Source organism: Loxodonta africana, chromosome 12 (genome assembly GCF_030014295.1).
Source record: "Loxodonta africana isolate mLoxAfr1 chromosome 12, mLoxAfr1.hap2, whole genome shotgun sequence".
Taxonomy (NCBI): Eukaryota; Metazoa; Chordata; class Mammalia; order Proboscidea; family Elephantidae; genus Loxodonta; species Loxodonta africana.
Window position 1 is genome coordinate 98,966,240 of NC_087353.1, and position 54,685 is coordinate 99,020,924.

The following is a 54,685-nucleotide window of genomic DNA, read 5'->3' on the forward strand; positions in this document are numbered from 1 at the left end:
AGAGCTCGGTTGCTAACTAAAAGGTGCAGTTCAAATCTCCCAGCCGCAACTTGGAGACCCTATAGGATGCCACATCTTTCTCCCCTGGAGGGGCTGTGTGTTCAAACCATGGACCTCTCAGGCAGCAGCTGGGCACTTAACCACTGCACCACCTGGGCTCCTCTACCCAGCTGACTCTTTTTACACTGCGCTGTATATTTCTTTGGTGTCCCTGGGGAGCACAAATGATGAATGCACTCCACTTCTACCCAAAAGGTTGGTGGTTTGAGTCCATCCAGAGATACCTCGGAAGAAAGGCCTGGCAACCTCCTTCAGAAAAATCAGCCATTGAAAACCCTATGGAGCAGAGTTCTACTCTTAACACGGGGTTGCCATGAGTCAGAGTTAACTTGACAGCACCTGTTTTTTTGTTTTTTTCTAATGTATTTCTTTCATCATTTTTTCATTTTGGAAATATTTATTGAGTGCCAATATTGTCCTATTTTTTAAGTGCTAAGGTAATTTTTTTTTTTTAAGGTAAGGTACAGCAGTGAACAAGATGCACCTGGTGCCTGCCCTCGAGGTGATCACATTCCAGCTGGGGAAGATGTACAATAAGCAAACAGACTTTTTAAAAAAAGTTAAGAATTTCAAGCAGAATTCAATGCTATGAAGACAGTCTCTCAGGAAGACGGGGCACAGAGTGATGGGCTCTACAGCAGACAGGCTGAGGGGAGGGGGCTACTCAGACGGGCCGAGGGGAGGGGGCTACTCAGACGGGCCGAGGGGAGGGGGCTGCTCAGACGGGCCGAGGGGAGGGGGCTGCTCAGACAGGCTGAGGGGAGGGGGCTACTCAGACGGGCCGAGGGGAGGGGGCTACTCAGACGGGCCGAGGGGAGGGGGCTGCTCAGACGGGCCGAGGGGAGGGGGCTACTTCTTACGCTCTTTGTCCTTCTTCGTGTTGGTGCAAGTCTGGGCCTGCAGTGATTCAGAGGCCGCTTTCATTTTATAAAAATCGATTATTTCTGCTTCCAATTGTTTTCTCTCTTCTTCAAGCTTCATTGTCTCCTCTTGTTGGACTTTTTTAAGGTGCTCAAACTTGTCCTGTAGCTGGGATACAAATATGCAGCTGGGACTAACAGCACAGTACGATGCCACCTTCCTAGGAATACACTTATCATTTTTTCCAATTATCAAGCACACTCATGTCGTCACAGTAGTGCTTGATCTTAGCAACCATCTCAAAAATGCATTGTAATTCAATACAGAATTTAAATGATTTTATTTTTAAACGAGTTCCCATGCAAAAATACTTGAATCAAATATAATAAAACCCATAAGTATGCACAAAACACAGTATTAAAAACATCTGACTTCTTCCTAATGAGGTGTATTTTCTCACTCTACATTTCCCCACGCACACAGAAAAAAACGTTGCCATCGAGTTGACTCTGACTCAGTGACCCTGTAGGACAGAGCAGAACTGCCCCATAGAATTTCCAAGAAGCTGCTGGTGGATTCAAACTACTGACCTTTTGGTTGGCAGCCGAGCTCTTAACCACTACACCACTAGGGCTCCACATTTTCCCCCACAAAATATCCTTAAATAAACTTTGCTAAATCCTTACTCACCAGAAATACATTCATTAAAAGACTGCCTGGATTGTGAAGCAGTTGTGATTTTAATTGTAAAGTCCATTGAAAGAAGGTCTGATAATTTATTCAAGTGAAACTAGCAGACAAGTAGACAGAAACAAAAAATGTCAAGGGCCCCATTCAGTTACCTTTATTTCCTCAGGAAATTTTACTTAATCTGTGGGGCTCAAAATCAACATGATAAGCTAAATGAAGGAGATGGTGTCACCTTGTATGTCATTAAAGGCAGGCCTGGGTCTTTGATATGACATTATTTCACAACGACTGTTCGCAATCATTGCTTGTATACATCAGAGAAGGTGTGTTGATCAAAGCTATGATGGCAGAAAACTGTGAGAGACAACCAACAGGAAGAAAGGATGCTGACCCCTTCTTCCCACCCCACCCCCACACCTGGCAGTTAGGGTGTCCTTTCTCTGTGCTCCCTAATCCCATAAAAGGAGCCCTCTGAACACCTGTCACCTTGCTCCCTAACTGATATAGACATCTGCATTTCTCCAGTAGACCAAAAGATCCCTGGGGGCAGGAGTCACGCCTTCATATCCCAAGTGCCCCTTCTTGTTGTTGGGTGCCATCCGTTGACTGGAACTCATAGTGCCCCATGTGACATAGTAGAACTGCCCCATAGGGTTTTCTAGGGGGTAATCTTTATAGGAGCAGATTGCCAGGTCTTTCTCCTGCCGAAAACCAAAACCAAACCAAACCTGCTGCCGTCAAGTCAATTCCAACTCATAGTGACCCTACAGGACAGAGCAAAACTGCCCCATAGGGTTTCCAAGGAGTGCCTGGTGGATTCGAACTGCAACCTTTTGGTTAGTAGGCATAGCTCTTAACCACTACACCACCAGGGTTTCCATCTCCTGCCTTGTTGTTGTTGTTAAAAAAGGTTGTTGTTAGGTGCCATCAAATCGGTTCCAACTCATAGCAACCCTATGCACAACAGAACAAAACACTGCCCGGTCCTGAGCCATCCTTACAATCGTTGTTATGCTTGAGCTCATTGTTGCAGCCACTGTGTTAATCCACCTCGTTGAGGGTCTTCCTCTTTTCCGCCCACCCTGTACTCGGCCAAGCATGATGTCCTTCTCCAGGGACTGATCCTTCCTGACAACATGTCCAAAGTACGTAAGACACAGTCTCGCCATCCTTGCTTCTAAGGAGCATTCTGGTTGTAATTCTTCTAAGACAGATTTGTTAGTTCTTTTGGCAGTCCATGGTATATTCAATATTCTTCACCAGCACCACAGTTCAAAGGCGTCAACTCTTCTTCGGTCTTCCTTATTCATTGTCCAGGTTTCACATGCATATGATGAGATTGAAAATACCATGGCATGGGTCAGGCACACCTTAGTCTTCAAGGTGACATCTTTTCTCTTCAACACTTTGAAGAGGTCCTTTGCAGCAGATTTACCCAATGCAATGCATCTTTTGATTTCCTAACTGCTGCTTCCATGGCTGTTGATTGTGGATCCAAGCAAAATGAAATCCTTGGCAACTTCAATCTTTTCTCCGTTTATCATGATGTTGCTCATTGGTCCAGTTGTGAGGATTTTTGTTTTCTTTATGTTGAGGTGCAATCCATATCAAAGGCTGTGGTCTTTGATCTTCATCAGTAAGTGCTTCAAGTCCTCTTCACTTTCAGCAAGCAAGGTTGTGTCATCTGCATAACACAGGTTGTTAATGAGTCTTCCTCTAATCCTGATGCCCCATTCTTCATATAGTCCAGCTTCTCGGATTATTTGCTCAGCATACAGATTAAATAGGTATGGTGAAAGAATACAACCCTGACATACACCTTTCCTGACTTTAAAACAATCAGTATCCCCTTGTTCTGTCTTGTCCTTCTTGGAAACCCTGGTGGCGTAATGGTTAAGAGCTACAGCTGCTAACCAAAAGGTCTAGCAGTTCAAATCCACCAGGCGCTCCTTGGAAACTCTATGAGGCAATTCTACTCTGTCTTATAGGGTCGCTATGAGTCGGAATCGACCCAACGGCAGCGGGTTTGGGTTTTATCTCCTAACTAGCACAACACAAATAATGTTGTTCAAAAAAGGATTTATAAAAGGGAATTTTCTAATGCAACGGTAGGGTTAGAAAGTGCATGATCCTTCACACAAGTCAATAGCTTGAGTTTGTTATAAATTAAACTCTGTATGGTGGCACGATGGTTAAACCACCTGGCTGCCAACCAAAATGTCTGAGGTTCAAATCCACCAGTGACTCAGCCAGAGAAAAGACCTGGTGATCTGTTCCCATAAAGATTAAAGCCTAGGAAACCCTATGGGGCAACAGAACCCTGTCCTACAAGGTCGCTATGAGTCAGATCTGACTCATACATCAACAACATGTGAGAATTCAAATTACAAAGAACATTAAGGTAAATATGTTTTACAAAATCATTTTTAGGGGCCATTTAAATAGCAAATTCTACAAGTGTTCTAGGAAAAAAATAAAATTATAGACTATAATTTTTTTTAAAGGCTGCGGATTCAAAATCTACGTGAAAGGGCTACTTTCCCAAAATTGTCTCAACTAAACTCTTCAGATTAAAACCCCAAATTAATGTTGTTGTTGTTGTTAGTTGCCTTTAGGTCAGCCCGACTCATGGCGGCCTTATGTATAACAGAATGAAGTGGTGCCCAGTCCTGCCCCATCTTCATGATCGTTGGTATGTCTGAATCAATTGTTGCGGCTATTGGAACAATCCATCTCATTGAGGGCCTTGGACTCACTTTGGACACGTCATCAGGAAAGACCAATCGCTAGAAAACGACATCATGTTTGGCAAAGGAGAGGGCCAAAGAAAACCAGGGAACCCAAATTAACAGGATGCCTAAAAATGAATGCAAATTACATCAAGCCAGCAGTACTTGCCTCTTTTTCAGCTTCTTTAAATTCGGTTTCTTTCTCCTTTACCCGCTGCATAAACTTCTGTTTCAACTGTTCTTCCTCCCTCTGGCATTGCTCATATAACTCTTGTCTTTTGGCTTCATAGATCTCTTGAAAACTAAAAAGATTTTTTTATTACTCTCATATTAAAATGCTAATAAGCATGCACAAATATACACATATTGTATATTAGGTCCTATATAAAAACAGTTACCAGTATTCTCTCAAAAAAAAAAACAGAATATATGAAACTTTCTATATCATGAGATGTTGAAAGCAAGGTGCTATATTTAAAATAACAATATATATGTGTTGTCATTGTTAAGTGCTGTTGAGTCCATTTCTACTCATAGCGACCCCATGTGACAAAGTAGAACCGCCCCATAGGGTTTTCTAAGATGTAATCTTTATGGAAGCAGATCATGAGGTCTTTCTCCTGTGAAGCCACTGAGTGAGTTCGAACTGCTGACTTTTCGATTAGCAAACAGGCGCTTAACCATTTTGCCAAAGGGCTCCTCAACAGTATATGCAGAGTAATAAAGCATGGGGAGAGTTGTGGTTCAGTGGTAGAAATCTTACCTTACAAGTTGGAGGCCTGGGTTTGATGCCAGGCCAACACACCTCAAGGGCAGCTACCACCTGTCTGTCAGTGGAGGTCTGCATGTTGGTATGATGTTGAATGAAGCCATGGTGGCACAGTGGTTAACAGCTTGGCTACTAACCAAAAGGTCAGCAGTTCAAATCTACCAGCTGCTCCTTGGAAACACTGTGAGGCAATTCTGCTCTGTCCTGTGGGGTGCTATGAGTTGGAATCCACTCAACTGCAACGAGCTCTTTTGGTTTTTAGGATGCTGAACAGGTTTCAGCAGAGCTTCCAGACTAGGAAGAAAGGCCTAGAATCTACTTCCAAAAATCAGGCAATGAAAACCCTATGAGTCACACTGCCCAATCCATAATCGATCATAGGAATGGTGCAGGCCCAGGCAGCGTTTTGTTCTGTTGTGCATGGGGTCACTATGACAGCTAACTACACCAAAAATAATATAATACAGAGAATATATAGAGTACCAGAATTTTGAAACACTTCCTGAGTCTGTTTCATATAAATGCAAAAATAAAACAAAATAATGTATTTTTCTCTCAGATACACATTTCAGCATATACTGAAATAAATGATCCCTAACATTATATTGAGGAGTCCTGGTGGTGCAATGGTTAAGCGCTCAGTTGCTAACTGAAAGGTTGATAGTTCGAGCCCACCAGCCCCTCCACAGGAGAAAGATACAGTAGTCTGCTTCCGTAAAAATTTACAGTCCTGGAAACCCTATGGGGCAGATCTACTCTGTCCTATTAGGTGGATATGAGCCAGAACAGGCTCAAGGGCACTGGGTTTGTGTGGTGAAATGAGTTCCTTTATGTGGCCCTTTGCCTTGGTTCTTTGGAAAAACAGCTTGAGAGATTTTTCTCCTAAGCCCTGAGGAGTTACTTTGCCCTAGTTTCTTACCCAGAGGATTTGTCACTTTTGTTCAGGCTGATTGACATTTCCTGGGTAAGCTGTAAACAACTAGGTTTTGATACTTTTTGGCTGGTCCTGGGCTGCCCTGTGACTGGTGTGCACCTTAAAGGGATTGGTCTATGCTATGCAAATGAGGTGACTATAGGCTACCATGCAAATGAAGTGTCTGTGGCCTACTGAGAGGGGATTGGTCAGTTTGTGGGCCCCCCCACCTCTGGGAGGGGCATGCCTTAAAATTGATAAGGAGTTGTGTATATAAGCAGCCAACCCCACAGAGGTTTTTGAGACAAGCAGCAGGAAGTAGAAGGAAGAAAGAAGAAAGAAGCAGAGAAAGGAAGCAAGGAACCTCCTGAAAGAGCTTAACACAGGTCAAGGGCCATAACACTGAATACAGCGAGAGGCCCAGAGGGGGCCCTGTGGCAGAGTCAGTGGTGACAGATGGCAGAGGCAAGAGGAGGCGGTCCTGACAAGGCCAAGTGCAGCCAGTCCTCAGGGGGCCAAGAGGAGCCTGTCCTCAGGGGGCCAAAAGGAGGAATGCACAGCTGAGAGGAGCTGAGAGAGCTGTCCTGCACTGAAAAAGGGAGATTTTGCCTACGTGCTTCCTGGTCCTGATCCCGAGTTGTACCCTGTCCCTTCCTTAATAAATCACTTCACTGTAAGTATGACCTGTGAGTTCTCTGTGGCCATTGCAATGGATTATCAAACCCAGAAGTGGAGAGTGCCGTGGGGAGGACTACTAGCTGCAGAATTGGTAAAAAGTTTGGCGAGTGGAGGTATGTCTGACTTCCACCTCATAGCAATCAGCTTTGGGCTGATCCTGGTCATTATCCCCCCTGAAGTTAGACAGGTTCTGACACTACTATTCCTACTACCAGTCCCATTTTATAGATTGGTTTTGGTTTCGTTATCATTATGTTGCTCCTACGAACCATCTCCATTTGAGTTGGAAGAGGATTTAAAAAATCTAAAACCCAGGATAGCCAGGATGGGAGAAGTACAATTATTCTCACTCCCAAATGATTCTCTCTCAGGTGTGGGAGTTTCCATAGATCTATTTGCATGTCCTCGCTAGACTTCCCGGGATGTCCTCGGTAGATCCTGCTCACCTGATAGGCTGGTTGTCTGGACCCACATCAGTAAAACCCATTTTCTGCAGTCTGTGGCACCGATAACGCTCATAGTGCTGAGTGTGGGTCTGCTCTTTCAGATCCTCCATGTTTGTACACAGGAGCATATCCCGGAGTCTAACAAAGTCACAGTGATTTTCATTTTCCACTAGTCAGAAAAACAAGAATGCAGCAACACTCAGTATGAATTCCTGACACTTAGGAAGTATTCTTGAATGCACAAATTCATGAAAGGCACATTTAAAACAGCAAACAGCTAAGTGACCAGTCTGTTGAATACAACTGTTTCAACCATGTAACTATGGTAGTACTATACATACCAAAGCAGCTTTATTTAAAACTGAAAAAAACCTGCTGCCATGAAGCCAATTATGACTCTACAGGACAGGGTAGAACTGCCTCACAGGGTTTCCAAGGCTGTAAATCTTTATGGAAACAGGCTGCTACATCATTCTCCCATGAAGTGGCTGCTGGGTTTGAACCGCAGACCTTTTGCTTAGCAGCTGAGCACTTAACTACTGTACCACCAAGGCTCCTTAGATTTACTTAAGAACCAGAAATGTGCTTTAAATTTATTTGCCAATGAATAAATAGGAAGTAGCTGAATAATAATTCATTATATTAGTATATGCTATAGTTTTCATAAATATTTTTTTATTGTGCTTTAGGTGAAAGTTTACAGAGCAAATTAGTTTCTCATTCAACAATTAACATACAAATTGTTTTGTGACATTGGTTGCCATCTCCGCGATGTGTCAACACACTCCCCTTCTCCACCTCGGGTTCCGCATTTCCATTCATCCAGTTTTCCTGTCCCTTCCTGCCTTCTCGTCTTTGCTTTTGTGCAGGTGTGCCCATTTGGTCTCACATACATGGTTGACACTACAATGAACATTCCTCACATATGTTATAGTTTGTTTTACAGACCTGTCTAATATTTGGCTGAAGGGTGAGCTTTGGGAGTGACTTCAGTTCTGAATTAAAAGGGTATCCAGGGGCCATATTCTTGGGGTTCCTCCACGCCCAGACCAGTAAGTCTGGTCTTTTTTTGTGAATTTGAATTTTGTTCTACATTTTTCTCTCAATCTGTCTGAGACCCTCTATTGTGATCTCTGCCCAGAGCGATCCGTGGTAGTTGCTGGGCACCATCTAGTTGTCCGGTGCTTAGGCTGGTGGAGACTGTGGTACTGGTGGTACACTAGTCCTCTGGACTAATATTTCCCTTGTGTCTTTGGTTTTCTTCATTCTCCTTTGCTCTGGATGAGATGGGACCAGTAGATGTATCTTAGATGGCCTACTTGCAAGTTTTTAAGACCTCAGATGGTACTCACCAAGATCGGATGTAGAACATTCTTTATCAACTATGTTATGCCATTTGATCTATATGTCCCTTGAGACCATGGTCCCCAGCCCTCAGCCCAGTAACCCTGTCCCTCAGGGAATTTGGATGTGTCTACAAAGCTTTTTTTTTTTTACAAAGCTTCTATGCATTTGTCTTGGTCAGGTTGTGCTGACTTCCCCTATATTGTGTGTTGTCTTTCCCTTCACCAAAGTTAATGATTTCCCCTCTCCACTCCATCCCTTGTAACCATCAAAGATTGCTTCTTTTTGTGTGTAAACCTTTCCTTGAGTTTTTATAATAGTGGTTTCACACAGTATTTGTCCTTTTGTGATTGACTTATTTCACTAAGCAATGCCCTACAGACTCATCCATATTGTTAAGATGTTTCGTGGATTCATCGTTATTGTTTATTGTTGCATAGTATTCCATTTTGTGTATGTACCATAGTTTATTCATTCATCTGTTGATGGGCACTTAGGTTGCTGGCATTTTTTGCTATTGTGAATAATGCTGCAGTGAACATGGGTGTGCATATGTCTATTTATGTGACAGCCCTTATTTCTCTAGGATATATTCCTAGAAGTGGGATTCCTGGATCATCTGAAATTTCTATTTCTAGCTTTTTAAGGAAGCACCATATCATTTTCCAAAATTGTTGTACCATTTTGTATTCCCATCAGCACTGCATAAGAGTTCCAATCTCCCTGCGATCTCTCCAGTATTTGTTATTTTGTTGTTTTTGATTCGTGCCAGTAATGTCGGGGAGAGATAGTATCTCAGTTGTAGTTCTGATTTGTACTTCTCTAATGGCTAATGATCGCAAGCATTTCCTCATGTGTCTGTTAGCCACCTGAATGTCTGTTCGTATCCTTTGTGCACTTTTTTACTGGACTGTTTGCCTTTTTGTTGTAGAGGTGTTGGATTTTCCTACAGATTTTAGAGATGAGACTTTTGCCGGATTTGTCATAGCCAAAACTTTTTCCCAATCTGTAGGTTCTCTTTTTACTCTTCTGGTGAACTCTTTTGATGAGTGTGTTTAATTTTTAGAAGATCCAAGTTATCTAGTTTATCTTCTGGTATTTGTGCATCGTCAGTTACGGTTTGTATCCCATTTATGCTGTGTATTGGGGCCCCTAGTGCTGATCTTTATAGTTTTTGGTTTTATTATTTAGGTCTTCGATCCATTTTGAATTAGTTTTTGTGTATGTTGTGCGACAAGGTCCTGTTTCTTTCTTTTTTTTTTTTTTTTTACAGATTGACATCCAGTTTTGCTAGCACCATTTGTTAAAAAGACTGTCTTTTCCCCCATTTAATGGACTTTGGGCCTTTGTCAAAGATCAGATGATTGCAGGTGGATGGATTTACATCTAGGTTCTCAATTCTGTTCCATTGGTCAACATGTCTGTCACTGTACCAGTACATGCTGTTTTGACTACCACAGCTGTAAAACAGGTTCTGAGATCAGGTAGTATGAAGCCTCCTACTCTGTTCTTCTTTAATAATGCTTTACCTGTCCAGGACCTCTTTCCTTTCCATATAAAGTTAATGATTAGTTTTCCAACTCATTAAAGAATGCTGTTGGTATTTGGATAGGGATTGCATTATATCTGTAGATTGCTTTAGGTAGGACTGACATTTTCACAATGTTGAGTCTTCCTATCCATGAGTATGGTATGTTTTTCCATGTATATAGGTCTCTTTAGGCTTCTTGCATGACTGTTTTGTAGTTTTCTTTGTATAGGACTTTTAAGTCCCTGGTTAGATTTATTCCTAAGGTTTTTTGTTGTTGTTTTTTAAGGGCTATTATAAATGGATTCTTTTCCTGATTTCTTTTTCATAACTCTCTTTGTTGGTGTATAGGAATCCAACTGATTTTTGATGTTGATCTTGTATCCTGCTACTCTGCTGAATCTTTCTATTCATTCCAGTAGATTTTTTAGGGTTCTCTATGTACAGTATCATATCATTTGTGAATAGGGACAGATTTACTTCTTCCTTACCAATTTGGATGCCCTTTTATTCTTTTTCTTGCATCACTGCTCTAGCCAGGACTTCTAGCACAATGTTAAATAGAAGTGGTGATAAAGGACATCCTTGTCTTTTTCCCATTCTCAGAGGGAATGCTTTCAGTCTATCTCTGTTGAGAATGATGTTGACTGTTGGTTTTGTACAAATGCCCTTTATTGTGTTGAGGAATTTCCCTTCTGTTCCTATTTTATTGAGAGTTTTTGTCAGGAATGGGTGTTGAACTTTATCAAATGCCTTTCTGCATGAATTGAGATGATCATATGATTCTTTTCTTTTGTTCTATTTATGTGGTGGATTACACTGATTCATTTTCTAATGTTGAACCATCTTTGCATAACTAATGTGAATTCCACTTGGTTGTGATGCATTTTTTTTTTATATGATGCTGAATTCTATTGGCTAGAATTTCATTGAGAATGTTTGCACTATATTCATGAGAAATATTGGTTTGTAATTTTCTTTTTTTGTGGTGTCTTTGCCTAGTTTTGGTATCAGGGTTATGTTGGTTTCATAAAATGAATTCAGGAGTAGTCCTTCCTTTTCTATGCTTTGAAATAGTTTGAGTGGTACTGGTGTGAGCTCTTCTCTGAATATTTGATAGAATTCTCCAGTGACGCCATCAGGGCCAGGGCTTTTTTTCTTGGAAGTTTATTATTATTATTTCAATCTCTTCTCTTGTTACGGATCTGTTCAGATTTTCTACCTCAGTTTGTTTCAGTTTAGGTAGGTAGTGTGTTTCTAGAAATTTGTCCATTTCCTCTAGGTTTTCAAATTTGTCGGAGTACAGCTTTTCATAGTATTCTGTTATGATCCGTTTTATTTCAGTTGGGTCTGTCGTTATGTCCCCATCTCATTTCTTATTTGGGTTATTTGCTTCCTCTCCTGTTTTTTCTTTTGTCAATTTGGCCAGTGGTTTGTCGATGTTGTTGATCTTTTCAAACAACCAACTTTTTCACTTGTTGATCCCTTCTATTGATTTCTAGTTTCTCATTTATTTCTGCTCTGATCTTTATTTCCTTTCTTCTGGTGATTGTGGGCTTCTTTTGCTGTTCTCTATTTGTTTGAGTTGTAGGGCTAACGTTTTGATTTTGTCCCTTTTTTCTTTTTTGATTTGTGCACCTATTGTTATAAATTGACCTCTGAGCACTGCATTTGCTGTGTTCCAAAGGTTTCGGTATGATGTGTTTTCATTATCATTTGATTCTAGGAATTCTTTTATTCCATCTTTGATTTCTTCTATTGTTGTTGTGAGGTGTTGTTGAGTTGATTCCAACTGATAGCAACCATATGTACAACCAAACAAAACACGGCCTGGTCCTGTGTCAACCTCACAATCATGTTTAAGCCTATTGTTGCAGCCACTATCTCAATCATCTCATTTTGGATTTTCTTGAGGGTTGTTTTGTGGCCTAAAATATGCTCTATTCTGGAGAATGTTCCATGTGAATTGGAAAAGATTGGATGGAGTGTTTGATATATGTCTATGAGATCGAGTTTGTTGATTGTGGCCTGCAGACCTTCTGTATCACTGCTGAGTTTCTTTCCAGATACCCTGTCCTTTACCGAGAGTGGCGTGTTGATGTCTCCTATCATTATTGTGGAACGGTTTATTTCTCTTTTCACGGTATTACAGTTTGTTTTATGTATTTTGGAGTCCTGTTGTTGGGTGCACAGATATTTGTTAAGTTTATGTGTTCTTGGTGGATTGTCCCTTTAATCATTATATAATATCCTTGCTTGTCTTTTAGGGTAGCTTTTGCCTTAAAGTCTATTTTATCTGAGATTAGTATTGCTACTCCTGCTGTTTTTTGGTTGCTGTTTGATATATATATTTTTTCCATCCTTTGATTTTTGGTCTTAAAGTGTGTTTCTTATAGTCAGCATATTGATGGGTCTATTCTGTCACTCTCTCTTTATAGGTGCACTTAAGCCATTTATATTCAGTGTGATTATTGATAGCTGTGAGTTTATCCCTGTCATTTTTTGTTGTTGTTGTTGTTGTTTTGTGCTACTGACATTTTCTTTGTTCCTGTTACTTTCATCTGCTGACTTCCTTTTGTTTGTGGAATTTTTCATTTCTTTTGTTATTATAGATTTTGTGATCATTGAGTCTTTATGTTTTTCTTCTTTTTTATTTTGATGAGTAGGTTTGTTAACTTTCTTGGTGGTTACCTTGAAAGTTGCCCTTATCTTTCTAAGTCTGAACCAGTCTTTTATTACTTGATTTTCCCTTGACTTCTTTTCCATTTGAAAGTTCTACACTTACACTGTTTATTCCCTATTTTAGTGTTTTGACATTGTTGTCATTTACAGATTGACATCTCTGGTTCTCTGTTTTAAATACTTTAAAAACAATTTTAGTTTAATTATTGAAAGTTCATTACCTAGGTTGGTGTCTTAGTCATCTAGGGCTGCTATAACAGAATACCACAAGTAGATGGCTTTAACAAACAGAAATTTATTCTCTCACAGTCTAGTAGGCTTGTTGTTGTTGTTATTAGATGCCGTCGAGTTGGTTCCAACTCATAGTGACCCTGTGCACAACAGAACGAAACACTGCCTGGTCCTGAGCCATCCTCACAATCATTGTTATGCTTGAGCTCATTGTTGCAGCCACTGTGTCAATCCACCTCGTTGAGGGTCTTCCTCTTTTCCGCCCACCCTGTACTCGGCCAAGCATGATGTCCTTCTCCAGGGACTGATCCTTCCCGACAACACGTCCAAAGTATGTAAGACACAGTCTCACTATCCTTGCTTCTAAGGAGCATTCTGGTTGTAATTCTTCTAAGACAGATTTGTTAGTTCTTTTGGCAGTCCATGGTATATTCAATATTCTTCGCCAACACCACAATTCAAAGGCGTCAACTCTTCTTCGGTCTTCCTTATTCATTGTTCAGCTTTCACATGCATATGATGCGACTGAAAATACCATGGCTTGGGTCAGGTGCACCTTAGTCTCCAAGGTGACATCTTTTCTCTTCAACACTTTGAAGAGGTCCTTTGCAGCAGATTTACCCAATGCAATGCGTCTTTTGATTTCTTGACTGCTGCTTCCATGGCTGTTGACTGTGGATCCAAGTAAAATGAAATCCTTGACAACTTCAATCTTTTCTCCGTTTATCATGATGTTGCTCATTGGTCCAGTTGTGAGGATTTTTTGTTTTCTTTATGTTGAGGTGCAATCCAAACTAAGGGCTGTGGTCTTTGATCTTCATCAGTAAGTGCTTCAAGTCCTCTTCACTTTCAGCAAGCAAGGTTGTGTCATCTGCATAACGCAGGTTGTTAATGAGTCTTCCTCCGATCCTGATGCCTGTTCTTCATATAGTTCAGCCTCTCGTATTATTTGCTCAACATACAGATTTAATAGGTATGGTGAAAGAATAAAACCCTGATGCACACCTTTCCTGACTTTAAACCACGCAGTATGCCCTTGTTCTGCCCGATCAACCGCCTCTTGATCTATGTAGTCTGTCTTAGCCTGGAAGCTCAGCTGAAACGTGTCCTCCATGGGTTACCCTGCTGGTATCTGAATACCGGTGGCACAGCTTCCAGCATCACAGCAACACGCAAGCCCCCACAGTACAACAAACTGACAGACACGTGGGGGCCTAGTAGACTACAAGTCCAAATTCAGGGTGCCGGCTCCAGGATAAGGCTTTCTCTCTCTGTCGGCTCTGGAGAGAGGAACCTGTCATCAGTCTTACCTTGGTCTGGGACCATCTCAGCACAGAAGCCTTAGGTCCAAAGGACATGCTCTGCTCCCAGCACTGCTTTCTTGGTGGTATGAGGTTCCCAACTCTCTGCTTACTTCCCTTTCATCTGAGAGATAAAAGTTGGTGTAGGCCACACCCCAGGGAAACTCTCTTTGTATTGGATCAGGGATTTGACCTGATAAGGGTGTTACAATCCCATCAATTTCCTCTTTAACATAAAATTACAATCACAAAATGGAGGACAACCACACAATACTGGGAATCATGGCCTAACCAAGTTAATACACACATTTTTGGGGGGACATAATTCAATCCATGACAGTTGGTATCTGGCTGATGCTGTCCAGTGTCCTAGCCTCCGGTTTTTGTCTGATGCTCGTTTTCTAACTGATGTACTCCCTTTAATATTTCTTGTAAGTTTGGTTTGATTTTCACAAATTCCCTTAATTACTGTTTATCTGGAAATGTACTAATTTCACCATCGTATTTGAGAGAAGGCTTTGCCGGATATATTATTCTTGGTTGGCAATTTCTTTCTTTAAAGGTTTTATATATGTCATCCTCCTGCCTTCTTGCCTGCATAGTTTCTGCTGAGTAATCAGAGCTTAGTCTTATTGTTTCCACTTTGTAAGTCACTTTTCATTTTTCTAGGGATGCTCTCAGGATTCTTTGTCTTTTTCTTTGGCAAGTTGTGATTATTGTATGTCTTGGTGACTTTCTTTTGGGGTGTATCCTATATGGGGTTCATTGAGCTTCTTGCTTTTCATCTTTGATGATACTAGGTAAGTTTTCTGCCAACAAATCTTCCACCATCTTCTCTGTGTTTTCCACTTTCTCCCCCTATTCTGGAACTCCAATCATGTGCACATTTTTGCTCTTGATTGCATCCCACATAATTCTTAGATTTTCTTTAATTTTCTTCCTTCTTTTCTCTAATTTTTCCTCAAAGTAGCATCAATGGATTTGTCTTCAATTTAGCTGATTCTGTCTTCCATTGTTTCAAATTTGGTCCTAAAGCCTTCTGTTGTGTTGTCCATATCTGAAATCTTTTGGATTTCTAATTGCTGTTTTTGTATGATTTCTAATTGTTTATTTATTTTGATGTTTTCTTCTTGTATTATTTTCCTGAATTTTTCTATTTCTTTGTATTTTCCTTGACTTTTGCTATGTTTTGGTTGGTTTTGTCTGTGTTTTCCATTATTTTGTCTACATTTTCCTTAGTTTTGTCTGTGTTTTCCTTGATCTCTTTCCTCATCTCTTGGTGAGCCCTGAATATTAGACTTTTGAATTCCATATCAGGTAGTTCTAGTGCCTCTTCTTCTACCAAAGGTCATCTGATCCTTTATTTTGGTCACCTGCTGGAGCCGTCACGTCCTGCTTTTTTATATGTTTTGATATTGTCTGCTGTCTCTGAAACATTCAGGTATTATTTTCTTTATTTACTGATTGCAACTTTGTTTCATCCTGATTTTTTGTTTTGTTTTGATATGTCTGGGCGGGTGGGCTGGGCATGCTTTGTTGTTTGCTTGTCTGTGAGCATGATAACTATTACCACTTTGTCTAGATGGGCAGGGCCAGTCGCTCAGCTATGGCATAGTGGAGTGGGTCTGGCTGGCGGGAGGTGCGTGAGGGCAGGCCATTTGACTGTGGTGCAGCAGGACAGAGCCAGCAGGGAAGGGGGTGGCACAGGACTGGTTCCACTTGGCTGCAGTGAGGGAGGGCGGAGCCAGTGGGGGGTGGTGGCATGGGTCCAATTCTGCTTGGCCATGGTGCAGCAGGGTAGAGCTGGCAGGGAGGGGGTGGCACAGAGCCATTTCCACTTGGCCGCGGACCAGTGGGGCACAGGAGAGAGGCAGGGGCAAGGGATAGACAGATGGGGCTAGATGGTGGAGGAAAGAGTGGATTTGTACTGTGGTCCCCAGCAGCCGGGGCTGCTGTGGTGGGGTGGTTCTTATCAGTATTCACCAGAAGGGTGGGGTGGTAGGAGCATGCTCCTTTGGTTACCATGTGAGGGTATCTGGGTACTTCCTTGAGCTGCAGCCAGCCAATGGGATCTTACTTTGCTCTGGGTGTGTCTGTTCCATTCCTCTGTATCCTACTGGGAATTCTGTGAAGGTGCCTTTATGTGCTCTTCATGCAGGGTTGTTGGCTTCATCCCAAGATGGCCACTCTGGGTTGTGCTGGTTGGCAGGGAACCTCCACTCCATATCTCTACTCATTCACTGTTTTCAATCAGTTTCTTCTTCTCAGTGGCTTCTGATCTAACACTTTATCCCTTCATCTAAAGTTCAGTGTTACAGGACTGATGTCTGTATCTGTTCCACTTGATTTTTTGGATCTTTGTTGCAGAGGGATACCTTAGTGCGTTTGACTAGGAACCACCATCTTGGCTCTGCCCCTGTCATTAGTATTTTTTATTTTCATTAGTATTTTACAAACTACTCTCAAGGTATTTAACAGACTGCTAACAAAATATGTAATATAATTTCATTAAAGCAAATTTGTGAATACAAAGCCCTTTACAACTATGCATGCTCTGGATATCACATTCCATTTATACAACACCATCTTTATGAGACTGCACTAAGCAATATTCAAAATCAAGGAATCAATTCACATGGCCCTCTCTCGTGTTTGCCACGTCTAGAAGGAGCACAAGAGTTTGAGACCAAGTTACGTAAGTATGGTTCATAAAATGATGTTAAGTTTTAAGTATGTTTCATAAATTCAAAATCTGAATATGTTAATTTTTTTAAACAACAGCATTTAGAAATCACTATCAAAAGCCAAAAACCAAACCCAGTGCCATCGAGTCAATTCCGACTCATAGCAACCCTAAAGGACAGAGTAGAACTGCCCCATAGAGTTTCCAAGGAGTGCATGGCAGATTCGAACTGCTGACCCTTTGGTTAGCAGCTGTAGCACTTAACCACTACACCACCAGGGTTTCCAGAAATCACTGTAGGTAAAGAAAATTCATTCCCCAATAATGAGCATCACAAGTATATGAACCAAACTGTAAACTGCTGCCTATAACAGTTGTCCAGCTCATCATAATGCTAGATAAATAATATAAATGTCAATAACGTAAATGTCTATTATTCTTCCAAACGAAAAACCAAATGCACTGCTGTCGAGTCAATTCCGACTCACAGCAACCCAGTAGGAGAGCAGAACTGCCCCATAGGGTTTCCAAGGCTGTCATCTCTGGAAGGAGACTGCCATATCTTCCTCCCAAGGCGCAACTGTGAACTGATGACTGCTGCGTTAGCAGCCGAGCACTTTAACCCCTACGCCACCAAGGCTCCTTCAATTATCCTTAGCCAAAGGTAAATCCTATTTCTTTATTTTAGAAATAGTTGGTCATTCTTTTTTCTCTCGATCAGTTAAAAAATATTTTATAAATTATGTATTGATTAGTGTATGTGTACCCGGCCAATATACCTGAACTGCAGCCACCACCTGTTTTCATCGGAGGTTTGTGTGTTGCTTTGATGCTGAACAGGTTTCAGCAGAGCTGCCAGACTACAGCAGACTAGGAAGAAAGGCCAGGTGATCTACTTCTGAAAAATCCACCAAGGTAAACCCCACAGATCCCATTGCATATGGGGTGGCCATTAGTTGGGGGTTGATTCATCGACACCTAAAAACAACAGGTTTAAACATGAATATTTATATGCCAATTTTATTCAAAGTTTCCTTTTGTTCAAAGTTCATGCAAAGCAAGGTAATTTTTAGGAGGCTCTGCTGGCCTCTGTGGATTTTGACCTAAAGCATCTGGCAAACTACTATGAAATGAATCCTCGTCAAAGTAAGCATTAGCTGAAATGAAAAAAAATTTGTGCTCCTCCTTAAAAAAGTTAATTTATAGCTTTTGTCGTTGTTAATTGCCATTGAGCTAGCCTCTGACTCATGGCAAACCCACGCACAACGGAACAAAACTGCTGCTCAGTAGAGGATTTGACTATTGTGATCTTTAGGGTTTTCATTAGCCGATTTTCAGAAGTAGATCACCAGGCCTTCCGTCCTAGTCTGTCGTAGTCTGCAAGCCCTGCTGAAACCTGTTCAGCATCACAGCAACACACAAGCCTGCACTGACGGATGGGTGGTCCCTACCCACAAGGTGCATTGGCTGGGAATCTCCCACGTGGAAGGCAAGAACTCTGTCACTGAACCACCACTGTCCCCCATCTATGGCTTAGCAAGAGCTCAAGTTAAAAGGCTTTTTTGAGAAGATGAGGTGACATCCATGGTATATTTACCATAATCGTTCCCAGGCCTGCTCACATTCTTCATACTTACCTTGTAAAACTCCCCATGGGTACTGACGGCCTCTGACCATCCTTTTTCCAACTTTCACCTCATCCATGCTCCCTACCACAGCAAAGGGTAAATGTTCCTGGAAAGTAACAACAATATTAGTCAACCATCTCACACCACTATGGTTTACTCTAAAATTCAGAAATCTCAAAGATGAGACTACCATCATAAACTTACTCAAACGAGAGCACTGCCCTGCCTCAGATATTAAGACTTGGCAATGAATACGTACTAACTGGTTTCTCCAAGCATTAGTCTCAGGCCACACACACAACTGAAAACTATCTACTGAACAGACTGCACAGCAAGCACCCTGCCATGGGGAAATCAAAGAGGAAAGACTTTTAATACACAGAAAAACCTGTACACAATGTTCACAGCACTTTTATTTGTAATCCCTGCAGTGCAACGGATAGCTTTTATATGGCCTTTCTCGCCATGGTCTTGTAACTCGCACCCAAGTGACTGGGTGGGACTATACAAATAAAATAACTGTGGCCCACCAAGGGGACTGGATAGTTTACTAATAATCCAAATGAAGTTCATGGCACCTGTGTGGGGGTGGAACCATGCAAGTAAGGTCTTTGGAACCCTAGTGAAGGGATTGGTCAGTTTTGCCGTCCTGTTAGACTTAAAATGAGCCATCCTGGAGGTAGGAAGAAAAGAATCTCACAACCACCAAAAAAGAAGAGGCAGGAGTGGACTGCGTCCTTTGGACCTGTGATACCTGTGCTGAGAAGCTCCTGGAAGCAGGAGGCTGAGAGAGAAAGCTGTAACATTGAAGACGGCAAGAAGTGGTGGCAGAGAAATGGCAGCAGGAGAGACCAGCAGGAGACAGTGGCAGGAGATGGTAAGGTGGGCTTCCTGGCCCACAGCGTGAGAAAGCTGAGTGCTTTCAGGCAGAAGGCTTGCTGGAGGAGTAGGGTGCTTCTGGGCACTTGGTGGCACTAGGTTTGTGGACCCAAGGAGCTAGAGCTGAGCACCTTTGGGCCGAAGCTTACTGGTGGAGTGGGGTACCTCGAAGCACTTATCAGCAGAGCTAAGAGAGCTTGGTAACTCTTGCCCGAGCAGGGCAAAGGCTGAGGGGCCAGACAGAGGTGTGTCTGCAGGTACAGATGAGAAGAGGCTGTCCTGATGGAAGAACTGTATCCTGAGCATTCCTGTACCTGAACTGTAACCTGTTACTTCCCTAATACACCCCATAATCGTAAGTACTGTGTGTGAGATCTGTGTGGCCACTGCAATGAATTATCAAACCCAGCAGAGAAGTAGAGAGTGCCGTGGGAGGGTCGGCTGGTGTCAGAATTGGTAAAGATGGTGGAGAGAGGAGGCATGTCTGACCTCTGCCTCACAGGAATCAGCCTTAGGCTGTTGATCTTGATTCTCCTTCCTCCTTATGAAGTTAGAGGAGGTCAGACGCTGCCCCACACCACTTTTACAGGCCCCAAACCAGAAACAGCCCAGATGTCCTTCAACAAGTGAATGGTTAAGCAAACTGTAGTATATCCATTCCATGGAATACTACTCAGGAATTATAAGAAATGAATACAGACACATGTAATAACTTGGATACATCTCCAGTGAATTCTGCTGAGAGAAAAAGCCAACCCTGAAAGTTTCCATCTATATGACATTCTTGAAATAACAAAATTACAGAAATGGAGACTAGATTAGTGGTTGCCAGAGGTTAAGAAAGGCTGAGGGGGGAGGTAGAAAGTACATGTGGCTATAAAAGGGCAACATGAAGGATCCTGTGGTGATAGAAATATTCTGTATCTTGACTATATCAACGTCAATATCCTGGTTATGATATTACACTATAGTTTTGTAGCATGTTACCATAGGGAGACACCAGGTAAATACGTAGGACCTCCCTGTATTTTTTTTTTTTTTACAATTTCAGGAGTCTGCAATTACCTTAAAATTAAATGGTAAAAAATTTTAAATGTCATTTGAATGCTTAGTATGTACAAGTATTGTGGTTCCAATTAAGACAGTGTGTAAGAGAAAAAAAAAAAAAAAGAGAGAGAGAGAAAGCAAGCCTAAATCCCGAACTAGAAAGATATTCTTGACTGAAAGATTTTAGGATTCTAATGTCTTCCATGGGAGCCTGTCAAGTCTCCCATTTGTAAAGTAAAAGAATAAAAACATACATTTCTAAAACAATTAAGCATGTTCCCACTTACAGTGTACCCAAGGCTCCTAAATGTGGCGTTTTATTTGAGGAACAGGAGGGAGGAATAAAAATATGTTTAAGAAGTGATTTCCAGCATTTTTCAAAATCAAGAAAATAAAACATTTTCCCACACCGGATTTTGAAATAATATGACCTTGCTTATAGTCTGTTCATGGTAACGTTGTGACTTATCAGCTGTATTTCCATTTCTGCAGGTAGTACAGAATGCCTGTTCAACAGAACGTGCAGACGCTTACCTTCAATGAGGTCATTTGAGCAGTAGGTTCCTCGTCTTCTGGGAACTGGTATATCTGGATGCCATTGCCAGCCAACTCACTCATTATATTACTTTTGAACTTCTGCAAATCATTTTTTGAAACTGTATCTGCTTTGGCAATCAGTGGTACAATATTCACCTATTAAGAAGGAAGACAGAAAGATCTCATCACTGAGGATTGTTGCCAATTCTTTAGTTTTTACAGGCAAAACTTCAGTCTCTGACGATAAATTTTTGGAACTGAATAACCACTGGGTATCACTGGTTTCTATGCCCAGGCAGTGCAGTGAATTACTCCGTATGGCCCTTCTAGCCACAGTCTTTGTGATTCCCACACAATGCCTGGGTGGGACTATGCAAAAAAAAAATTTTTTTTAAAGGTGCTTGGGGCTCACCAAAGGAATTGGACAGCTTGCTGTTAATGCAAATAAGGTGTATGGAACCTGTGACGGTTAAAGTTATGTGTCAACTTGGCTGGGCCATGATTTTCAGTGGTTTGGCAGTTAGGTAATAATGTAATTTGGCAGTTATGTAATGATGTAGTCATCTTCTATTTTGTGATCTGATGTGATTATTCTCCATTTTGTGATGTGCTATAAATCCTAGCCTCTATGCCTATGGTTATGGTCCCATTTGGGAGTGAGCTGTCTGTTATGTTAATGAGGCAAGATTAGGGTAGGCCGTTATCTTAATTCACCTCCTTACCAAAGGGTATGATTCAAGTTACCACGCTTCCCCCAGTCACCATCCTTACCACCCATATTCAAGATGAGCCCTTACCTGAGTTGCACCTTTTATCTTACAAGAGAAAAAAGTGGAGAGAAGTAAGTGGTGGGAGGAGTGGGGGGTAACCCACCACCACCTAGAAGAAGAGCTAGGACTGGAACGCATCCTTTGGACCCAGGATCCCTGAACTGAGAACCTTCTAGACCCAGGTGATGAGAGAGAGAGAGCTATAACACTGGAGACGGCTGGAGACAGCAAGAAGCAGCAGTAGGGAAATGGTGGCAGCAGAGGTAGGAGAACAGCAGGAGATGGAGTGGTGGGCTCCCTAGTTCATGGAGCAAGAAAGCCCAGTGCCTTCGGGCAGGAGGTTTGCTGGCAGGGTAGGGTGTCTCCACGCACTTGGTGGAGCTAGGCTCGCCCATGCACAGAGCAAGAGCTGAATGGATGCCTTCAGGCAGGAGTTTTGCTGGCAGAGTGGGGTGCCTCTGGGCACTTATTGGTGGAGCAGAAGAACTTTGTAACACTTGCCCAAGCAGGGCTGAGGCTGGGCCAGCCCGAGGCCCAAGGGGCCGAGGGGCTGAAGGGCCAAGGGAAGCCTGACTGCGGGCACAGCTGAGAGAGGCTGTCCTGATTGAAGAAGTGTATCCTGAGTCATTTCTAACCCTGAATTGTAACCTGTTACTTCCCTAATAAGCCCCATAATTGTGGGTATTGTCTGTGAGTTCTGCATGGCCATTGCAACAAATTATCAACCCCAGCAGAGGAGTACAGAGTGCTGTGGGAGGGATAGCTGGTGTCAGAATTGGTAAAAAGTTTGGAGAGAGGAGGCATATCTGACCTCCACTTCATAGGAATCAGCTTTGGGCTGGTACTGATGGTAATTCTCTCTCCTTCCCCTCATGGAGTTAGACGAGGAGGTCTGACGCCTCCATCCCACCATTTTTACAGCCTTCCTCACAAAATTATTCTCCAGAATCATCAGTGCTTTTTGAAGATTAGTTTTTTTTAATCAGAATTCAGATGTAGAAGTCTCAGACTTCTCTCACTTGTTTCCAAAATCTCTTACACTTTTAACACCTCTGGATTTAGCAAATGTAAATAGTAATGTGAAGTAGTCTATTTCCCTCATTATCAATTTGATTTCTTATTAAACTGAGCACTAAAAAGTCAGAGTGAGAGGTTTTTCATGAAAACTGCTGGACAGATTGATTTTGTCCTTCTGCCTGTCATTCATGTACATCACCTTACTCTAATAAATCCAACTTAATCAATGTTCTATGTTCACAGATTTTGCTCTACTTAAATGTCTTTACAGATAGATTTTGTGTTTTTCAAGAATCCCCTAAAAAGAAGATCACAGTAGAGGGTCCCAGTCAGTGCTGGAAAAATATAGAACAAAATTCAAACCCACAAAAAAAGACCAGGCTTACTGGTCTGACAGAGGCTGGAGAAACCTCGAGAGTATGGCCCTCGGATACCCTTTTAACTCTGAACTGAAGTCACTCTGGTGGTTCACCCTTCAGCCAAAGATGAGACAGGCCCATAAAACAATAATATATGTAGCTCAACCATGTATGTAAGACCCAATGGGCACACCAGCCCAGGGGCAAGGACGAGAAAGCAGGAGGGGACAGGAAAGCTACACAAATGCAAATGGGGAACCCAAGGTCGAGAAGGGGAGAGTGTGGACATGTCACGGGGTTGGCAACCAATGTCACAAAACAATATGTGTATTAATTGTTTAATGACAAACTAATTTGCTCTGTAAAACTTCATCTAAAGGATAATTTAAAAAAGAGAAGAAAAGAAGAATCCCCTACAAAGAACATTGACTTTTTTTAGTTAATCTAACATTTGTGTGTGTGGGTGTGTGTGGGTGTACAGCATCTTGATAACATATATGTTCATTTGTAAAAAGGAATTATTTCCATCTTGCATGTCTGAGGTTGAATTTTTGCCCATAACTTTTTTCCCTTGTTCTACAATAAGATCACTCTTGTCCCATACATTAACATCTTTAAAATGAAACTTTGTAGAAAATAACAATACACAAAATTGCAAAATATGTTTTATTCCTGTTAAAGGAAACCAAATCCGTTGCTGTTGAGTCAATTCTGACTCATAGCAACCCTACAGGACAGAGTAGAACCGCCCCATAAGGTTTCCAAAGCTCTAATCTTTCTGGAAGCAGGCTGCCACATCTTTTCCTGCAGAGCAGCTGGTGGGTTTGAAACTGCCAACCTTTCAGTTAGCAGCCATGCTCTTAACCACTGTACCACCAGGACTGTTAAAGGAAAATATCTTACTAAATCATAGGTACACAACATCAAGTTCTATAATATGGGGGAAAAAAAACAACCAAATCCATTGGTGTCGAGTCGATTCCAACTCACAGCAACCCATAGGATGGAGTAGAATTGCCCCATAGTGTTTCCAAGGAGCACCTGGTGGATTCAAAGTGCCGACCTTTTGGCTAGCAGCCATAGCACTTAACCACTACACCACCAGGGTTTCTGTAATATGGAAGGAATATCTAAAAATCAGCTTGTGGTAGATTGCTTTTGCTTTAGATTCTTCAAACTACATTTTAAAAAATCCTTGGGCAAGTCCAGGGCTTCAATATTATAAATATAGGTGTCCAAAATTTTATCTTATGTTAATATCTTATGTTAGAGCTTCCACAGTAAAGAACAGACAACCGCTAATGTAGATTCAAATTCAAGCCTAACATACATGTTTTGGGCTGTACTGGTGCAGAAGGTGGGAAAAGATATTCTCCAATGATGGTAAGTAACCAGTATGTCAGAAATGGGAAATTTCCACACAGGTAACTCTTCCAGTGTACAGATTTGAGGAGGAAAACTCTATTACAAAGAGAAATGGGTAAGGGAGAGAAGAGAGCAGACACAGATACAGCATGCCCATCGCTTTATGTGTCCTTGTGACACTTAGGAGTTTCCTACATTTGGAAAATGGCTTGAAGATAACTGCTGCCAAGAAAAAAAATAAAACTGTGTGTGCCCTGAGATAATCTTTAAACCTTAAACCAATGATATCCTCTGAAATCTTCTTAAAACCATGCAGTAGTTTAGCTTAACTAGTAAAAATGTCTGCCTTGAGCATTATCCTCTATTAAGAACTATCTATATATATATATTTTTTATGGGATCAAAGTGACAACCGCAATTTTTTTTTTTTTTTATGGGATCAAAGTGACAACCGCAAAGTGAAAGATGAGACAGGAACCTTAGGGGGCAGTGAGTTTATGTCAATGGGGCAGGAACAACTCAGAGAAGGAGGGTGAGGATGGTTGCACAATTCAAAGAATATAATCAATGTTACTGAATTGTACTTGTAGAAATGATTGAATTGGTGTATGTTTTGCTGTGTATATTCTCAATAACAAAATACGTTAAAAAAATTATGGATTAAATTTTTAAATTATGGATTAAAAAAATAGATAAAATGTGTGTATGCGTGTTCCTGATTATTGAGATGTACATTAATCAAGAGATTGAGGCAGATTCTTAATTTCAACTAGAAATCTAACTTCTTTCAACTATTTGGGAACGTCTGAGATTAACTACAAAGTTTCTCTCTAGTTTGAAAAAGAAATACCAAAACGCAAGACTTCTCTGATAAAGAGAACACAACTTTAGAACATTTTGCCTTTCTTCAACAGGATCAAGTTGAAGAGGGCGCGTCCTTACTCGGGCTGAGTGAGGAAGAGCATCTGATGATGCGACAGTTTCTTTCATGAGCATATTGACCCTCTTTTAAAAACAAGACATACTTTTTTGTTTTTTATCATCTGAAATAACTTCAGTCTTACGGAAGAGTTGCACAAATGGTACAGAGGAAGAAACTGAGGCTTCAGAATTTGCCCACAGCCACAGGGTTAGCAAGTGGCAGGGCCAGGTTCTGAAAGCAGACAGCTCGAACCACCACCCCTGCTTTTAACCCCAGAGAGATCAAGAGCCTTTCCCAAAGTCACAGAGAATGAACGGGTGATAGAGCAAATATTCAAACCTGCTTCCGCTGACAACAAACCCTGTGACTTTTATAGACATAAAACTACGCTCCTTCTGTATAGTTAAGACCACAAAAGTGCACATTCTAGTTTTTTATACTCTGTCCTGTAGGGTCACTGTGAGTTGGAATCGACTTGGTGGCAATGGGATTTGAATAAATTATGACTTTCCATACAATCAAACAAAACTACGGAAAAATAACAAAATGACTAGAAAAGGTAACCAAATGACATTCTCATATAAGTTTTGTCAAGATTTTGCTAACACCATGGGGATTAAGCAGCCCATGGACAGGAAATCCACATACGCCCCAAGGCTCAGCTAGAAGGAGTCATCCTTTCCACAGCTGTTTATACACAGGAAGCAGCAGCTGCCTGCATGCCCTTGCACTCTGAGTCCTCTCTACAGGACCGGGAGCCAGGATTGTCAAAGCTTTGTGTTTCATACCATCAGTGACACCAGGCAAACAGTAATGGGATTATCTTAGTATAAGAAAGTAGTCTTTAACCATTTTTAAAGAAACAACAAAAAAAACCTGAATTGAGTTAATTTGGGATAACCAACTGACGCGGAGCTGACTCTGACTCACGGCCACCTCGTGCGTCAGAGTAGAAACGTACTCTACAGGGTTTTCAGTGGCTGATTTTTCGGAAGTAGATCACCAGGTCTTTCTTCCAAGGCGCCTCTGGATGGACTCAAAACTCCAACCTTTGAGTTAGCAGCCAAGCATGCTGACCATTTGTACCACGAAGGGATATATCCCAAGTTAACATATATATGTACATATGTGCACACGTATGTGTATGTATATATATGTGTGTGTGTATATATATACATATATATACGTCTTAAGAAATTCAAAAATAGGGCTTCCTATTAAAATGAAAACACATTTATTTTATAAAATACATTACTGAATATTAGACCTTAGCTGTCTCCTTTTACATAATAATGCCGCAGAGTGAATTCAATTTCAAAAATATGGGAAAATAACTACGATCTGAATTACTATTTAGATCACAGGGAAAAATGAATTAAAATTTGACCTCGATGTTTTTTACACGCATCTCATTTTCCAAATAGATATAGTTTTAAATTAAATTCCTCCAGTAAGTAAGCTAAGGTAGAAATTTATCAAATGCCTTAGAGATGAACAGAAAGAAAATAATTATGATACATACAAATATTAAAGAATAATAGATACGCATATGAAAAGATCTTCAAGATATTATCTCAAAATACATATTAAATCTTGAAAGGTGAATGGATTTACCAAACACACCTTACGGTCAATCTTCTTCATGGTTAATAGATCCAGTGACTTCAAAGAATGCCCTGTCGGTGAAATGAAGTAGAGGCACACGTGGATGCGAGAATCATGGTACTCAAAATAAGAACGTTTAATCTTCAGTTCCTCTTGGAGATAGGCCTCAAACTGAGCATCCAGGTAGTCAACTATTGGTTGGTAGCTGAAAAAGATGAGTATTTGAACATTCAATGTAACATGAGTAAAATCTGAAGTCTGCATTTTCATCATGCAGTAGATAGTATCTATGCTACACAGTTTGCCATAATGGTAAAACATAACGTACATAATATCCCCAAACAAATAACAATTCAATATCAGTAGTAAGACCTGTGTGCTTTACGTTGTTTATGTTGTTATCAGTTGCCACTGAGTTGACTCTGACTCATGGCGACACCATGTACAGGATTTTAAATATTACCTGGTCCTGTACTATCTTCACAATCATTGGTATGTTTGAGTCCATTGTTGCAACTACTGTGTCAGTCCACATTGTTAAGGGTTTCCCTTGTTTTTGCTGACCCTCTACTTTACTAAACATAATGTCCTTTTCTAGAAATTGGTCTTTCCTGATGACATGCCCAAAGTAAGCAAGCTGAAGACTCCCTATCCTCGTGTCTAAGGGACATTCTGGTTGTGTTTCTTCTAAGGCTGACTTGTTCATCCTTCTGGCAGGCCACAGTATATTCAACATTCTTCGCCAACACCACAATTCGAATGCATCAGTTTCTTCCAGCTTCCTTTTTCATTGCCCAGCTTTCATATGCCATATCAGTAAATGAAAGCCCTCAAGGCTTTATTCCATGGTGTCATCAAGGTAGTCTAATTTGAGGAGGCAGCTCTTCCCTAGTTGTATGTTGAGTGTCTTCCAACCTAAGGGACCCATCTACTAGCACCATATAGGACATGTCGTTCTGTTGTGATCCATGCTGTTTTCACTGGCTGATTTTCGGAAGGAGATTGCCAGGCCTTTCCTCCTAGAAGCTCCACTGAAACCTGTCCACCATGCGTGACCCTGCTGGTATTTGAAATACCGGTGGCATAAATTCCAGCATCACAGCAACACACAAGCCACCAATGTATGACAAATGGACAGACAGGAGATGGTCATGCTCTGTAAGTATTTCTAATCTTCTCTATGCCTTTTGAATTTCACCTACCCTCACCTTTTTCCTTGCTTTCAATAGACAGGATTACCTCCTAATAAGCAGATGAATGACATACTTTGAGAAATTACCTTAGTTTACCACCATAATATCTGCATTCACATCTACTGGTTAGTCCTTCTCTACTGTGCAACTGGAGAATCATCTCTACCCTCAGTTACGATCAATGTCTCCAAATGACCCCCTTTCTCTCCTGTTTTTCAGGAAATATGTCATCGATCATAAATTGAACATCCTTTACCAGCAACCTCTCCCTCTCCCCACAATCCACGTCCTCATCATTTAAACTCATTATCTCTCTTCCATCTTGAAACAAAATCCTCTTGCCTTCCTGTCCTTCCTTCACAAACTGGAAATGTAGTTACCATTTCTTCACATCCGCTTCACACTTTGACGCACTAAGATTACCAATGATTTTCTCGTAAATATAGCTTGCTAATATCACCAGTGATTTCTCCATAAGAAAATCCAATGAGGCTTTTCCTTGGAAACATAGAATTGAACCATGACTTCCTTTCATGAACTTACATTTTCCTAAGCGTCTCTGATATCTCATTCTCTTGTCTTCAGACTAGGCACTCTCCCTCCACGTCTTCTGCAAAGAGCTCTTCAAACAAAACTATTGGAATGTCTCAAAATTCACTCCTACTCCCTCTTTCTACACACTGCCCTGGTACTCCCAGACGTTTATTCAACGGCTTCCATTTTTTCCATTCTATCTCTAAATTGAAAGTGACAAAACTCTTGTCTGGATTTCATTTCTGAGCTACCATCTCTGCTTGCAAATTTACATGGACCTAAAATGAAGTCTATCTCAGGACATTACCTCTCCCCCTAAAATATAAACATCACTCCTCCTCTAATCTACAACCTTAACGTCTCCACCAAGCAACCAAAAGTTGATCTTTTAAATACCTGCTCAGAGTCACACAAATATATTTAAACATTACTTCATACCTACACTGAGCATATAAATCACATAAAACAAACCAATATATCAAATATATTTTCACTCTAAAGCTAACTTTAAGTAACGAGGAGAATTACATATAATGATAAACGTGCATACATTTCAAAAAGGCGTAAGAATCTAAAGCTATTGCTATGCCATGATTTATTTCCCTCTCATGGATACTTTAAAGCTGATTCAGAAGTGTCTTAGTCATCTAGTGCTGCTATAACAGAAATACCACAAGCCGATGGCTTTAACAAAAAGAAATTTATTCTCTCACAGGCTAGTAGGTTACAAGTCCAAATTCAGGGCACCAGCTCCAGGGGAAGACTTTCTCTCTCTGTCGGCTCTGGAGGAAGGCCCTTGTCATCAGTCTTACCTTGGTCTGGGAGCACCTCAGCACAGGAACCTCAGGTCCAAAGGATGTGCTCTGTTCCTGGCGCTGTTTTCCTGGTGGTATGAGGTCCCCCTGTCTCTCTGCGTGCTTCTCTCTTTCATATCTCAAAGAGATTGGCTTAAGACACTATCTAATCTTGTAGATCTCATCAGTATAACTGCCACTGATCCATCTCATTTCATGATAGTGACAGGATTTACAACACATAGGGAAATCACATAAAATGGACAGACATTTTGGGGGGACACAATTCAATCCGTGACAAGAAGCAATAAGAGTCTTCATAACACTAGAGGAGAAATATGCGAATAACCTCAAATATAACTAGGAAGTACATTAACAAACTTGCTGTAATTGATTAATTCAACATCTTGTAAGGATATGAGACAACTAGATACAAAAGAGCCAATTTCAGAATAAGAAGAGAATATTACCTAGTTAGGAAAAATTTTTAACTAGGATATATTACAATTTACTCCATGAATGAAGAAGGCAAATTCTCTGAAGAAAGAATATCTTGTTTAATTAAAATAAGAAAACACTAACCTGGCTTCTTTGTTTACTTGATCACCATATCCCACCGTTTCCGCAACAGTTAATTTCAATTGAACATTACTTTCCTGGAGTTTATACGTCTGAACTCTAAGTCCAACATTTGAGTAAAAATGTGAGGATTTGTGTTCTTTAAAATTAATATTAAACAATGTGTCTATCAGTGTTGATTTTCCAATTCCAGTTTCTCCTGTAATAAAGACAGACACATCATCATAAGGACACGCTGGCTGAGAAGAAATGACAGTCTGAACTCCTTGACTGGTTGAAAGGGTCCCAAATATTTCCAACATTAGAATATCCCTAAAAGCATATACACAAATTTTGAAGAGCACTGAAAGGCTTAGAGAAAGAAGAAACAGTTCAATAACGTGGCTAAGAAGGTTCAAACTGATACAAACATGCAGACATGGTCTCAAGCTGAGTACCAGTATCATGCTGTGTCAGTAAGACCAGTTGAAATGGGCATTCAGGCAGATGAAGCAATAGTTCAGAAGAGGAGTCTGGCACTTACCCACACAGAGAACATTAAAAGAGAATCCTTGTTGAATAGATCGGTTCACCAACTGATAGGGCAAACATTCAAAGCCAAAATGGCCAAGCAGAGTTAAGCAACGGATATTTTCTTCTTTTTGCTTAAAGAAAAGACAATAAAAAGTTTTTAACCAGAATAGGAAATGAAGATACTTGAAAGGACAATGATTATAATTTATTAAAGTAATTAAAAGTTGATTATCATTTGATTATCATGCCACAGACAAGATGCAAATGGATTAAGTAAATTGGTGAGAAAAGAAGTATGTCCAGACCTCACAGAAACATTTCTTATTCTCTTGATACAATGGAAATCCAATCACACAACTTTTGCTATCATTATTTTAAAGTGAATCTATTTCTGATCACACCTAAAGAGACTGTGTTTCTAAATTTAAAAAGAGTTAAGGACACACCATGAGAAAGTTCCAGTATGTTGTTTTTGTTGTTGAGGTACCATTGACTTGGTTCTGACTCATAGCAACCCCATATACAACAGAACGAAACCATCCTCACAATCATCAGTGCATTTGAGCCCATTGTTGCAGGCAGTGTGTCAATCCATTTCATCGAGGGTCTTCCTCTTTTTCACTGACCCTCTACTTTACAAAGCTTGATGTCTTTCTCCAGGGACGGGTCTCTCCTGATAACATGTTCAAAGTAAGTGAAAGGAAGTCTTCCCAGTTGTTGTACTTCTTCCAAGACAGATTTGTTCATTCTTCTGGCAGTCCATGGTATGTTCAATATTCTTCACCAACATCGTAATTCAAATGCGTCAATTCTTTTTTGGTCTTCCTTATTCATTGCCCAGATTTCGCGTGCATATGAGGTGACTGAATATACCATGACTTGGGTCAGGCATACCATAGGCCTCAAAGTGACACCCTTGCTTTTAACACTTTAAAGAGGTCTTTTGCTGCAGATTTGCCCAATGTAATACGTTGTTTGATTTCTTGACTGTTGCTTCCATGGGCATTGATTGTGGATCTAAGTAAAATAATATTTATTACTCTAAATAAATATTATTATTTATTCCTAAATCATTTTCCATAGGAAAAAGAGAAATATTGAGGAAACAATATGTGTTCATGTATGTGAGGAAAACAAAGTCAATTTCAGGCATGTAAGTGAATACAAACTTTGACTTCAAGTCTGTTACATGTCCTCGGAGAACCTGTGTTAAGTCACTGTTAAAGGAATCTGCTGCTAATACCACCACCCTAGAAACTAGCAATCAATATTATAAAGTTGTCATTGTTGCTGTTGTTAGGTGCCATTGGGCCAATTTCGACTCTTACTGACCCTATCTGACAGAGCAGAACTGCCCCAGGGGGTTTTCTAGCCTGTAATCTTTACAGGAGCAGATCACCAGGTCTTTCTCCCGCAAACCCGCTGGGTAGGTTCAAACTGACAATCTTTCAGTTAGTAGACGAGCACTTAACTCTCGTGCCACCAGGGCTCCTTTAGCTAAAGTTACCAATTAATTGTTTTTTTAAGGTAGAGAAAATAATTCAAAGTAAGCTTAACAACCTATATTCATCTCATTCCTGGAAATCTCTCAAACAAGAAAATTCCACAAAAACTTTTTGCAGAAAAGTGTTTACTACAGTTCTCAATTTAACAACCAAATGCAGGAGTACCTGAGATGGGAGAATATCCAAATAAATGATGCATATTTATTCACATACTGGGGCATTATTAAGTCATTAAAGATACTTTTGGTGAATGCTTTAATAAGCTAGAAAATATTTACATTAAAGTATTAAGTAAAAAAAAAAGCACGATGCAAAACTGTATATATATTTCTAGCTTCTAGTAACACCAGATTAATTTGTAGCATTCTACCTCTCCTGACAATATCAATTAGAAACAACTATTTGAAAGCACTGGAGGGGAAAAAAAAGCAGACAGCAGCAGGAGGGAATTAAAAAAAAAAAAAAAAACCCTGAAATACTGGGAGAACTCCACATTTATCCAGATATTCTCCTGAAGCCACTCCCCAATAAACAAAGTGCTTGGAAAACAAAGCACAAAAAGAGAGCCACATTCTTTGGCTAGGGAGCCTGAGGTTAGAGATTGGGAATGCCAGACAATCAGGAATTGGTGAAGAAATCCTGAAGAACAACAAGTCACAGAGGGGGAAGACCCAAATCTGGAAACAACTGTGGAACACTGGGCAAAGCCTAGACCTCGCATGGGCATAAATGACAACAGGGAGTCCAGTGACCACTTAAAGAACAGCTGGCATTACAAAGTGCTGTTATGTTAAGGGGGAAGTTTTAGTGCAGGGTGTGCCTTGAGTCAGTCTATTCTGAGATGTAAAAGGAGTAGATCAAGGAAGAAGAGATGGGGGAAGATAAGCCATGTCACATGAAGATCACCAAGGAGCCAAGGAGTAGAAGCTGAAGAGACAAGGACCGTCCCCTAGAGCCGACAGAGAGAGAGAGCCTGCCCCTAGAGCTGGCACCCTGATTTCAGACTTCTAGCCTCCTAAACTACGAGAAAATAAATATCTGTTTGTTAAAACCAGCCACATGTGGCATTTCTGTTATACCAGCACGAGATAACTAAGACCCCTATCTAGTACAGGAGGCTAAGGAGACATGACAACTAAATGCAATATAGAATCCTGGATCAGGTCCTGAATCAGATAAAAGACATCAGTAAAATTAAAACAATGTCTGTTTCCACATTTCTTTCTTGCACTCCAACCACTTCCTGGCTCATCCTGCTATTGGTGTTGCTGGCTGCCATCAAGTCAGCCCCAACTTATGGCAAGACTATGCACAACGGAATGCTGCCTGGTTCTGCGGCTGCAGATTGGAGCTTTGTGATCCAAAGGGTTTTCATTGGCTGATGTTCAGAATTAAATCGCCAGGCCTTTCTTCCTAGTCCACCTTAGTCTGGAAGCTCTGCTGAAACCTGTTTAATGTCATAGCAACAAGCAAGCATCTACTGGCAGACAGGTGGTGGCTGTACATGAGGTGCATCGGCCGGGAATCCAACCCAGGTCTCCTGATGGAAGGACAGAATGCTAACACTGAGCCACTGGCGCCCTCTCGTTCTGCTACAGGGCTCTTAATCCAATTCAGCTGTAAGAATAAAACACATTTCTTATATCATATTTTTAGCGTCAATAGTATGAACAGTGCAGTCAACAATCTGAAACTTTAAAATCTGATCTTTACAAAGACAATATAAAGTTGGTACTCCTAAATAAGAGCTTCCTTCAAAGTCTTTTTGGAAAATATTCTTTGTATGGAGAATAAAACTATGCTATTTCCGTTACCATAACCATTCTAATATAATAGATGCAATAGGTTTAAGGAAATATTTACATTGAATTAACAGTATCACCATGATCACTATCAGAATTAATTTAACAGTCTCAATAAAAAGGATTAAGATCCAAAGAGGTTACACAATTTACCCAAAGACACAGGGTTTAACACACTCAAAGCCCCCTAAGTGCAGGTACAATTTCATTCATTTCTATCCCCAGTTCCTAGTTCCCAGGAGGCTTCCAGGCGTTGCTGGCTGAGTTAGTACAAACTGAATGAACAGACAGTAAACAGTAGGGATGGGACCTGGCTCCTAAACACCAGGAACAGAACCAAGGATTGACTGACGGAAATTCAACTGGAGATTTTATACTTAAAGAGAGTGTATTTAGCAATGTTGTGAGTTGCTTTTGAGTTGGCTCTGACTCATGGCAAGCCCGTGTACAACAGAATGAGACACTGTCCACGCCTGCGCCACCTCCAGGATTCTTGGTGTGCTCAAGTCCATTCTTGAGGCTACTGTGTATTTCGAGTGCCTTCCAGCCTAGGGTGCTCATCTTTCAGCACTTTATCAGACAATATTCTGTTGTGATCTGTAAACTGGTGTGGCAGGGGCTTCTGACCTCCTCTAACATCGCAATGGGGAAGGAGAATCAAGACCAACAGCCCAAGGCTGATTGCTACGAGCGGAGGTCAGACATGCCTCCACACTCCAAACTTTTTACTAATTCTGATGCCAGCCTTCCCTCCCAGGGTACTTTCTACTTCCCTCCTGAGTTTGATAATTTATTACAATGGCCACACAGAACTCACAGATGATACTCACCATTATGAGGTTTATTAGGGAAGTAGCAAGGTACAGCTTGGGATAGGGATAACTCAGAAGTAACAGGAACAACAACTCAGGACGCAGTTCCTGGATCAGGACAGTTTCTTCTCTCTCTCTGCCACTGGACCCTGCTGGGGTCTTGCTGCCCCTGAGCCCTGCGGGGAGCCTTCTTGGGCAAGTGTTATATCTCTTAGCTCTGTGGGTCAGCAAACCCCACCACAGCTGTCTGCAACCCATCTCCTGATTCCTGCCGTCTTGTGCCACCGTCTCTCACTGTCTTCATGTTACAGCTCCCTCTTTCCGTCTCCTGGATCTAGGAGGTTCTCAGTGCAGGGATCCTCGGTTCAAAGGATGTGCTCCACTCCTGGCTCTTCTTTCTTGAAGGTGGTAAAATCTTCCCTTCCCACCTCCGGGATGGCTCATTTTAAGCCTAGCAGGATGGCAAAATTGATCAATCCCCTCACTGGGGTTCCATACAACTTATTTGAATGATCCCACCCCTACAAGGGTGTCATGTACCCTATTTACATTATTAGCACGCTATCCAATCCACTTAGTGGACCACAAGTACCTCATCTGCATAATCCCACACAGTCATTTGGTCGGAGTTACAAAGACTATAGCTAGAATGGCCATATTAAGTAATTCATTACACCACAGATCCATACGGTTTTCACTGGTTAATTTTTGGAAGGAGATCACCAGGCCTATCTTCCTAGTCCGTTTTAGTCTGGAAGCTCCCCTGAAATCTGTCCACCAGAGGTGATTGCTGGTATTCGAAATACCAGTGGCATAGCTTCTAGTATCATAACAACATACAAGCCACCACAGTACGACAAACTGATGGAAGGGTGGTGGATATTTAGCAATAACAAACTGAAAATACAACAATGAGAAATAAGAAAATGAAAAAAAATAGCATATTCAATTCCCTAACATCTGTGCTTTTAGAAAATAGGATTTAATATATCTGGTAAATTCTGAATTCCTCCCTACTTCTGAAGGGAACGTTCAATCCATATAATCTGAGATCAATGTAGCAATAACAGATTTGGACACTCACTATCTTCTTTGACCTAGAATACTTTGTAAGGGACTTCTCTCATTTTTTAAGGCTAGAGCTCTGGGAGGTTGCAGATCATAGTGCTTTTTGTGCCCATGGAACAAACATAGCCTACTGTCCTACCAGGGAAGGAGCAGAAACCTTGGCCTCTTCAGCACTCAGTTCTCAGCCACTGAGATAATTTACCAGAGCAAGGGAACATGTCCATAGTAGCATTACTATTACTTGACAAACGACTTCTGGTGGGCCCAAATATCTTTCTTATTTATTTTTATAAAATGTCAATGTCTACATAAAAAAAAAAAAACACACTCATTCCTCATCAAGCCAACTGAAAATCATGTGATTGTCATTTTATGTTAAAGAGGATATTGGTAGGATTGTTAACACCCTTACTAAGGTCACATCCCTGATCCAATGTAAAGGAAATTTCCCTGGGGTGTGGCCTGTACCACCTTTTATCCTAAAAAAAAAAAAAAAAAAAATTTTTTTTTTTTTAAGATAAAAGGAACAGAAAGCAAGCAGAGAGTGGGGGACCTCATACCACCAAGAAAGCAGTCCCGGGAGCAGAGTGAGTCCACTGGACCCAGAGTCCCTGCGCAGAGAAGCTCCTAGTCCGGGGGAAGATTGATAAGAAAACCGACAGAGAAAAAAACCCTTCCCCAGGAGCTGACACCCTGACTTTGGACTTGTAGCCTACCTTACTGTGAGGAAATTAACTTCTCTTTGTTAAAGCCATCCTCTTGTGGTATTTCTGTTACAGCAGCGCTAGATGACTAAGACATGCTCCCATAAAGATCACAGCTTAGGAAATCCTATGGGACAGTTCTACTCTGTCATACAGGGCCACTATGAGTTGGAATTGACTAGACAGCACATAACAACAATCTTTATAGAAGCAGATGGCCAGGTCTTTTTTCCATGCTGCTGCTGGGTGGGTTTGAACTGCCAACATTTAGGTTAATAGTTGAGCACACACCATTTGTGCCACCCAATGTCTGCAGAGAAAAATTAAATATTTCAGATTCTGCTCATTTGGAATTTGTGATCATGCAAATCTTAGTCTTAAATTTGTCTATGCACTCTCCACAAATAAAGCAAATGAAGAAGTAAATAAATAAAACAGAGTACAATTGCCCCATAGGGTTTCCAAGGAAAGGCTGGTAGATTGCAACTGTCAACCTTCTGGTTAGCACCCAAGCTCTTAACCACTGTGCCACCAGGGCTCCAAATAAATGATATGTGTAAATAAATGCAAAGCTTAACCTACTATTAAAAGGATTATTTCATATGTATTCACATGCAAACTAAAATCTAAGTTATAAAGGATTTTCATCCCACACCATAGCAAGTATACATGGACCACATCTAGCAAATGAGACAATGGACGTAAACTTACATTCTGTAAATTATAAAGTACTCTACAAGCTCTGACAAGGCCTGGTGTTCAACATGCACTCACTGAACAGTGTTTTCTAGTGGCACTGCAGAAAGTTAGCTGGAAAGAAACCAGGCATTAGGAGCCTTTGGACCACTCATTTACCAACTTTGTGCCTCAGCTTTCTCTTCTGTAAAATGAGAACATTGGACCAAGTGAGTTTAAAATTCTTTCACACTTTAATGTTTTTTTTTAAGTCAAAAGCCTTTTTCATGAAGAGCCTACAATTTCAATGACAATGGAAGCCACACAGAAAAAGTTAACAATGTATGTTAATATCACACTGTTGTTGTTGGTACCACTGAGACTATTTCTACTTACTGCAACCCTACAGAACTGAGTAGAACGGCCCTCTAGGGTCTCCTAGACTTTAATCTTCATGGTAGCAGATCGCCAGGCCTTTTCTCCCACGGAGTCACTCGTGGGTTCCAACTAGCAACATTTGGGTTAACAGCTAAGCACTTAACCTTTGTGCCACCAAACCCCAAACCAAACCAAACCTATTGCTGTCAATTCCAACTCACAGCGACTCTACAGGACAGAGAAGAACTGCCCCATAGGGTTTCCAAGGCTGTAATCTTTACGGAAGCAGACTGTCACATCTTTCTCCTGCAGAGCAGCTGGTGGGTTCCAGCCACCGACCTTTCAGTTAGCAGGCGAGCACTTAACCACTGCACTACCAGGGCTCCTAATATCACACTAAGTACCAAAACTGTAGAAAAGTCAGTAAGTGATATAGGAACTTTAAGAAGAAGAAGAATAGATGGCTGTGACAGAGATGATTCACAAAGATGGCAGAGTGCTCTTGAACAGGATAAGATTGACATGCAGGAGGTGAGTATTAGAAGCAACAGGCAAATACGGGAAGGGGCTCAAAGGTAGAGTTGGGTATGGTGTGCTTTGGGGCACTAGGGAACCTTCCCACCTAACGTCAAAGAAAGATTTAAATTGGGGAGATGGGGAAGAAAGATTGAAAAGAACCCCAGCAGCACGGAGATTTGAATATGGGGCTGAGGAATATGGATTTTATCTAAATGGTAGTGGATTGACTGGAGTCTTTGAGCCAGGAAATAGTGGAAGTAAGAAGCATTTCAAAAGGTGAATATATGGCATTGGAATGAAAAATGGCCTGGGGTAAGAACCTTCGGAAGGTGAGTCCTAGAGCCACTGCCCTGAAAAACAAGTAGTAATAAAATTACCAAGGTGTCCCTGGGTAGTATAAACTGCTAATGCGTTGGGCTGCTAACCAAAAGTTTGGAAGTTTGAGTCCACTTAGAGGCTCTTCAGAAGAAAGGCCCTGGAGATATACTTCTGAAAAATCAATGAAAACCCTATGGAACACAGTTCTACTCTGACACACATGGGGTCACCATGATTCAGAGTCAGATTGATGGCAACTGGTTAATAAAATTACCGTGAGAATGAAAAGAAAAGGAGAGGTGAGACAAACGTTCTGAAAAAAAAAAAAGAGTCAAAAGAACTTGATGACTAACCAGTTACCATGATCAGCAGTAAGGAAATCAGAAGAGAAAGTTATGTGTGTGTGAAAGACAGGTTTAAGTTTCAAAATTTTTAATTTTAAAGGAAATGTTGAAATACTCTGAAGGCAACTGGATACATGTGAGAACAGCTGAGGCTTTTAAGTCGATAAGAACAAGAGGCCCAAGAACAAGTCGTGGGAAATATCCACTCTCAAGAGGTGCAAAGATAAACCAAAAAAGGAGATGATGATGGTCCCTGGACACCCTTTCAACTCAGTACTGAAGTCACTCCTGAGGTTCACCCTTCAGCCAAAGATTAGACAGGCCCATGAAACAAACAATAATACATGTAGCTCAACCATATATACGAGACTAAATGGGCACACAGCCCAGGAGCAAGAACAAGAAGGCAGGAGGGGACAGGGAAGATGGACAAATGAAAATGGGGAAACCAAGGTCGAGAAGGGGAGAGTGTTGACACGTCACAGGGTTGGCAACCAATGTCACAAAACAATATGTGTATTAATTGTTTAATAAAAACTAATTTGTTCTGTAAACCTTCACCTAAAGCACAATGGGAAAAAAAAAGAAGAAGAAGAAGAAAACCTTATGGGGAATTCTACTCCATCACACGGGGTTGCTATGAGTCAACTCAAAGGCACTGAAAAGAGAGAGATGATGAATGATCAGACAGGGAGAAAAAAATCAATACCATAACAATTATAAAAACATTGTTACAGGCAATAAAACTAGGTGAAATCCAAGAGAATTAAATGTCCAAGAGAATTAAATGTATCATGTTCCATTTACAACCCCCAAACTAATCACAGATTTATAGAATATGGCTTAATGGCAAATGAACCTCAATAAAAGCATAAAGAGGGAAAAGAGTAAGAAATTGAGTTGATTATAAGAGTAATGATTTAATATTGTAATACAGCTTTGAAGGAATAGACCTGTGGTGGCTTGTGTATCCAGACAGAAGGATGGGGTGGCCTGAACTCACCTCAGTTGGTCAAACGTCCTATGATTCACATTCAGCTCTAAGGGGACATTGGCACACCACACATCATCCCATATTTTACATAGTTCCTGGTACAGAGTTGTTGCGTATTAAACAGCCAGGAAGAAAAGGAAGACGGGAAGAAGGGAGGGAAGAAGTGAGACAGGGGAGAAAGAAAGAAGAAAAGGAGGGAGGGTGGGAGGGAGAAATGAAGGAAGGGACCCAAAGAAGAAGCAGTTGCCATCAAGTCATCTCCAACTTGTGGCAGCCCCGTGTGTGTCAGAGAACTGTGCTTCAGGCCTTTTTTCCTCTGGGTGGACTTGAACCTCCAACCTTTTGGTTAGCAGCCTAGCACATTAACTATTTGCACCAACAAGTGATTCCACCCAAAAAAGAGTGACCAGGCTAATAACACAACTTGAGATAATACTATGTGAGAGAACAGACTATTTAGAGGGTGAATAAGAGAAGCATTTCAGAGGAATGGACCAGACAGCTGAAAACACAGGAAGATGGTCATATGGAAAAAGGACTGGATTTTCTTATGGAGCTCAAGGTAAGACGGAGCAAAGACCCTGAGATTGGAGGGGGCCTGTTTGAGGAATAGCAAAGAGACTGGTGTGGTTAGAGGAGACGCAAGTATACTCTCAGGGAGGTAATAGGAGGCTGGGTGTGGAACCTAGGGACTTATTAAGACAGAGAACTGAAGGACCCCCAAATCTGCAAACAAAGTAACAGGAAATGGGCCAAGGCGCAGAAACAAAGCCATTCCCCAGAACAGTGGGGCAGAGTGTCAGAAAATAGCCCGCAAACTTCTTTAAAGTTGTCTTTCAGAAGCAGCTGGAAAAAACTAGCCCCAAGGACATGGGCAGAATATCCACCTGTGGCCGCTGTGTGACCTCCACTAGGGGCAGTGAGGGGCTGCAGCAGTAGAAGCAGGGAGACTGCACAGGCGCAACACCCCATAATAAGTCCTGCTATGAATCCCAGAGGCCTCCGGGACAGGAGCCATCTTGGAAAGCTGCTGCACATCCACTGTAGTTAACATATCCCCCCCACCCCTCCACCCCTACCCCGCGCCTGTGAATAAACATGCATCTTTTCCAGTCCAAGACTTTTAAAAACCCAGCCAAGTCTTCTGTTCTGTGAGACGAGGGTATGCGTTGCTCCAGGCCCTCGTCGTCTCCGCTTGCGAGCCTCTTCAATAACGCTTTGCTCATGTGGAAAACTCTACTTGCCTTATCTGCTCATTCTTGACCAGTGAGAGGCAAGAACCTTATTCCAGTAACGAACGGGGTGGTAAAAGAACAACACATTTCAAAGGGCTAACTTTATACAATATACCAGAAGGACTTTCTCATAACTAATGTTATCCAAAAACTAAATGGATCTCTGGGTTCCAATGTAGGAGAGAGATAAAAAGCAGACATTCTCACATATTAATGGTGGGAATGTAAATTGCCGTAGTATCTTTACAGAGCAATTTGGTAATTAGTATCAAATCTTAAACTATGTATGTTTTCTGACCCAACAATTCCATTTCTAGGTCAGTAGCCTAACAGCCACATGGAAAGGTAAGTAGAAAGATATTCAGTGCAGCATTGGACGGAAGCAAGTGAATTAATAATACCCAGAAATTATCTATATGATAATCTTGATAATCTATCTTAATAATCTATCAAGAGGAGTCTGGTTACTGAAGGATAATACATTCATACACTGTGAAAGTACAAAGTTATTAAAAAGAATAACGTTGATCTGTATGGGCTAATATGAAAATTTTTCCAAAGATAAGTTATTACTGACAGAAAGCAAGAGGGGTATTTTCATTTTCCTATTATTTGAAATTTTCTTTTAATGATGTGAGCATGTATTTTTAAAAATATTTATATGAGAGAAGAGACAGTAAATTGGCCAGTTACGAAAAAATTTTTTAAAAAGTGTTGAGAGATTACTTGACAGAGGTTTGTAGCAAGCATTCGTATGTCAGATTGAACTTTGCTAATTGACCTTTGGAGTCCCTTTTAATTCTAAAATTATATGATTTGAATCTCTTGTGGGCAATGCAGTGGTCACCATGATTCAGTGCAGAAGAGGGACCAAAGACCACACAGAATGAGCAAAGGCCATTGATTTAGTCACTGAAACATGACTTTGACAGTAGTTTCCGAAAAGCAATGAATGAAAATGAAAGCCAGATTAAGTGTGATTTTAAAAGTGTGGCTGATGACTAATGGACCACAAGTACCATGGCCTCCACCAGACTGAGTCCAGCAAAACTAGATGCTGCCCAGCTACTACCACCAACTGCTGTGACAGGGATCACAATACAGGGTCTCGGACAGAGCTGGAGAAAAATGCAGAACAAAATTGTAACTCATAAAAAAAAAAAAACAACAGACTTGCTGGCCTGACAAGAGACTGAAGAAACCCCAAGAGTATGGCCCCCCGGACACCCTTTTAGCTCAGTAGTGAAGTCACTGCTGAGGTTCACCCTTCAGCCAAAGGCTAGACCGGCCCATAAAACACGAGACTAAAGGGGCACACCAGCCCGGGAGCAAGGACTAGAAGGCAGGAGGGGACAGGAAAGCTGGTAATAGAGAATCCAAAGTTGAGAAGGGGAGACTGTGGACACGTTGTGGGGTCGTTAACCTACAACACAAAACAATATGTGTACTAATTGTTTAGTGAGAACTAGTTTGTTCTGTAAACCTTCATGTAAAGTACAATAAAAAAAAAAGTGTGGCTGATGGAGAAATAGAGGTCATTATGAATTCAGTTGTGTCCCCCAAAAAGTTATGTTTAAGTCCAAACCTCTGCACCTGTAAATAGGACCCTGTTTGGAAATAGGGGTTCTCTTTTGTTATGTTAGTGAGGCCATCCAGGAGTAGGGTGAGTCTTAAACCTAATCTCTTCTGAGTGGTGTCTTATAAAAAGAGCGGAACAGACACAGAGACACACAGGGAGAGACACCATGTGATGATAGAGGCGGGACAATCTACAAAGCCAGGAACACCAAGGGTTGCCGGCAACTACTAGGAGCCAATAGAAACAAAGAAGGATCTTCCCTTAGAGGGAATCCTGATTTGGGCTTGTAGCCTCCAAAACTGTGAGACAATAAATTTCTGTTCTTTAATGCCACTCACTTGTGATATTTTTTTGTTACAGTAATTCTAGGAAACTAAGACAGGTGAAATAAACCATTCACTCCAGAGGGGTAAGGGTGAAAGGGAGAAAAGAGACAATATGGTAGTTTGGTGAGTTAAAAACTAAGATATAGCAAAACTGTAGTGCCTTTAGCATGTTTGGAGGAAGAAACACCAGGGTCAGGGCGTCTAGTTAGTAAACATAAACGAAAGGAACACTACTTAATATAACCGAATACCTATGTAGTATATAATTGAATTTTTTGGTCATTAAAAGTCTCGGTTTTCACGCATCCACGTATACGTGTTGCTGCTGTTAGCTGTCACTGGGTCTGCCCCCAACTCATGAAACGCTGCTGGTCCTGCACCAACCCCTGATCGGTTGTGATCCACAGGGTTTTCAGGGGCTAAGTTTGCAGAAGTAGATCATCAGCCCTTTCTTTTTGTCTTAATTTGGAAGCTCCACTGAAAATCGTTCGGCATCACAGCAACACGCAAGCCTCTACTGAGGTGGTGGCTGCACACAAGGCGCCTTGGCTGGGAATCAAACCTGGTTCTCCCATACAGAAGCTGAGCATTCTACCACGGAACCACCAGTGCCTCACATTCAGATATATATGCCCTCTTTACTGTAAATTTAATGTGAATTACCAAATGTTTTCCCTAGTACAGAGGCCCATGGTAAAATGGAACTTAGAAGCATTGGGTTCAAACTCCCACTCAGTAAAACAACCAACAAGCAGCAGCCACCCAGCCACTTCCCAATTTCATTTAAATGTTTATAGGAGGTTCTGGAGTTTTAATTGAGTTTTTCTTTAGTGTTAAAGTCTTTTGTACTACTAACATAGCCAGCAGGCACAGGAAACATTCAACATTTATTTACCCATATAACAAATTACACCTTTATCATACAGGTCTATACCAGTTTACTGAGTTGGTCTTTTGAAAACAGACAATCTTATTGATGTGTGAAATACAGAGTTCTATGGGAAACTATACTCACTGTTTCCCTGTCATCGAGTATTTGCGTGGGCGTACACACTGGTTTTTCTGCCATGTCAAACCAAAAGAGCTGAAAACCAAGAAATAAAAACCGTTTTAAAATTACTATAGCCATTACTATAAAAACGGCTATATCCCTAAAACGTAATTTAGATCAATAAGGGATTCTAATATGGACGTTATCCCAAGTTTCAGCTTCTAGTCCACACTACTGGCTTATGTTTAAACTTGTTGCTGCTTTGGTAGATAGTTTTCTATATAATAAATAATAATATTCAATTTATAATGTACAATAACACACTTAAACACAAAAAAGGATCTTCAGAAAAGTAAACTCTCTTTTGAAATCAAGAGGACAAAGAGCTTTCTTCTCTAAAGGGCTTTCTGGGTATGAGAAAAGGAAATAGGGAATCTTGCTTTAAAAAGTGCTGAAAGAACCAGGAAGACACTTATAGTTACTTAACTTTCCAGAGCGGCTTACCAGGGGAGACAGGTATGTCAGAAGGTATCCATTGCAGGAGAAGTGGGAAGCAGAGTCTAAACAAGCCCCTTAGATACTGAACTAAAACAACGATCATTCTCATTTATAGAGCACCTTTACGCACCTAGCATTGTGCTGGGTACCTGTATGTTTCACCTCCTTTAATCCTCATATAATCATTGCCCTGGGCCAGGTGAAAAATTCAGACTCAGAAGATAAAGGAACTTACTTGCCCACAGTTTCAGCTAGGCAGCAGACACAGGTCCAATCAGACTCCAATGCTGGTGTTCTTTCTGCTGTCCCCAGTTGTGGACCAAATAAATATTCACTGGGCTTGCAACAGTTAGGGATGGGGAGGAGAGATACAGAACACGTTGTGCTGATTTCTAGGCAGAACTGCCTAAGAAGGTCGTGCTACCCTACTTTTGAGTAAAACAAAAAGATACTGAGAAGGCGAGGCATGTTTTAAAAGGACATTTTATGAATATAGCAACAAGAGAAGCAAACAGGATCAGAAAATGGCTCTGCACCTGCTTTCTTCAGTTGATGTATCCTGGAGATTATTCCACTTCAGAATGGAGATTGATGTCCCCCCCCCCAATAGTTAATAGTGTTCTCTACTATAGAAAGCATTCTGTTCTATGGGTAGTTGACTCTAGTCTAGTATATATGAAGGCCCTACCTATGTTTATTTGGAGTCACTGGGTGGTGCAAACTGGCAACGTTCTCAGCTGCTAATGCAAAGGTTGGAGGTTCAAGCGGACCCAAAGGCACCTCGGAAGAAAGGCCTGACAATCTACTTCCGAAAAATCCTATGAAAGTGCAGTTGTACTGTGACACACGAGGTCACAATAAGTCACAGTCGACCGGTATTTTATGTACCATTTATACTAAAAAGTTATTCACGTCATTACTAAAAAAACGAACAAACCCGTTGCCGTCGAGTTGATTCCGACTCATATCGACCCTATAGGACGGAGTAGAACTGCCCCATAGTTTCCAAGGAGTGTCTGGTGCAAATTTAAGTAGGCGTGCTGTATTCCATCCACACCTAGGAAACGGCTGTGTTTTCCTAAACTCACTCCCTCTCTGTAGTGGTCTGGAAACCATGGTGGTGTAGTGGTTAAGAGCTACGGCTGCTAACCAAGAGGTCGGCAATTCAAATCCACCAGGCGCTCCTTGGAAACACTATGGGGCAGCTCTACTCTGTCCTATAGGGTCCCTAGGAATCAGCATCGACTCGATGGCAACGGGTTTGGTTGAGCTTCTGTAGTCGTCGCTCCCAGAAGACTGTATACAGACCGAGCCCTGCCCTCTGTTCTAAGGAAGCTGGAGTCTCCTGATAAGACGCTGCTCCACGGACGCCGCCGTCTTGAGCCCCAAAACATCTCGGCCTCAAGCACCCTTGCAGAGGACAGTGCTCTGAGCCCTGCTCCCAAGACTTATCCCTCGTGGACATTGCCAGCCGCTGGACTACAGCTACTTGCTCAGGTCCTTGACCCTCGACCCGGAAATAAAACTCGCTCTTCCGCCTTACGGTAGATGCTCCTCCTGGTAGAGCCGCCTGATGGGGGCAGCCATCTTGGCTCCCAGGACACCAATGCCGGGAGCACGACCCTGGCCCGGAGCGGGTTCCGGGTCAGCGTGTCTATGTTTAGGGGATTGCCAGGGAGTCAGGGCCTAGGTGGGGCCTCAAAGGCCGCTGCACGGCCAGAATCTGGTCCGGGAGGCGGCTGCCGTCCGCCGTCGCTGGCTCTGCGAACACTGTGATGAGGATTCTTTGGGGCTCTTTGCAGGTCGGGGGTTCGGGGCTCGAACTGGTTCCTGATGGGTGGGTGTGCATCCAAGGGTGACGGGGTGCCTGTGGAGGGTGGTGATGGGAGGCTTGGGCGGGTCACAACTGAAGGTGTCTGTGATGTATGGGGCCTGCATGCAGGGGTGATGAGGACCTTTGTAGGGCGTAGGGGCGGCATTCTTGGGGGTTCGGTAGTGGAAGTCAGCGAGGAAGAGATTGAGGCCTGTGGTGGGTGGGTGGGTGTGTGTGGAGTCCCAGAATGGGGACTATTGGTCCTGGACCCCTCTCTTTTCTCTCCCCATGAACAATAAGGACTGGAGGAGACAGGATGGGAGAAGTCATTGGGGAGGCTGCAGGGCACGATGCCCTCTGTGAATTTTTCATTCAGACAGCAGTGCTAACCACCAAGTACACTGGGTGAAACTACGTGGCTGAACAACTACGAGGATATTTTTGCATTCGTGAACTGACAAAACATTGGAACATCGTTCTTAATCGTGTATAAACCCCTTGCCGACTAGTCAATTCCCACTCACAGCGACCCTAAAGGACAGAGTAAAACTGCCCCATAGGGTTCCAAGCCTGTAATCCTTACGGAAGCAGACTGCCACATCTTTCTCCCATGGAGGGGCTGTGGCGTTGGAACTGCAGACCTTTGGGTTGGCAGCCAAGGGCTTAACCACTGCACCACCAGGGATCCTTTTAATCATATATATTGGATTAATATTTTCATACAGAACCAAAAAGAATCTTTTGTTTCTGCATTTTATTTCACTTGGAGTTCCTGCCTAGCGCCTTCCTTGAGGTAGTCTTACAGTGTCTCCCCCCGCTCCAGTCTTAGACCAAGTCCCTGCCATTGACTTATCATTATAGCTGGGGAGGAATGAGTGGTTTGGAGCTTTGGACCATCTATATTTGGCACCTGCCCAGCCTTTCCTTGACGATGACCTTGGCACTGAGAGGTTTTCCTTAAAGCATCTCAAAAACCATACCCTGCTCCTGTGAAGAGAACTTTTCATCAGTAGGTACCCATCCCTTTTCCTTCTCACAGCTGCCATTTAATTTAAAACGGATTTGTCAGCTTTCCGCCATCACCGTGTTTTTACTCAGTTATCTAACTAAAGTATAAAACCAAAAAAAAACCAAACTCATCGCCATCGATCGAGTCGATTCTGACTCAGGGATCCTATAGGACAGAGTAGAACTGCCCCAGAGGGTTTCCAAGGAGCGCCTGGTGGATTTGAATTGCTGACCTTTTGGTTAGCAGCCGAGCTCTTAACCACAGCCCCACCAAGACTCCAACCAAAGTTTACATCCTTTAACGACGTATACTTGATTTACTTACTAATGAAGATCAAAGACCACAGCCTTCAGTGTGGATTACACCTCAACATAAAACAAAAATCCTCACAACTGGACCAGTGAGCAACATCATGATAAACAGAGGAAAGATTGAAGTTGTCAAGGATTTCATTTTACTTGGATCCACAATCAACAGCCATGGAAGCAGCAATCAAGAAATCAAAAGACGCGTTGCATTGGGTAAATCTGCTGCAAAGGACCTCTTCAAAGTGTTGAAGAGCAAAGATGTCACCCTGAAGACTAAAGTGCGCCTGACCCAAGCCATGGTATTTTCAATCGCGTCATATGCATGTGGAAGCTGGACAATGAATAAAGAAGACCGAAGAAGAGTTGACGCCTTTGACTTGTGGTGTTGGCGAAGAATATTGAATATACCATGGACTGCCAAAAGAACGAACAAATCTGTCTTGGAAGAAGTGCAGCCAGAATGCTCCTTAGAGGCAAGGATGGCAAGACTGCATCTTACATACTTTGGACATGTTGTCAGGAGGGATGAGTCCCTGGAGAAGGACATCATGCTTGGCAGAGTACAGAGTCAGTGGAAAAGAGGAAGACCCTCATCAAGGTGGATTGACACGGTGGCTGCAACAATGAGCTCAAGCATAACAACGATTGTAAGGATGGCGCAGGACCGGGCAGTGTTTCATTCTGTTGTGCATAGGTTCGCTATGAGTCAGAACCAACTCAACGGCACCTAACAACAACAATTACTATACTTTTTTATGAACATGTTTACTTCCCTATCAAAGAACCTCTGAGGCTCCATAATTTGGTTTCCCTGGGGCAGAGGCTTCTCAGAAGGATTAGTAACTTGTGAGAGTGGTTCAAGAATTGGGTTCGGTGGAGGTGAGCTAGTAGAAATCTTTCAAGGTCATTATTGGGTTGGTTTAGTGGTTGGGTGAGTCCCTGGGTGGTGCAAACAGAGGCTCAAGTCTACCCAGAGGTGCCTTAGAAGAAAGGCCTGGCAATCTACTTCTGAAAAATCAGCCACTGAAAACCCTATGGAGCACAGTTCTGCTCTGACACACAGGGGGATTGCTATGAATCAGAATTGACTCAAGGGCATTGCGTATTGGTTCGTGCTTAGGAGCTCAGGAAATTTCACTGAATGGTGGGCCTGGTGGGGAAGAGGTGCTAAGTGGTATTTGTTAACTTGACATATATTTATTGAGCACTTAAAATAGTCCAGGAACTGTTCTAGAGTCTGGGGATACAGCCAAGACTAAAACAAAATTATCCTCCTAAACTCATATTTTAGTGAGGAGAAATAAACAATAAATACACGGATAATATGTTGTGGGGAGGTGAGTGCTGTGGAGAAAAATAAAGCGTAATGAGGCGTTAGAAGATGTTGGGGGAGGGCAGGGCTACAATTTTAAATAGGTTGGTCAAGGTGGGATTCTTCCATAAACTGCCATTTGAGCAGAGACCAGAATAAAACACGAGAACAAGCAGTGGGTACTAAAGGTGCCTGTGGCAGCAGGAGCAGCAAGTGCAAAGACTCAGGTGGCATGTGCATGTTTAAGGATGAGGGGGAAGGCACGTGGCTACAGTGAAGAGGGCAAGGAAGAAAAGGCAGGAGGCGAGAGGGACGAGGTGGCAAAGGGTCAGATCATGAGGACATCATAGACTTGGCAAGGACTGTGGCTCCTTTCAGGTTACCTTTCCTGAGCCAAGGAGTCCCTGGTGGTGTAACGGTTAACCAGCTCAGCTGCTAACCAAAAGGTTGGTGGTTGGAGTCCACCCAGGGTGCCTTGGAAAAAAGGTCTGATGATCTGCTCTGGAAAAATCAGCCACTGAAAACCGTTTGGAGCACAGTTCTGCTCTGACACACACGGGGTCACCATGAATAAGAGTCAACTCGACAGCAACTGTTCTGGGTTTTTTTGTTTGTTCCTGAGCCAGTAAGCAGGCAGTCCAAATCTTTACCACCAAGTCACTCTTTAAATTTTAACTACTCAGACAGTATGTGAATGTAGTCTCCCCACAAGAAAAAGTTCTAAAGTGCAGATAAAGCTAAGTGCTTCCTCAGACTGCTTCATTCCACAGTCTTTCTTTCCTTCCATATCACCGGGGAAACAAAGGTGCTTTGAAACATCCAATGCTAAAATGACAGGAGTATAATGCAAGACGTGACCTCCCTCTTGACCAAGTTCATTGCTTTCTCACTTGAATGTTTCCTGGGAGGACAGTTCTGGTAAAGGTCAGACACCCCATCTTCTGTAGGATCACAGTGGTGCAGTTGACTGTCTACCCCTGAGAGCCTACCGTACAGAGAGGTTATAGATTTAAACAAAATAACTCTTAGATGTTATATTCTAGGTACATCTTAAAAATTGAAAGGGAAAAGAAACCAGGGACTAGAACACTGGTTTTCAACGTTGGCTGTACAGTAGAATCAAGTTTATAAAAATACTGTTACCCTCTGAACTCATGATTTCTAGTATACGTAAATAGATCTAGAAGTAGATATAAATGTGTGTGTGCACGTAAGTATTCACACACATACACATATATACATTTCTGTATTAGCTTCTTGGGGCTGATGTAACAGTACCAAGAACTGGGAGGCTGAAAATAGAGGTGACCAAATTGGCATAACAAAGTTTATTAATGTTTTGGTAAGTGGCATCTGGAGTCGTAAACGCTAGCAAGTGGCCATCTAAGATGTATCAATTGGTCCCAACCCACCTGGAGCAAAGGAGAGTGAAGAACACCAAAGACACAGGCAAATATTAGCCCAAGAGACAAAATGGGCCACATAAACCAGAGACTGCATCAGTCTGAGACCAGAAGAACTAGATGGTGCCTGACTATCACCAGTGACCACCCTGATAGAGTGTCCCTGACGAAGCAGGAGAAAAATGGGGTGCAGAACTCAAATTCATGTAAAAAGACCAGACTTAATGGCCTGAGACTGGAGGAACCCCAGGACATGGCCCCCAGACTCTCTGTTAGCCCAGAACTAAAACCATTCCCGAAGCCAACTCTTCAGACAAAGATTGGACTGGACTATAAAACATAAAACAATACTCATGAAGAGTGTGCTGCTTCGTTCAAGTAGATATACAAGACTAAATGGGCAGCTTCAGTCCAGAGGCAAGATGAGAAGGCAGAAAGGGATAGGAGTTAGTTGAGTGGAAATCCAGGGTGGAAAGGGGGCATGTGCTGTCACATTATAGGGATAGCAACTAGGGTCACATAACAATGTGTGTCTAAATTCTTGTATGAGAAACTAACTTGACCTGTAAACTTTCACCTAAAGCACAATTTAAAAAAATAGAGGTGACCAGCAGTCTAGAGCACCTCTTGTGCCCCCTCACTCACAAATTCCTGCTTCCTCACCAAAGATAAACACCATTCTGATATCTAAACCAAAGGTGAGCTTTACCTGTTCCTAAACTCCAGATAAATGAATCCTATACTTTAAATTCATTTTTGCCTAACTTACTTTGCTTAATATTAAGCACACCTAAATGAATTATCACAAAGGGAACATCCCATCCAGGAAGAGGAAAAGGATATTACCAATACCCCAGAAGCCTAACTCTTGCCCCTCTGTACTGACTATACCCACCCTTCTCCCTAAAGGTAATACCAACCCTGATTGCTAACATCACACATTAGGTTTTGCCTGGTTTTTAAATCTACTTAAATAGAATCATACAATGGGTATTCTTTTCTTTGTTGTTTTTCACTCAACATTGTGAGATTCATAAATGTTGCATATACCTGCGGTTCTTTTCATTTTCATTGATGCTTAGCATTTTATGTAATCATTCTTACGTTCATGGATATTTGGGTTGTTTCCACTCTTTGGCTACTATATATAGTGGTGCCATGAACATGAGTATTTCTGTGGCATATATACCTAGGAATGAAATTTGGGTCACAGGGTATGCGTATGGCCAAGATTTGTAGGTAACGACAAACACTTCTCCCAATTATTTTCACTGATTTATAGTCTCAGGTCCTGAATCCATGGAAACAGACTTTCCTGTGAGGTGAGTTGGAAAGAAATCCCAGAGCCTCAGCATAGAGGCAGGTGGTTCACAGGATACTAAGTAGAGAAATGTCGGGGCTAATGGGACTTTTGGTCTTTCCCATAGCTGAGGGAGGACAAAGCTGGGGTGAGGGCTTCCCTTCCAGCCACTATCAAGGGTTGGTCCCCATTTTGGAGGTAAGAGATGAGAAGAATTCCTGGAAGATGGAGGGAAAGGTGCTTTATGGTATATGTAAGGGCATGGTCAGATTGGAAAGAAAGCCTCATCAGTCCCAGCTGAAGATACTCTTTCCATCCTTGTCACCACGCCCCACCCCCAAACACGAACACACTGTCATGCAGCCTTCATTTACTATTGGCTACCAATATTTCCAGACTTTTCTCTGTGGATACCAAATTGTAAGCACACCTCACCCACCTCTAGGGAGGGGCTGATTCTCTCACCAAATGCAGAAAAATACTTAGTGTTATTTTAGAAGCTTCACCAGTCTTAGGTATTTCATTTTCTACCTCTTTTTAAAGGGTACTAAAGCTGGTCTTGAGAAGTGGCAAGCCCAGGGCCACAGTGTGTTCTGGCAGAGGCAGGACGAGACTCGGTCTCCTGATTCCCAGTGCAATGCTCTTTCCACCACACCACAGATCTTTTGCGAAAGGTTTCATAAGGGAAATGCATTCTGAAAAACAATTTACCTAGAACATGCATTCACAAAGAGGCCAGAGAGAAACAAACCTGAACTGAAGTTGGCCCATAGGAAAGACTGGTACCCCTGCTTGGTGCCACCGTGGGTGTTCACCTTCCACAAAACCCACAGGGTGCAACCGAGTTTTTTAGGTCTTCCTACAAATTTTCTCACCCTCGGAGGAAAGATGGCCGATAGGAGTACAGGTTACAGGGTCAGGAGAAGAAACAAGTGCATGTAATGATTCTCTTGATTTTTGTATCACAAACAGGACATGTTCATGGAAGAAAAAGAAGGTAAGTATGCTAAAAGGAGAAAATAGGAATTATTCTTACTCATACCAATATTTCCAGACTTTTCTATCATATTCCGTGCCCCCCCATACACACACAAATGAGATCACACTGTAGGTAATATTTTATAATCTATTTTTATGTAAACTTGCCAATAAATAGGAATAAGTTTTCCATGGCAGTGGATCAGTTGCTCCCAGTTGTGTAGTATTCCATCTGGGTGGGGCGGGGGGTAGCCTATAACAAAATTCCTTTTTTTGGATCTTTAACTTTATTCTTAGTTCTGGATATTGCAAATGGTACTCAGCATTCTTGCAGCTTCATATGCACGCATATTCATAAGTATTTCATTGCAGTAATTTTCTAGGATGAGAATTGCTGGTTAGAGGGGTATGTGAAGTTATTAGAAGACCTCTAAAGCAGATGCTTTAAGCCAAGGGTCCATGTATTCTTAGTAATAAACTCTCATATGCCAGCTCCAGGTGGCCTTAGTCCACAGTCACAAGTGCAGAGCCTGCAGCTACCCCAGCATGTTTCTTCTGGAGCAGCCAGGGCCACAGGCTGCTGCTGTCCATTTAAATTTAGTCTCTGTTCACTGATCTTTACACGCACCTCTGCCTTTGCAGGTTTTCCCATTTCCCTAGAATAACAGAGAATGGCATTGTCCCAGGTGAGTTATTTAACCCCACTTGGTTTTGAGGTGGCCTATATACATCTTCTACCATCTGTCAGTGTGTCGTACTGTGGTGGCTTGCATGTTGTGATGCTGGAAGCTCTGCCACCAGTATTTCAAATACCATCAGGGTAACCCATGGTGGACAGGTTCAGCAGAGCTTCCAGCCTAAGAAAGGCTAGGAAGAAAGGCCAGGAAATCTACTTCCAAAAATTAGCCAGTGAAAACCTTATGGATCAAAAGAGAGCATTGTCCAATAGAGTTCTGGAAAATGAGTCTCGTAGGTTGGAAGACACTCAAAATACACAGTGGCCGTAACAATGGACTCAAACATACCAACAATCGTGATGATGGCACGGGAGCAGTCAACGTTTTGTTCTGTTATACATGGGATTGCCCTGAGTTGGAGCCAACTCAACTTCTGATTTTCCTGTGGTCAAGTCTATTATACTCTGGACTTGACCATAGGAAATTGAAGATTTTTACCAATTTCTTCAGTCTGAAATTGATCAAACATGGAATCAGGATGCATAGGCAAATTACTGGTAATTGGAATGTGAAAGCTGGAAACGAAGAATCGGTAGCTGGAAAATACGGCCATGGTGATAGAAACAATGCTGGAGATCACATGATAGAATTTGCAAGACCAACCACTTCTTCATTGCAAATACCTTTTCTCAACAACATAAACAGCGACTATATATGTGGACATCGCCAGACGGAATACACAGGTATCAAATCAACTTCATCTGTGGAACGAGACGATGGAGAAGCTCAGTATCATTAGAACAAGGTCAGGAGCTAACTATGGAACAAACCATCAATTCATATGCAAGTTCAAGCTGAAGCTGAAGAAAATTAGAAGTCCACAGAGCCTAAGTAGGGCCTTGAGTATATCCCACCTGAATTTGGAGACGAACTTAGGAATAGATTTGACGCATTGAAAACAAATGACCAAAGATCAGATGAGTTGTGGAGTGACATCAAGGACATCATACATAAAGAAAGCAAGAGGTCCTTAAAAAGACAGGAAAGAAAGAAAAGACCCAAAGGATGTCAGAGGAGACTCTGAAACTTCCTCTTGAACATAGAGTAGTTAAAGCGAAAGGAAGAAAAGATGACGTAAAAGAGCTGAAGAGAAGATTTCAAAGGGTAGCTCTAGGAGACAAAGTATTATAATGAAATGTGCAAAGACCTGGAGTTAGAAAACCAAGAGGGAAGAACACGCTCAGCATTTCTCAAGCTGAAAGAACTGAAGAAAAAATTCGAGTCTGGAGTTACAATAATGAAGGATTCCATGGGCAAAATACTGAATGACGCAGAAAATGGAAGGACTACACAGAGTCACTGTACCAAAAGGATTTGGTCAACGTTGAGTCATTTCAGGAGGTAGCACATGATCAAGAATTGATGGTACTGAAGGAAGAAGTCCAAACTGCACTGAAGGCTTGGCAAAAAGCAAGTCTCC

The 54,685-nt window shown here is 41.8% G+C and overlaps 1 protein-coding gene across 1 annotated transcript; it reads right to left on the bottom strand.

Annotated features, from left to right (window-relative positions):
- Positions 1–875: 875 nt before the first annotated feature.
- On the bottom strand, positions 876–30,845 carry SEPTIN14 (septin 14; the record flags this gene model as incomplete). The annotated part of the gene is made up of 8 exons (XM_023555843.2): positions 876–1,089; positions 4,510–4,642; positions 7,147–7,315; positions 18,553–18,649; positions 20,998–21,162; positions 27,063–27,249; positions 30,148–30,343; positions 30,668–30,845. Coding segments are annotated over 8 exons (1,305 nt in total), but the record flags the coding sequence as incomplete, so codon positions are not given.
- Positions 30,846–54,685: the final 23,840 nt, after the last annotated feature.